The sequence below is a fragment of the Acomys russatus genome, chromosome 3 (assembly GCF_903995435.1).
Source record: "Acomys russatus chromosome 3, mAcoRus1.1, whole genome shotgun sequence".
In the NCBI taxonomy this organism is placed as follows: domain Eukaryota; kingdom Metazoa; phylum Chordata; class Mammalia; order Rodentia; family Muridae; genus Acomys; species Acomys russatus.
In genome coordinates, this window is record NC_067139.1 from 29,070,920 (window position 1) to 29,143,008 (window position 72,089).

Here is a 72,089-nt window from a genome sequence, read left to right on the forward strand (position 1 = left end):
ATATGCATATATACATATGTGTGTATATATACACATATACCTGTACATGCACTAGGTAGGTTTTATCTATGTGTATTTATGTGTTGTATATATATATGTGTGTGTGTGTGTTTGTGCACATGTACATGTATGTAGGTCCTTATACAAAATACATTCACACAGTATTTATGTATTTCCATATTATGTAAATAGGCACACATACATATTTATAAACATTACCTTTCCCATATTCCGCTAGAATTTCTTGTCTGGTGGATCCTAGACCAAGACAACACTCTTTAAGTCAAAGGCCACGTGGGAGAACTACAATGTCTCATTTGCCAGATTCATAAGGCCAGTAAGTTTCTGGCCTAAGGCCTAGTCCATGTGATAGTGGGATTTTTAATATAAACGTTTGCTTTTAAATGACAAATAAAGATGGCGTTCATTCATGGGTGTGATAAAATGTATTGATAGACTGCTATGCTCATACCGTGAAATAATTGTGCCAACCTAGTTGATTTATCCATTATCTCACATACTAGTTCTTTGTAGTGAGCACACTTAAAGTCTATTCTCTTGGCAATGTTAAGTTATTATAAACTATGGCTACTAATGAGTAATAATAATGAAGAGGCTTGAAAACATAATCCCTCCTACTGGAAATGTCAGTCAAACTAAGAGCAACCAATTTGTTTTTATTTGCTTGTTTGTTAATACAAAACTTCTCCTAGTTTTTCCTCTAGTGCTTTACCGTCTATAGAAAAGGGAGAACAAACACATGAACAGCCGAAATGAAATTCCTCAGGAGTCCCGGGGAGCACCACAGAGATGGGGGCTTTCCGTTTGGTTTCTGTTCCCACCCCTTTAAGTATTGTTTGTGCTCTGACTGGGTAGACTCTGCAAGAGGACCACTGTCATGAGAGGGATGAGGGTCTTCATTTGTGATGCTGCAGCAGCCTGACCCTTCCTCCACTTAGAAACTAGATACAGGTGAGCCAGGTATTCACGTGCCAAATGAGTATCAAAATCCTCCTGAAGCTCGCATGGCCCCCCTCCCCTCCATTCCTCACAGGTAAGTCACCTCCTGTGGAGCTGAGAACAGCTACAGTGTCAGAGGCCCTAGACCAGTGTCGGTGAGTTCTAACCCAGAGGGAGAGGACAGTTAGAGAGCACATTTACAGGTTTCCTAGCAAATGTATTTCCACTTATCAAAAAGAGAAGGCCCATGCTCAAGTTTTCAAGAGTAAATGAATCGGAAACCCTTAGCCCTTGTGAAATCACTCTGCTTCAACTTCCTTGACTAATACTGAGAAGATGGAGGGAGAGAGACAGAGAATGACTTGCCAAGTCACAGTTAGTCACCCGCCACAACTTAGTCAGTGTCTACCAGTGAACAATGGAGACCTCTGGTCTCCATACATGTACTCACTCACACTTGCACACGTGACCATATACCTATAGATAGACCAGCACACACACACACACACAGAGAGAGAGAGAGAGACAGAGACAGAGACAGAGACAGAGACAGAGACAAAGACAGAGAAACACAGAGACAGAGATACACAGAGACACAGAGAGACAGAGACAAAAACAGAGAGGCAGAGACAGGGACAGATTGAGACAGAGATGGACAGAGCGTGATCTCCTCTGAGCCCCTTCAGAAATCACGTTGGTGTACTTCAGATGAACTCTATGCCCTACTGTCCTTAGATCATTCTAGAAAAGGATTGGAAAATACCTCCTGCTCTGAAAACTTAGAACGTGATAAAAGAAAATGGGGAAATAAAAACGAGAGTCGACAAATATCTCAGTGTTTGCAATCACTACTGTTTCCCATTTATTCAGTTAGCTGCTTCTTTTTATTTATTTGTTTTATGGTACTCAGTCTTGAACCCAGGACCACACTCATGCTAGTCAAGTGCTCTGCCAAGGGGTTACTCCTCCAGCCTAGCTACATTGCTTTGAAACATGTGAAGTAACCAGATGCAGCCTCCACGGATCCTATCCTATCAAATGTGGCTTTCCTCTTGGACTTTCATTCTAGATGACAAGGCCCCGAACCATCATGCACTCCTCTCTTTAATGCCATCCTATGACACAGGCAGGTTCCCCTCCCTCGGGGGACCTCACCTTCTTTCTTGCCACAGCCATCTATACCTGAAATACCATGGAACACACTCAGCAGATGTTATTGGAAAAAATGAAGGCAGGTTCCTATGAGGAATGAGAAGGAATGTGTGTAGTTTAGATATGTAGATGCTACATTGGGCAGGATGGCTCAATGGGGCATGGCAACCTGGAGTATTGTCCTCAGTTACCTCACAGGAGGACAGAATTGACTCCACCAAGGTGTGTTCTGACTCCATACATGTGGGCATACACAAATGTGATTTTTAAACTTACAAAAAGAAATGCATATATAGTATACAGGATAGTTTTCTATAAGGTAGAAATGAAAAAAAGACCAATTTAAAATTTGGACAAATTGTAAATGATAACTTTTTGTATTTACAAACCTGCAAGCTATGTAAAGATGTGAAGCATCCATGAAGCAGTTACTATGAATGATGTCTACCAAGTAGGAACCATTGGCTTACTAACAGTTTCTGGTTTATAAAGAACTTACAGCCCAAGGCACGAAGTTCAGAAACTATCTTTACGGGTGATAAGGAGCCACTGAGAAGATAATCCTGAAGAAATAAATTTAAAAACAAAACAGAGGGTGAAGAGTTGGCTTGGATTGGTGTGCTGCTTGCATTGTGAAAAAGGAAGGCATGGGAGTGTGTGCTTGCAATCACAGACCTGAGGAGGAAGACACTAGTGGATTGATGGATCTCATTGGCCAGGCAGCCAAACCAAACTGACGTGTTCTAAGTCCCAGTGAGACACAAAGTCTCATAAAACTAGTTAGATAGTCCCTCTGGTCTCCATACATGTACTCAGTCATGCCTGCATACATGTGACCCATAGATACCCATAGATAGACCAACATACACACACACACATACAGACACACACATACACCAAAGAGAGACAGACAGAGATATAGAGAGGCAGAAAACAGACAGAGAGACAGAAACAGAGACAGACAGATGACAGAATAAAAGGAAGCTTTATGCATACAGAACACAAGAGGCCACTGTGCACCCTATGGCCTGAAAGCCTGTATCCCTCTAACATGTACCTTTGGCTTTTAACTCACAAGGTGACAGCATAGAGGTGGCGACCTTCCAGAGCCAGTCAGATCACAAGGTGGAACCTTCAAGTACAGGACAGGAGTCCTGACAAGAAGCAGAAGCAAGCTATTTTGCTCTTCCACGAAGTGAAGTCCAGTGAGAAGGTTCAGAGTGTGAAATGGAGAAAGCGTCCTTACCAGACACTGTCTTTTGGTGCTTTATCCTGGGCCTCAGCCTTCAGAACAGAGGGCACCAAAGTTCTGCCTAGCAGCTGCTCAGCCTATTGCATTTTGTTACAGGAGTCCAAATGGACTGAGAACGCAAACTGTCCACGGGCTCTGTGCACTTTACCTTGGCCGTATTTGACTGACTGAAATCAACCTTAGTCTTTGTGCTAGTTTTAAAGGTAAACCCGGTTTTAGCAGAAATAGCACCATTAGGAATTAACCCCACGAGCGCTGGAGAGATGGCTCAGCAGTTCAGAGTGCTTGCTGCTCTCACACAGGACCTGGGTTCAGTTCCCAGTAGTCGTATGGCAGTTCACATCCATCAGTAACTCATTTCAGGGGATCCAGTACTTTCTTCTAGCCCATCCCCCCCCCCCGGTAACAAACACAAATATAAAACACTCATACACAGAAAATGAGAAATAAATATTTTTTTAAATGTAAATATTTATATGGCTAATAGTTTGCCTGGTTGGTCTTATTTCACACATAACTAGATAACTGATTAATGAGATAAAAATCTTATCAATTGAGTACAAAGAGGATTAATAATGTTTTAAAACGTAATTATAAGACGCTCCCATTTTTTAAGCATCAAGGCCCTTTCACAGTGTGAGGAGATCCGTGAGAAGACGCCACTTATGAATGACCTACTTAATAGCCACACATTCATTAAATGGGTGGCAAATACCTAATTGTTGGAACGTTTTCTAGTAATGTTGCTCACTATATGAATGTATAACAACAATACACACAGTAATGATAGAAATGGTTTCAAAATCTAAACGCTAGGACACAGCACTATATCAGGGGCTTGATCTGTGTCTCACCAGGTTCCCAGGAGAACATTAGGTGCCCTGTCTTGTCACGTTTTAATATGGAAAATGAAGCTTGGGGGATGAGACCTCAAATTGAAAAACCCAAGAGTTCCACATGTCACACAAAAGGATCACCGACAGACAGACCGCTGTAGACAGGAAGTTACCTACAGACACATTTTTTTCAACTTACTTAATCTGTGTGTGTACACAGAGCAGCTCTGGGTTCCTCAGTCAAGAGAGTGAAGGCTTTGGGGTCCTGAGGTCCGGGGCTCATATGTCAACTTTGCCACTCACTAGGGCTTGCATTAACTTCTTTATCTCTGTGTCCTCATCCCTAAATACAAGGTCATAAGATGGCTCACTGAGAGAACATGTGTGGGGACTGAGTCCATATGTCTACAGCCTAGAGATCACAATGTGCGCCCATCATCTTTACTACACACACACACACACAAAAACCAAAAACCCACCCAACTTGGAGTTAAGCAGCCTCTGCATTTATGTGATGTGACTTAGGCAAGTGACCCAGGTTTTTTGCTTCATTTCCTTCCCAGGAAAAAAAATTAATAAGAGAAAATGTTGTATGTGAAAGTGCTCCTTGGACTAAAAAGAGCCACGTGGTACAGCTGACACATGAATTATCGTCAGCCTTTCTAAGCCAAAGAAGTTTCCTGCATGCCATTCTCTCTTGTGACAGCTTAACGTGGAGTTTCAGTCCCAGATGAACTCCCTGTAATAATAGAACAAATGTCCAGTCACCCAGGACTCCATCAAACAGAACACTACTATCCGTCCTCCTGCACCACACCCACCACGAGAAGATAATTGATGTTCACCGTGACCCTGAAACACCCCGAGACTTTGAAGTACCTTCAGGAAAATATTAAATTATGTTCAGCCTAGTTTATGAAGAGGTGTATTTAATTATACTGAAATTCTTTGAGACTGCATGACCTAGGAAAAGAACAAAGAGGAAGTTATGAGCTATCTAGAAATCTGCCTCACTGTCTTCCCCCAATCACCTTTGTCACAGTTAAGTAAAAAATATAGCCAACCCTGGAGCAGGAGACATAGGGTTCCAACTCAGTAACTACACAGGTCAAGAAGTTTGCCCTGCAGAAACCTTAAAGACCACTCTTGTGGAGAAATAATAAAATCATAACACTGAAAGGAAGAAAGTGCTACATAATGCAACATACTTGTGGAAGAAAGCCAGATGCAGAAAGGTAAATATGGTATGCTTTATCTTGTATACAGAGTCTATAGAGAAAAAGGACACTAAAGTGCAGCGAACAAGTGCTCATCCACAAATGGGATGTCTACGTCACACTTCCTCCCCTGCAAGGACCAGAAAACAACTTGGAAGATGGAAGGAAAAGACTGGAAGAGCCAGAGGTCAGAGAGAACCTGGGAAAAGTAGTGTTCTCTGAACACAAAAGGACAAGTATGTTCATGAAGTCTCTGCCACTGTGGTTGCTTGCACAAGACCTGGCCAAGATCAAGCTGGTCTGCACTGGCTTGACTTGCCAGCCCGTACCCCTAGCTGAGGAACTAATGACAGTGGACAGCTGGAGGGTTAGACAGTTTCCTTTAGAAGCATGGTGTCTGGTGGGTGGATCTTGTACAAGTGAATGGTCCCACACCTGTGTGCATACAGGCAGCAATAACTGGGCTTAATGGGTTATTAAAAGGGGGTGCTATGAGATTGCTCATCTGGAAAAGTGCTTGCCAAGTCCAAGGCCCTGAGCTGGGACTCCAGAGCTCACATGGTGGGAGGAGAGAACTGGTGAGTTCTGAGCTCCACAGACTTGATGTGGTGCAGGCACAAACACCACAGGCAATAAACAAATGAATATTGTGGAAGTAAACATGATGAAAATACATTGTATGCATGTACAAATTTTTCAAAGAATAAAAACTATGGTGTTTAAAACGGAGGAGTCCTTGTGAACGATGCAAAAATCAGGGGGCAGGAGAGGGAGGGCTAGAGAGGGAACAGGAGCTGACAGTGGTCAAAGCACATACTACACATACATGGAGATGCCATGAGAGTCATTACTTAGTACAACTGATATATGTCCAAAAGTAGGGACAATATGTAAAGATGACCACGTGCTTCGAATAGGAATTATTTCTTATGCCAATAATGCTTTTCAAATTCTGAACAAGAAATAACCCAAATATATTACTGAATACCTTCTTACTGATGTTTGGAAGAATTAAAAACAAGCTAATTTTATGCTCCTTAGAGTGGGAAAGTAACATTGGGTTTACTAGTCAAGTTTCATTCCTATTTTAGAGAATTATGTACATACAGATAAGGAACACAGTATATGAAATGTTACACTATATTAGGGCTGGAAAGCTTGGCTGTTTGTCTGGGTCTAAGTTATTTCAGAGATGTTACATTATCTTTATTAGTTTTTTAAGACCCCTCCCTCGCCCACACAAACACACACTGAGAGGCATAGGCGTTCAAAGGACAACATCAGCTGTCTGGCCTCATCTTCACCCTGCCTGAGACAGGCGCTCGTCTTGTTCACTACTCTGTATTTCTGGCCTGTGGACCACGCAACTTCGGCATAGTCTCCTGCTTCGACCTCCTGTCTTACTGCAGGAGCACGGGGATCACAGATGCGGGCTACACCATTTGTGTTCTATGGAGCATTGTGCTTACTGAACCACCACCCCTCCCCCCCAGCCTTCTGTAGTATATTTTCCAGTGAAATGATAGAAATCCTGATCAGAACATGCCAGTGTTAGAAGGACCGGGAGTTGCCATCAATGCAAAGTTTGCTGCAACTCCAGACCCTGGTACCAGGCTCCTCCCGACAGAGTGACAGCACTTCCATTATTAACAGATCATTGGCTTTTTCAGTTTTGAGGCCATCCTGATGGATAGAATATTCTTCCTCAAGTGAAGTCTTACCCTAATTATAGTTATCTTACCTCCTTCCTTCTTAAATGGGTCCTCTGGGACCAATTTTATAACCAACTTCATGTCCCATTAGGGGATTTCGTGAGTATCTCTCATTTTATCAGATGGCAATCCACTTCCACCCACGTTTTTCACTGTTAGTCCCCAAACCACAATGACTGCTCTTCATAGTGACCCCGCACTATCTGCTGAAGTGGCTTATGGGTGACCTGGCTCCACGGAGAGTAAATCAGGCATGGTCCTAAAGATCCTGATGGGCATTTCATGTGGACTTTTTTGGAACCCAGCTATAAAATACAGTTTCTATGAGATTTATGATCTTAGTTTCAAAGGTCAGGCTTAGAATCTTTCTGAAAAGGATCCATTCATAAATTACTCATTTGTATGTGTGTGTGCGGGGGGGGGGGCATGCTTTTTATAAGCATCGGGGTATAATTTATCACTCCGCTCTCCCCGAAGTCTTTTAAGCCAAGTCTTTGGTGTGTGCATTAAAGCGCCCCAGCTCTTCCTCCTTGGCTTAAAGCAAGCCGCAATAGCAAGCCAGGACTCATTCTGCCAACATCAGCATCTCCTCTGCTTCCTGGGAGAAGCAGAAAGAGGAGAAATAGCCCTGACTTCCCAGAGTCGGGGGGCTCTGCCTCCCACAAGCGAGCCCATCAGGCATGTAGAGACAATTCTAGACTCCCAAGCCCAGCTTGGGAATAAGAAAAGTTCTGAAACCCCAACTTCCTTAACAACCTCCCTCTCTTCTTTGCTGTGTAAACATCAAAGTCCCACACATAAAATGTTTCACTGGTTGGGCATTCTTAACCAGAGCAGCAGTCCTACTTCTTCGTATTATTTTCACCACTGCCTACTTGGGCTATTGCCAACTTTTAAAGTGCTGTACACACTGGCAGCCCTTACTTTCTATGATAGCACCCTAACTCACCTTGGAAATTTCCTTCTCAAATGTCTCTCTCTCTCTCTCTCTCTCTCTCTCTCTCTCTCTCTCTCTCTCTCTCTCTCTCTCTCTCTCTCTCTCTCTCTAAGCCTGAAGCATCGCCATGAAAGCCATAGGCAATGCGAAGAGGTCAGGAGGAGGCCGAATCAGAGTGACTGTGTAGGAGGGTTCAGCCCCTGGTGGTTTTGTAACCTTGATTATCAGTCTCAATTCCTTTTATGTTTACAGATACCAGGAAGGTACAAAGGGACCCTCATGCCCCGCAAGCAAAGAGAGTGGGTATCAAAAGTGTGGCGGCATCAAAACGACCGAGTTTCTGAGACACGGTAGTTCTGATGCGTCAGTATCACAGTGTCACAGAGACAGCTGTTGGGCTGTCCATGAGGGAACACGTGATGTTCTAATCCACTTAGAAAAGGGGAAAACCGCATTTTACAACTATTTCTGTCCTAACATGTTGAGGGTTTGAAAAAAAATTCCCCTTGTAATAATATCAGCATTTGTTGCATTTAAACATCCTAAGTAACTGAGGTACAGTGGAGCAGCCCCAGCACTTCGAAGACGGAGGCAGGATGAGCAGGAGTTACAGATCAGCCTAGGCTACATGAAACCTTGTCTCAGTAAAACAAGTCTGAGTGTTCTAAAAATGACATAATCATTTAGGCCTAGGATGTAACTGAGTGGCGGAGCATTTGTCTACCTTACATGTGACCCTAGATTTAGTCACCATCATTGGAAAAGAAAAAGAGTAAATACACTCTCTGAAGGCAGCTAATTCCAAATATATTCAGAATTAAACATTGAACACTTTTCTGGAGCAATTTACAAGGCCAAAAAGTGACTGGTCATCGAGGAAGCCTCAAGAATAAAGGCTTGAATGAGATTTGCTCTCTGACCTATTGGTCAGGGGTCCACTGCCATAAGGCTCTGGTGAACAGTAAATTTCTTCCTTTACATAGTAGACAAGTTCACCTTGTGTCCAAAGAAAGATTGCGAAGAAACAAGCAAATAAACAAAACTAGAGACATATTTTACCCTATATGTTTAAAATGCTCCTCTCTCAAATACCCTTGCTTTGGGGACATGGCACTTCTAACATCCTATTCTACAAAGGCTTCCTGTCTGGAACTTCTTTGATGAAGAGGTTGGAATATTGCAAGTTCAAAGCCAGCTTGCTTTGGGATATCCCAGTCCCTTGGATAACAATTTGCTGTCTCTCTGTGCGACTTCCTATCCTATGACTATCAGATAAATGCCTTGGGATATGAGAACCCTGGCTGCCACTAACTCAGAAGCGGACTATGCCATCAGCCAGCATCTGAGGCCTGTTGCAGGGGCTCCTTGCTTTGCTAGAACTTGCCTGCCCGAGGTTTCTGCCAAGTTTTTGGAAGATGTCTTGACACAGCGTTCCTTGTTATTTTCCTATTAAAAATTCAGGAAATTTTTATCTCGTTGGGACATAGAATAGGGGGTAACCTACATCTCTGTTCCTCTGGCACAGTCACCCACCTTTGGCTCCAGAATTAACATTCTCTTATTCCTTTGAGGTGAGAGCTGTGTTTTTAACATTAGCAACAATATGACCTACATCAGCAGAACTAAGACAGCTCTTGTTGTGGGTTAAATACACCTCACTAAGGCACACACTTGAGCTCAGTTTGCTTTAGATTATGGACTGGGACAATTCTCTACCATATAATTAGCATACTGAATTAAAGATTAAAAATTCTAAGTACGAACAAGTAAGATTGACTTTTGTCAACTTATCATTCCCCACTGGGCCCATCTCTCACCCACCACTTTGTTTGTTTGTTTGTTTGTGTGTGTGTGTGTGAAGTCTTGCTCTATTGTCCACGGTTGTCTAGATCCTATGCCTCAGTTTCTAGATGGCTAGAATAACAGGTATGTACCACCATGTCCATCTCACTGTCTTCTCCTTTAAATTGCTGCTTAGGCTTTTGCGCTTGAATGTATCTATGATCTTTCTCTGGCCTTCTCTCCCCTCTCAATTCTATTTCTTAGGGAAGCTGTTTAGAATGTGGTGTTGGGGATGGAGACACAGGTTAGTGACAGAATACTTTCCTGGTATGTGTGAGGCCTGAGGTTCAGTTCTCAATATGGCACTAGATGGATAGATGGATAGATAGATAGATAGATAGATAGATAGATAGATAGATAGGTAAGTTAGAATGTAGTATTGATTCAGCTTAAACAGTGCTGGTCCCTTCTCTCTGGTACAAATATAAAATAATTAAAAAGAGAAGCAGCTTGCTTCATTTCTTTCTTTTCTAAAACTCTTACTTGAGATGTTTTATTTGCCCATAGTTTGTTTTCTTTTCCCCAAATTTCTCATAAAAGGGACAATGCTCTCATTAGGCTTAATGCTCAAATGTTTTACATTTAATTATTTGGTCTTATTCTTTCTAGCTAAGCGGCTAGCATGCCTTCCCTAAAGGACCAAACATGTCTTCGTTGCAAAAACTTACTTAACACTTCTCTAAAAGCCAAATAGAGAATACACAGTATTCAGTAAGACTCCTTGCAGTGTCTAAATACAAATAGGTAATAAAGTCCCAGTGACTAATGGGAGACAGAGACCATTCTTAACAATCAGGAGCTGCCACCATCCCTCTACTCCATTCAAGGAACAGACCCCCCCACACACACCAAGAGAAGCTCAGCCCTTGGGAGCTGAATGAGGCCCCTCCCAAGACTGCTGACATGCTCTTCTGCACAAACTTCTCATCAACAACGCTTTCCTGTCACTGGAAGCACCAGAAGCTGACACGTGTCTGTTCCTCTCACCCCCTACCAGAGGCACTGGGCAGGGAAAAGCTTGGTAACCACTCCTGGGTCTCAAAGGTTAACTTCTCACCTGCACTACAAATTAACCATGCTTCTTATTGATTTGAGAGCAGCACCTGAAGGTCCTTCAAGTCTAAACACATCACTCCATCATTAGCGCTGCCGCTGAAGAAGGGCTCCGCTGGCATCTGGCTGTCAGCGCGGGAAGAGGCTGATGGGAATTGCCTGGTTCTGTCTGAGTACCAAATCCTCCCAACCCTCCCACTCTCACCTCCTGTGCCCATCTTCTGACGCTTCGTTGTTCTCAGCTCACACTGAACTTGGCAATGGGCTTTCCATCAACAAATAAACCTGTCTAGGAAGTGGATCAGAAGATCTAAATAGCTATGGACATCTCTGGCACTGAAGGGTGCACACTGTATTTCTCACAGCAATTGTGTTTGTACTTTTTGAGACATAAGAAAACTTAAGTCAAAATCCTACATTTTCAAGGCAAATTGATCTCTAAAAGAATCCCAATTATTTTTAAAGATCCTAATTAAAGCTTAACATCTGTCCAATACATGCTCCAACGAGTATATGGGCAATGCAAATTGGACTTGGTATATTTTTCTTTTGGAAGGGGCACAAGGGTAGGAAGGAGACCTGAAGGAATGGGAAGCAAGTGTAATTGGGTTCATTGCATGAAAGTCCCAAACAACTGATAGAAATATTGTGTGTGGGGGGGGAATTTTTGTCCAATAAGGAAACATCAAATTAGGGATCCAGAGCGCTGGTGTTGAGCCTCATCCAACAAACAAGGGGCCTGGGTGCTGCAGTGCTTGTCAGTTAGCCTCAGTACGCCTCAGATTTCTCATCTGCAAAATTAGCACATTCTATGGTATCATAGATTGACACAGTTCTCAGACCCTAAAGAGGTTACTTTGTGTAGTTTATGCTATATCATATCATATTATATTAACTGATTGCAGTTAATGTAGAAATCTATAATTCATCAAAGAGCCAAGGATGAGTGTTGGTGAAATGCTCAGCCACAAATGGAACATCTTTATTACTAACCTGCCCACAAGGCTCAGGGACCATTGTGGAAAAGCCAGAGATCAGAGAGGACAGGAGCGAAGCGATGTCCTTGGGACATACAAGATAGCTGCCACAGTGAACTCATAGCTGCTGAACTTGCCAGCTCAAGATCCACACACGATCAAGCCATTCAACAGTTCACCATGCAGAGGTATCCGGAGCACATGCCCTTAGCGGAGGAGCTAGTGGCAGGTGATGCCTTCTGGGAGAAGAGAGTGATTCGGTTTTCTTTTTCTTTTTAATTTATTTTTATTACCGTAGTGTGTGTGTGTGTGTGTGTGTGTGTGTGTGTGTGTGTGTGTGTGTGTGCACACGCGCATGCGTGCGCACACGCACGCCTGCATGTGCCCTTGGAGGCAAGAGATCCCCTGGAACTGGAGTTACAGATAGACTTGTGTTCCTGTGATGGGTGCTGGGAACTAAATGTAGGTCCTCTGAAAGAGCAGCAAGTACTCTTAATCACTAAGCCATATATCCAGGCACCAAGATTCAGTTGTCTTTAACAGATGTGGCCCCTGGTAGATCACCTGAGCCTCAGCGGATGGCACAACAACCATAAATATATTGGCAGCATAAAATGGATACCATAGATTATAAAAAAATTAATTAATCAATTAAATCCAGAAAAGGATAGGAAGTTGAAAAGAGGTCAGGCAGAAGGAAATGGATCTGGGAAGAGTAAGACCTTCCCAGTAGTGTGGCCCTTTAATACAGTTTGTGCTGTGGTGACCCCAACCATAAATATTTTTTATTCTCACTGCTCTACTTCACAATTGCAAGTTTGCTACTGTTGCAAATTGTAATGTAAGTATTTGATATGAAGGATATCTGACATACACCCCCGGTGAAAAGATCGGCTGACTCCTCCAAGGCGTTGAGAACCACTGAGTTAGAAGCTTGTTCAGAAGATCGCTCCAATAAAAATACATAGTGTACATATACAAAATTCTCAAAGAAGGAACGTAATGCAATATTAAAATTGAAACAGTAGGCTATTTTAAATGTTTGGGTTCTGAAATTCTGATGTTTAGGGTCAGCTGTCTGTCCGAGTCCATAAAATAAGTTGTGTGTAATGCTGCAAGATTTTCCAGCTAGCTGACAGAAACAAGACAGAAAGCCAATCCAGGCATGGTGGCTCACATTTTCAGCACTCTGGAGGTTTAAGGCAAGAGAATATAGAAAGCTCAAGACCAGCTTAGACTATAATATAAGACCTCATAGAGAGGGGGGGGAGGGGTAAGTATGTGTGTGTCAGAGTTACAGATAGGAAGACAGAGACAGGGAGAGATTTTAAAAAGAAAGAAATGAAAGAAAGCAAGGGCAGAAAACTCTCAGTGTTAGGAACACAAAACATTTTATATTAAAAAAATAATAGAAAAAATATTCACTTGTGTATTTTAGCATATTCTAAAATAAGCACCATGATTTCAAAAAAATGTGCTATTTTTGTTTTCTGTTCTTCTGTGTTTGGTGTGTCACTAGACAAATCCTACTATGTGCCCTGGAAGTTCATCTGTGTTCATTGGTTTTGTTCAGGAAGGACTCAGAAGCTCTGCAGCAGAGAGAAACAACTATGACTCATTCCTCAACCGTGTTTGAAAAACCAACAAAAACAGCTCAAAAAGAGGCAAGCCAAACTTGCCATAAACTGTTACAAAATGCAGGCTAATCTCGGCATCTGTGACCACACCATCAATGCTTTTCAAATTAAGTAACTATTTCCCTGTCCCCTTAGCACTCAAAGAAGCAGGGATGGGGTGTGGGGGTGAAGGATGGGGTGTGGGGGTGAGGGATGGGGGATGGGGTGAGGGATGGGGTGTGGGGGTGAGGGATGGGGTGTGGAGGGTGAGGGATGGGAGATGGGGCAGTGAGGGATGGGGGATGGGGGCTAGAGGGCAAGCAGAGATAAGCAGGATGCTTTTGAAAGAGGAACAAACAAGCTTAGCCTGAATTCACAACCAGGTTCCAAATGGGTTTCAGGGACATGTACAGCTGCAGTTGGACAAGCAGGGATGTTGTCCTCCCATTTGTTTGTTCATGGTTTTACCCTGGACTCACCAGAGCAAAGGGTGAACACTGTGGCTCAGAGGCACACTGTGACTCCCAGGGAGACACAGCCACACCACAAGGCATGAGCTTACAGAGTAGATACCCAAGGGCGATAAGCAAATGGCCACTTGTTTTTATAAGCAGAACCCCTCACCAACTTCTGTAGACTTCCCCAAAGTGAAATGTCAGCCTCGGATGAGTTTGAGGAAGAATCACTTTGGCTCTTAGAAAGAGTAACCGTCAAACCTCAGTACCCATAATAGGTTATTTTTTGCACCAAAGAGATTTTAACTTTGAGCATTAAAAAAGGTGCCTTCCTTAGTGGGGAACTCTAGAATATAAAATCTGTAATATACTAGGGATAAAATAACATCTTAAAATAAGCAGAATGGCATGTAGGCTGAATGGAAGAGCTATTCCAAGAGGCGAAAGGAACTATTCTTAAGCTTTGGAGCAACTCTCTTTCTTGCTCCCCTTTTCAATGACATTTTATGAAACTCATGTAGTAGGTTGTTCATGCTTTTCAAAAGCAGAAAGAAAGAAGGTGGGGGGGAGATTCAAATAATGCAATTATCACACAAATGCTTCTTAGACTTGCTTCTTCTTTCTGTTCCTTCCTGTCAGTGAGACTAGCAATTTTGGAGACTTTCTGAGGCACCAAGCTCAAGCCCTGGGTGACTGGCAAGGATCTGGTTGGGGATGTGTCCCTGGGAATACAAGCGCATGCTGGCTGATTTGCTTCTGTGGGCCTTCTGTTTCCTCTGGGGGCACCTTGAGCTCTGGGTCCCCCATCTCACCCCCTACTAGCCCTGGCAGACAGTATGATCGTAGGAGGAAGGCTAGGAGAGTCACACTTACCAGATCACGTGGCCTGGGCCCAAGCAAGAATCCCGAGATAAGGCAGAGTCCTGACCGTTTACAGAGCAGCCAAAACTAGGCTCGCTCTTCTCACTGTAGCCGTTGCCATGGCCAACCCAAACAATACGCCCCCTCCCCAATCCTGGCCACCCTGTAGCTTCTCAGCCACCCCCCACAGACCTCCCAAAGCTGGCAGGAGTCAACGCTGTACACTCAGGGACTGAGGAGCTGAGCCTAAGAAGGGATGGGAGGTAAGGTGCAGAACAGCCCCCAGCATGCAGTGTCTAGAGCGTTTGTGGCTACAGGTCTTTGCTTCTAGGAGTATGGGAGCCTTCTGTTCATTTATAAGTGAGAAAGGAAAAGAAATCAGTCGGGCCTTCACTCGGGGGAAATGAGCATCACCTTTAAACTTTCCTTCTCCTACACTCTGGCAAGTGAATGCAGAGGGGGGAAAGCAACAGACTGAATATAGTAACATTCAACAGAGGCAGGAACTGGAGGGAACGTCAGCATGACAGTCATGAGTAATAAGCCCAGAAACAGCTTCAGTGCTGCGACTTTCCTGTTTAAAAACCCAAACCAAAAACATTACTGTTTGAAGACACTATTTCAAAAAAAAAAAAAAAAAACAACCCATACATAAATAAAAACCATGCAAAGTAAGAGAATAACAAAAGATTAATCTAAAAATAAACTACCAATTAATTTTCTTATGGCGCATTTTTGGAGCCACTAACAGACAAGCCAGGCTGAGTGGGACTCTGGGATGGAACTCCTAAATATTAGGCTAACATGAGCCAATGTCCCCTCGACAAGCCACTACCCTCTTTTTAAAGACTGCTGGTTTGGACACAGTGACCCATGTTTAAGTTCTCTTACAACTCTAAAATTCTCATTGTAGTCTATAAATGGTAGCATAACTATATTTGAAGCAAAGCCATATAAACAAAAGAAAGCATTTGGAGACCCATGTCTCATGCGAACAATGGCTATCCTGGGCTGCAGGGTCAAAGGTGCTGCCTCTATTTGTTCAATTGGAATGTGACCTGTAATAAACAAGCCCATCTACATGGTGGTTGGAACGGTGGCATGGCATTGTTAATGTACCAAGGGCACTAACATGCACAAGTAAAATAAAAATGGTTATAACAACGGCCCTTGGGTTAGAGATCTGCTGCCATCAAAATATCAAATCCATAAAGGCAGTGAGTGGTGGGGCAACCAAATGAGTATTCCCAGATCACTGGGCTAAAAATATAAACACTGGAGCTAATTTTCATTTGCTATAACTGTGGAGTACATGCATGTGCATGCACATAGAATGTGAAGGCCAGAGGACAAATTCACTGTTATTCATCAGGGGCTGTCCACTGTGTGTGTGTGTGTGTGTGTGTGTGTGTGTGAGAGAGAGAGAGAGAGAGAGAGAGAGAGAGAGAGAGAGAGAGAGAGAGAGAGAGAGAGAGAGAGAGAGAAAGAGAGAGAGAGAGAGAGAGAGAGAGAGAAAGACAGAGGGATGGAGAGAGACACAGAGAGAGACACAGAGACAGACACAGAGACAGACACAGAGACAGACACAGAGACAGAGACAAACGGACAGACAGACAGGGTCACTCACTAGCTTGGTACTCATCAGGCAGGCTAGGCTGGCCATCAAAGCTCCCAGGCCCCCACCAATCTCTGTTTCCCTAGCACTAAGATTACAGTGCACACATGTCACACGTTTGCTTGTTTTACATGTGTTCTAGAGATCAAACTTGCATCCTTGTTCTCATAAGTCAAGCACTTTGCCAAATGAGCCACCCCGGCCATCTACTTTCCCTTTGTGTCTAGGGCCTGCCTGAGCACAATTTCCACATCTGCGTAGGTCAGAGAGAAAACAGGTGAAGCACTGTTAAAAAGCAATCTCTGAGGGATCTCTGCATCTCGCTCCCCTCCCCGACACAAGCTGGCTGTCACTCTATGAAATCAGTCAAGTGCTACAAATCAGCCCTGTAAGTCGCCGTGTGCAGCTTCCTCTAAGAATCTGTACAGATCAAAACCTCAAGTGTGTTTACCTGCCTGGAACTGCCATAATTTGAGGTGTTGCATTTTTGAAAGAACACAAACCAGATGCTTCAGGCTGATGAAAGAACGTGTCCTTAAGACACATCTCTTTGCAGCACTTAAAACTCTTACCGGCAAATTCTTCCCACACTGCACGCTTATTTCTGAACTTGCTACTGTTTCTTTGAAGTCACAGTGCAGTGGATTCTCCACCTGGGGCAAAATGATCAAAACCTGACAGTGAGCCTTCAGAAGACACCCCAGGCAAGTAGGCTACTCCAACTGAAGGCTGACACCCCAAAACCCAGTGCTCATGCCTCAGAACAAAGGCGTTTACTTTTCTCAACAACCTTGACCTTTGTATGAAGTCTCCAAGTTGCAAGCATGGGCTGTCCTTTCCAAACTTTTGCACAATTGGACACCTGAGCACATTTCAGCACTGCTTGCTCAGCAAGTTGGTGCGATGAGTGACAGGGAGGGAGGCATAGTGTAAACAGAGCCAGATCGGATCTCAACTCAAGTGACCATCAATCTGTATGCCACCCAACTGCCCCAGTCTGTTTCTGTCATTTGTGAGTAGAGCTCTGGCCCAATGATCCCAAATCCCTTGCCAACTAGAGCATTCTGGGTGGTCACGTGAGGGGAATACAGAGAGCAAGCCAAAATACGGAGTGAGCTCATGCATGGTGGGACTTGAGAGTAAAAAGGCAGAGAGCCCGCAAGTAGGTACTGAAACCGTAGCCATCTGTTTCAGATCTACCTACAGTGAGTCATAACTCCCCTGGTTCGCTCAGCCAGACATGACCTCTGGGGAGAGACCGTCACACAAGTTTGGTTTCCCAGTCAGGCAGCTCAACAGAAAGAGACTTAGAGTGGATCATGGGACAGGGCAAAACCAAGTGGCCCAGTTCTTTCAGTTCTTTCACTGGACGAACAAGGTGCAGAAGTCTGAGGTCTCAACCCCTCCATGCAAGCGTTGGCAGAATGTCTGACCAGAAGGACTGCTTGCTTGGTTCCTGATGTCCCCATCCCAGTGAGCAGAGCCCTCTAGCCACCCTGAGTCCTAACCAGGAACTCTTTCCCCTCATTAATCTCAAGTCAAAAAGGTCTTCTAGATCCTTCCTAGGGAACGACTCTCCAATCTGCCCACTCTGTCATCCCCACTGCCACCACTAGATCCACATATCAAGGGACATCCCCTGATCCACACGGAGGATGTGCTCCACTGCTACTAAGCAAATGTTTCTTTTCCACCTGCATTTCTATAACTGCTTTTCTCTCCTCTTCCCATCCACCTGGCCAAATGCGCAGCCCTACAGAATGACTTCTGAGACACACACCTGGTCTTTCACATCCATGCTTCAAGTCCATCCACGGGCCTGCACTGCATGCTGGGTATAATGCAGTTCCCTTGGCTTGGCACACAGAACCCTCATCATCTGTCTCATATCCGTTGTTCTCCCTTGCATGTTGCCTATCAGCCCATGCACAGACCACTCTGTTCCCATCAGCCCATTCTGAGACCACTCTGCAATTTTTCTTCAGTTTTCTTTTTTTCTGTGTAGGTAACTTTATACACACTTGTCTGAGCTACATCCTATCCCCCAACACTCTTTTTGAAGGGGGAATGCTCTGAAACTCTTCTCCAGCTCTGTCCCTAGTCTCCCAGTCTGAGCTGCCTCCTTTTCTTTGGCTCTAAAGCATCATGGAGAGCAGCAGTCAGTATGTCGCCTGTTCCTGGTGCTAGAAATGACTGTCTCTTACTGAGTCCTCTGCCCTGCGTACTATGAGTGGAGTTTGACATACAACATTCAAAGGCTTGTGTTGAATGAATGAAGAATGGAAAGCTCTCAGGGGAAGAGATGACCCCGAAACAGCGACACGCTTTGCTCAAGATTACACAGACGGATGTGTGATAGACCTGAGATTCTGATGGATGTCTTTGCGCAGATCCATTTCCAGAGGACATGGTGACCGAAGTCTGTATCCTGGCCTCATAATCCTAGCATCCCAGAAGCACAGGTGGGAGGGTCTGTACCTATGGGAGACCAGTCTGGTCTCCATAGAGAGTTCCAGGACAGCCAAAGCTATGTAAGGAGACAATCTCAAGCCTTTTTAAAAAATAAATTAAAAGTAAATGAGTCGGTCCCCAAGTATCTCCTCCTACTTTATCAGTCCTGTGGAAAGAGCTCTCATGGTGCCATTAGTGACTCTCAAATCTTTCGTCTTTAAGACTGGGATATTCATTTTATCATTACCCAGGTGTTCCTCTGACAACTCAGATTCAAAACAAGAAGAAATTAAGTGGTCACATTTACACACACACACACACACACACACACACACACACACACACACACACACACACACACGTTCTTCTTCCTAGGTCCCAAACTCTAGCCACTTAAGCAAGAAATATGTAAGTTACCATCCTTTTTTTTTTTTTTTTTCAAGACATGGTTTCTCTGTATAGCCTCTGGCTGTCCTAGACTAGCTTTGTAGACCAGGCTGGCCTCAAACTCAGAGAGACCCATCTGTTATCAGCTTCTGCCTCCCCAAGTGCTAGTATTAAAGGTGTGCACCACCACTCTGGCTTACCATCCAATTTAAAAAATATATTTATTATTTATATACTAAGATAAATACACATAATTGAATACTGTACTTGCTAAAATTCCTATGCAGTGGGTGGAGGTATAAGCAATGTCTACCCCTCTTCATAAGGTCCCAACAAAACCCCAAGCTCCCGTTCCACCAAAGTTTATTCCAGGGGACCAGTGAGTATATTGGGCTTCCTTACAGAGCATAGCTAGGGGGCTACTTACAGGAGTATGGATGCCCCCTCCAAAAGCCCACCCCAGAAAGTTTTCACCCAGTAGGGAAAGATGGCTTTCCCACAGCCACATTCATGAAGCTCTCTTGTCTAGTTGACCTTGGCCTATATCCTCTAGCCCCTCCCCCAGGCCTTGTGCAACTAAAGGAGCGTTGTATACAACAGGTGGTACAGAGCGTTTAGCTACTCGGGTGAGAGTCCATTGACCATCCCTGCCCTTCTGTGAGGTGTTCAAACAGCCGAGAAGTCGAGGTGAGATGATCTTCTGCAAGTGTGCACAGCTGAACTCTCTAAGATAACAGCTGGTTGGCTTGGGGGAAAAAAATCATACACAACTATGTATTTTATACATTGTTGGGTTCCTGTTGACAAAAACTCTGCAGGGTAGAGGGTGGAGACTGAAAATAAAACCCTGCACTAAATCTAGAAGGAAACAGAATAGGGTTTGGGGGAAAAGAGGTAGAAATTCTATATATTTACCGTCTGTGCTCAGCATCATCACCCTCGCTTCCTTTTAAATTGCAGATCACTCACTGTTGCTTCTGTCCTTCTGCTCAACTGCCAGTCGGACCAGGACCCCAAAGTCTCCTGGGTGGTTGCAGTAGGCCACTAGATGGTCTCCCTGACACCAGCATCATTCCAATCAAGCCGATCCCTGAGTTTAGAGTACGTACAACTGTGTCTAGTGTCAAAGATGCCCATAAAGTAAACACAAGTACCCTGGCAAAGTGGGAAGGGACAGGTGCCTAGGTGTCTGTGGGGAAGATGAGCACAAAGGGCCAGGGGAGGGTCAGTGCCTAGAGAGAGGGGGTTCAAGGACAGTGAAGTCATTGACAGGCCTTTTACATAGAAGAAATTGTGTCTATATCTAAGTTTGTGGTAAGATTGGAGCCAATACTATAAGAGTAAAATAAAGTGTCGTTTTAAAACTAGCAAAATATTTCAATCTACTTGAAGGAAGTAAATGAGTGAAAAAAATAAAAGAAAACTTGATAAGTAGAAAACGTAAGTTAGGCTAAGAAAGACTAATTAAGATAATATATAAAATTGGATATAAAGTCACTAATAAAATATTTAATTACTATTAAATTAAAACTATATGTAATTTGTGAAAGTGAAAATGATGATCCACTTAAAATGAGTTTCAAAATAAAAGATAAAAAAAATATAATCCAGAATAAGAAACAAAAGCCAATATAGTACTGTGATTATCGCAAGATTAAAATAAAAGTGAAACAAGCACATGGAAGGCAAAAAGTATGATATATGACCATGGAGAACTGTTTATACTGCAAAAAGAATAATTTATAAAGATATTATGGTCTTGAACACATATATAACAAAGGGACCAAAAAACCTGGAAAGTAACAATAAAAGTCAGGTAAGTGAAAAACATAGTTAGCATTCAGATTACATGAGAATGCTTTAAAAAAAAAAAAAAAAATGTTCCTTTGTGTTTGGTACCTAAAATACTTATTCTTAAATGAAAAACTCCTGAGGGAAACAAAAGCAATTTTATAAAATGCTGGGTTAAAGCCAGAAGGGCCATTGCAAGCCTTTGGGTGAAGTCTGAACGGCAAGCAGCCGAGGGATGATGCAGCTTCCTTACAGTGGGTATTTATACAGTTATCAGAAGTAAAGGGCCATTTTGTGATAATTAAATGGTGTATTCATGGGAAAATGCATCAATATTTAGTGTATCAAGCTGTGTAGCTCAGATTAAGCCCTGTACAAATAAGGACAAGGAAGGAAATGATCTAGATACGGGCAGGAACGGATGAAGCAGGAAGCAAGTCTTAATGTACAGCCTAATACAATGAACACCTAGCAAGATCAAGTGTGAAAAGAAGGAAATGAAATTACTAATATTAGAAACGAGGGGTGTGGCCAGGATTGTGGCTCAATGGTAGAGCACTTCTCTAGCCTGTGCAAGGCCCTGGGTTCGATTCTGAGACTGTGATTGCGATGATGATGATGATGATGATGATGATGATGATGATGACGACGACGACGATGACAACGACGATGACAAAAACATGGAGAGACAATATCACAACAGATCCTATTCACACTAACAGATAATATTGTAAACAACTTAGACTTTCTTAGCATGGGTTTGCAAGATGGCTCAGCAGAGAAAGGTGCTTGCTGGAAATCCTGAGGACCTGAGTTCTAATCCCAGGAAGCATTATTGGGAGAAACTGACAAATATAGAGGTTATATTTTTAGACAAGGAAGGTGAGTGAGGCAGGGAGGAAGGGAGAGGAGGAAGGGAGAAAAGTTGAAATAAAGTAGATACAAAAAGTGCATGCTAGACATTCTAATTGTGTAAAATTCAAGAACAAATAAAACTCATTTAGGATGAAAGAAATTGAATCAGTAGTTGACTATGGAAAGGTGAGATCTGCCAGGCAAGTAGCACAGACCTCTCCTTGGGGTCCTGAAGGGCTCTCCATCTTGATAAAGAGGTCCAGACACAGCCTTGTGCATTTATCAAACCAAACTGAGCTATGTGCTTAAGATCCACATGTTCACCATGTGTATTCTCCCTGAAGAGAAATGACAACTCATCAAGTGAAAACCATGCGTTCCTCCAGTGGGATCACCCACTGACAATCCCTAATCGGCACCAATGAATGTGCTGGGGCAACAGAGGCCCTACAGAGGAGAAGAAGGCAACTGAGCAAGGCCCCAGGCAGAGAAAGAACTGTGGCCTGGAACAGTGAGAGGAGAAACAGCGATGAGAGTCAGAAGAGGAAGGTACCAGCAAACAGGAAGCTGAGAAGGAGAAAACAAGAAACCAAAAATTATGACCCAAGGCACCCACCTGCATGTTGCTATGCCTCAGAAACCAGCAATGGTGGTTTTATCTGGAGAATGCCTTTTTGCTCAACATCTGTAGATCAACCTGGCAGCCAGCACAAGGGCATTCAGGAATAGAGTGATTGAGTATTTTAAACAGCTGAGAACTGAGCCCAGAGCCTTGGGGATTCTGGGCAAAAAATACCACCATCACTGAATTCTATGCCCAACACTTAAAGCTTTGCAAACATTTTCAGTATTGAGGACGGAACTCAGGATCTCCTGTGTACTAGGCAAGTCAGTACATTACTCAGGGTTAACAGCCCTCACCCCATTTTTTAGTTATTAATCAACACCTTTATACAGTTCTCTCCTAGGGTGAATGCCCTGACTATGGCATCTGATGGGAAGCCATATATAATTTCACACACACACACACACACACACACACACACACTCGTGTGTACGCATACACACACAGATAATGAGGTTCACAATCTAATGATACCCAATCATAAGCCCCTGAGAGGAGGTATCCTAGTCCACACTGCCCAGTCTGCCCTCAGGACCTAGCATTTCTCCTTGCAGTTGAGTCATGCAGACAAGGGGGGATGACTCATACTGAGTTGATGAAGCAATTAACGCTAGCTCTCCCTCTCTTAGTCATTGCCTCCTGTGAGAGAAGCAAATCCAATCAGGTAAAGTCATAATCAACACATATACATGCACACACACACACACACACACACACACATATTTTACAAACATACACTTATACACTTGCACACACACATACTCTCACAAACACACAGAGAGGTAAGGACAGAGACCATGAGGGCAAGTTTCAACAAACAATGCGTGGGGTTCTTGTGCACACTCTGCACGTGGACAGACCAGAGTAAGTTTCTGTAAGGCCATGCTCATCGGCTTTGCTTCCTCTATTTTAATTTACAAACGCTGGGTTTACAGGAATGGCTTTGAGAGGCATTCCTATAAAAGAAGCTTACTCATTGAGCTTTTAAAAAGGAGAACAAAGCCAGCAATCACTGTTAGCCTTTGATCACCTAAGTGTGTGAACAAGCCGGTTTACCATCATCAGTGGTCTCAGGTAGATCTGCTCCAACTACTAGTAATGCCCTGTCTTTATTGGCCAAAGTCTGAAGGCAAACTATTCAGAGGGAGGAAGGATGGACTACAAATTGCAGACTGGTGATTTCAGTGTGTGGGGCGTGTGTACAGATAGAAAATTCAGCTGGGTGTTTCCTCATCCTACTTAAAGTTCTCCACTGCCTTCACGTAATCCTTCCCATGTGGGCTCTGGTTAGCAGTGACAGGCTTCTACAGAAGTCGGCTATAAGTGCGGTCCCCATGGAGCAGTGGGCAGAATGCTTGCCATGCAAGCACGATGGCTCAGCACAGATGGCTAGAGACCACATAAAAGCCAGGCACTGCGGTACACCTATACTTCCAGCGCTGGGGAAGCAGAGACAGAAAGCTCTTGGGGACTCACTGACAAGTAATTCTAGCTCTAGGTTCAGTGAAAAAAATTCTGCCTCAGAGAAGTATCTGACACCAACCTCCAGCCTCTTTATGCACATGACTGAACACACATAGGGGAGGTGGGGTGGGTCAGAGATGAGGAGACAGGGAGAGAGGAAGAGATACTGAGGTTGATTCTCAAGCTCCAGCCCAGATTTATGAGGCCAGAATGCTGAACACGGGCTCAAGTACCCGGGGTTTAACAGTGCACTCCTAATGACTTATCATTACACCCATTGATAGATGAGTCCCCCAGCCCTCATCTAGAAGCATCTATCTGCAGGATAATGATTAACATAGAGGCTCACAATTGACCAAAGTGCAGACAATAAGAGACTGCAGACTGCTCAGCTCTTATATGTGTGTGTGAGTATGTATACATGTATAATACATATATGCATTTATATGACACCATTCACCCAAGGTTCAGGGGTCCAAAGAAGGGACATAATGATGTAATAAATGGCCAGAAGGAGTGGATGAATACGAGGAAATGTCTTCTGAATAAGAGCAGCTGTGCATATGAACTCACAGTGGTTGCAACAGCAAACCCTAAACCCACCACAAGCTCCAGCCAGATCAAATATCAGAATGGAGAGGGAGTCGGGCACACCCCTAGTGGTGAAACTATATGCAATTTCCATCTGCTGAGAAAGAATGGGTCAGTTTTCTCCAGGAGGATAGCCCCTGGTCAGTTGACCATATTACAGTGGAAGACCTCATATCCATACTGTATGAAACTCTTAAAGAACTAATGAAACACACACACACACATGGAGAGAGAGAGAGAGAGAGAGAGAGAGAGAGAGAGAGAGAGAGAGAGAGAGAGGGAGAGAGAGCCCCACAGTAACAAATCATACAAGGCTCCCAGGTAGTTATCTACATGCCTGACTGGAAACCAGAATGCTCACCTTTACCTAGTTTTTTAATCCTTATATCTCAGGTACATGGGAGTGGGTCCAGAAACTTGCCACTGTCCCATAGTCAGGACTGCAGCTGGCATTAAAACAAGAGCCTTCCTATGCACACTAGCTCATAACCCAAGAGGGACTTGCTCAGGAGCACTGCGTGGTTGGCCAGCCACACTCTGATGATTATCCTAACCTCAGAGATGGAGTAGCTGCAACAGGGAAGGGCAGCAGCTTCAGTCAATTACAAAACCATGCAACAGACCAGAGGCCAACCTACCATTTCCTCATACCCAGGCCTGTATTCTGCCCATGTCTTCAGGTGTGGGTCGACACCTCAGAATGTGTATGTAAATTTGCAGAGGAGAAGTGATAATACATTACATGAATACCATGTCACAGCCTTAGCACAGGCTCTAACATTTATAGATTCACACAGGAGATGCCACTGTCATTTCTGACTTTGACTCAGGTCCATGAGGCAGTCCTCACCTCACTAGTGTGAGAAGGACACTGACTTAAGTGTCACTGGAGGGAGGTGTGGAACAGACAGCTACCATCAACATCCATGTCCCAGTTCCCTCAGAGGAGGGTGCAGTACATTCCATCTAGCATGCGAAATCAATCCTGCATATTTCCTTACTGCGGAGACTTCTAAAAACTATCCGAGGGTGCAGGTAAAACTTGGGGGTCGAGTATTCACCAATCATGTTACTAATGCCCTGGATTCAATCTTTAGCACCACACATGAAGACACATATACACATGTACATATACATATGTGCATGCATGCATATATACACAGAGAATATATGCATATAGGTATGTCTATATATACGTTTTGAGAAATACATAAATAAAAGAGAAAATAAAATATTTCAACTGCCATTTACTGTTTTAGCAAAGAAACAATAATATTTAATAATGTGCATATTACAGAACTTTTTAAAGTCCAAGATACGTTAAATGCTGGGTGCATATTTCTCTTTAAAGTTCTATGGCAGTATGCTCTCTCAACAGGAAGGTTCTATGATATCAAAAAGAAAGAGAGCTCATATGTATGCTGTAAGTTGTTTTCACAGGTTTTAATTTTTGTATGTATTGGTGTTTGCCTACATGTATTTGTAACATGTACATTCTTGACATCCTACTTGGAGGCCAAAAGGAGGCACTGAGTCCCCCTAGGACTACAATCACAGACCGCTGTAAGCTGCCATGTGGGTTCTGGGGGCCAAATTCAAATCCTCTACAAGTGCTCTTAGCCACTGAGCTACCTCTCTAGCCTCGCTTTTCTGTGTTTTAAAGGAATATTATTAATTTATGAGATGTACCCTGAGTGCATTCTAATCTAGATTAACTTCAAAAAATGATGAGCTGTGGAATTTTCCAGTATTCATGTCTTCTGTGCCAGGAAAAAAAAAAAAAATCACAGAGGCAGATTTCAATAAATTCAACCTGTCTCCATGCTCTGGGCATGCCTGGAATCTAAAAAAGGTCTCTCTCTCTCTGTCTCTCTCTCTCTCTCTCTCTCTCTCTCTCTCTCTCTCTCTCTCTCTTTCTCTCTCTCTCTCCAAATGGAGACCTCTTTGTTCATCACGTAGAAGAGAGCAGGTTGTATAATTCTCCCATTTGAACTCATCTTTCTCATAGGTACATCTGCAACAGCCAAAGTAAGTGAAAGTAACTCAGTGGGCCACACCCCTCCCTGGGCACCTGGCCCATGCATGCTACATGCTTTTCATAAATTAGCATAGCTTTTATAACAATCTTAAAAGGAAATGCCATTATTTTACTCCCATATTTAGGGACATAAAATAACATATTCAAATTCACATAGCTAGTAAAATTTGGAGCAGTTTAAGTCCAAAAGCTATTCATTTGTGTTCTAAAAAAAGAAAAAGAATCGGCATGGCCACCATCCACAGCAATAGTTCTCAAGGGTTTTGTTTTGAATAAGAGTTGTTGCAGACTTGGGGCAATAGATATTCTACCTTTCTTATTGGGTGATTAAGAGGGTAAACAGTGGTCACAGATACCATTAATTTAGCAACTTTAAATGGTTTTGGTTCATGAATCACAGTATCACTCAGCTGTGTGCCTGAGAGAAAGCTCTTTATTTCATTCAAAATGCATCTCTGGCAGATGCCTATAATCCCAGCACTCCATAGGCAAAGGCAGGAAGGTCAGAAGTTCAGGAACTGCCTCAACTACATAGTGAGTTCAAAGTCAACCTGGGATACCTGAGAACCTGTCCTCACAACCCAATCTCCTGAAAAGAGTGAGGGATATAGCTTGGCCATAGATCAATCATATGGCACACACAAAGTCCTGGGTTCAACAAAGCTCCTCTTTCTATATGTGCGATGTTTCCCCCACCCCCACCCCACTCACCCACACTGGATGCTTAGCATGCATGCAAACATGTGGGATTGCTCGTGCAAGTTCTGTTGTCTGGAATCTACAGCCCAGAGCCCCTGGAATGTAACTACGGTCTGTATTTCTTAGCAGCAAATGCCCTGGCTCCGATCCAGTCCAGCAATGTTTCCTGCTATCTCTTCACCACATACCCTTTGCCCTGCCTCTGCTTGGGTTTCCCAAGTACTGGACACCCTACATAGCCAGAGGCCTGGGCCACTTCTGTTGCAGTTTCTCTTCCTGAAATACTCCAACGGCCTTGGGAATCACTATGTATCTCCAACTTGGTAGAGACACTTCTTGACTCATTCCCCACACCAGGGCTGCACTAACCCAGCCTTCTTTACATTGTTGCTACTTTGGAAGAGATGAGGTGGTGTGGAAATAGGGTCTTTCTATCCTCCTGCCTCAGCTCCCTCCCTGAGGGCTGAGATTACAGGTATACCTCACCACGCCAGTTCTATCACTGCACTTTGTATATACCTACATGATAGCACGAAACGCATGGCATGCAGCTCTCTGCCAGCTCCTCAAGTCTAAATCTCCTGAGATAATGAGCCCTTGTTCCTGGACCAGGCAGAGGTAGGTGATATTCATAAGACCAATAAGTGAGGGCTGGAGTCAAAACACTTGCTCTGCAACTGTAGAAATCTGAGCCTGAATCCCCTGAACACATCAAAGCTGGACACATGACAGGAGTGTCACTAAGTCTAGAACCCCTAGAGAGACACGAGAATCCTCAAAAGTCAGCAATGAACAAGAGACTCTGTCTCAAACAAGGTGAAAGTGAAGACTGACACCTGAGGTTATCCTCGAACCTCCTCAGGCATGCCATGACACGTGACCCCCCCCCCATGGATACACAATACAAACACACACACACACACACACACACACACACACACACACACACACACACACATAATGATAGCATGGATGTCAAGCTGGATGTTGATCTGGCCTTGGAAAGTCAGTTTACAAACTGTTCCTGCCATTGAACAAAGCCTTATATTAGTCTGGTATCATGGCTAGCCATCTGTGAACCATAAGGCTCCCAAAACCCCTCTGCCAGCAGCAGGGGCAGAAACACAAGGAACCAGAGCACAGGTCTTGCTTTCCAGCTAGCCAGCTCTGAAACCTTGGCAGTCACATTCCTTCTGGGATGGTCTCTTTGCTTACTAAATGGAACCAGTGGCTAGGGGACTTTCCCCTGTAATTCAGTGACTTACAAGGGTAAGCATTTTCTTGACAAGGATCAGCTAGAATATATCTGGGGCTTTGTTGGGCCACAGCCTATTCTGCAATGACTCAATTAAATACAGCCAAAGGTGGTATGAAAATAGCTACACATATGAGACATGGTTGTGTTCTAATAAAACTTCATTTCTATATTAACAGGCCACAGGCTGGACTGGGCCAATGGAATCTGGTTGGCTATTCCTGCTCTAGATGGAATCCTCCATGTTGGTCTGAAGTTCACATAGCTTGATGCAGGGGAACTACCATGATATTACATACCTCAAAGCCTCCAAGTGGCCACTCAGGAGTAGGATGAGAATTATATGCCTACAACCAGAAACTAGGAAATGATATTGCTTACTCAGAGGCTTATGGAAATGAATGTACAGACTAACAGATAAAAGATAATTACCACACCCCTGCCCTAGCAAGTTCCTGAGTAAATACATGCAGGTTTGTTTTGTTTTGAGACAGAATCTTAGGTAGCCCAGATTGCCCTTGAGTGTGCAATGTGGCGAAGGATGCTCTTTAACTTGTGGTCCTCCTCCCTGCACTTTCTAAGTGTTTGGATAGGTATATACTGCCACAGCAGACACCACAGGCTTATGCATGGTAAGGAAGCATTCTAAATATTGAGCTACAATGCCAGACCTATTGTGATTTATTTAAAAGAAGACTGTTCCAGCCTGGTCTCCACAGCACAGAAGCAGGCAGTGTCAAGGCTAGCAGCAGGGAGGGTGGGTCTTCACAAGGCCATATGTGGGGTGGCAGCCAATGGCCAAAGTTTTTTAGGTTTGGCAGGAAAAGCCATTCCTCTCTTGACCTAAACAGAGCAGCAGGCTCCCTCAGTACACCCTCCTCACTCATGCCAGTTCCCTGATCCATGGGTGACCATTTGACCCATACAGACACTGTTAAGGGAGCACGGGCACTGTGACAGTCATTGAGACCTGTAGCCAACATGCAGCTGTCTCTCAAAGCAAATCAATAGAGTTGTTCCTGGCCATCAGGTTCATCCTCCGCCCCCGCCTCCCGCCCCGTCACTCAGCACAGAGACAGCAGGGAAACAGCGTAGCCCAAGAAACTTCAGGTGATGTTTCCGTGCAAATTTAAGACCCTGTCATCACGGTGTCCATGCAAGTGCCTCTGTCACTTAGCTCTGGGGCAACATGAAAGCCACCTCTGGACTCCCAAGCAGGGAATGAGGGTGACAGTCGTGCATGGCTCCAGCCAACCCTCTGATGGCCCAGCTCACACAGCACACACCACTTGGAGCTCTGCTCACTTTTTAAAAAAAGATTTATTTATTATTTATACAGTATTCTGCCCATATGTGTGTGCCTGCCCACCACAAGAAGGCACCGGATCTCATTACAGGTGGTTGTGAGCCACCATGTGGTTGCTGCGAATTGAACTCGGGACCTTCAGAAGAACAGATAGTGCTCTTAACCTCTGAGCCATCTCTCCAGCCCTCTGCTCACTTTTGACTCATTTCCACATTGCTTTACTATAGGCAGAGAGCGGTATGCTGGGGAACAAGGTTTAGGTTTGCCTCTGTGTGCATGCAGGGGAGGGCAGCTGGCACCAACTACAATCCAAACCCCAGAATAAAAAAAAAAAAAAAAAAAAAACAAGAGCCAAATACCCAGAGCAACAAGTAATGCCCAGTAGTTACCACAACAAAGCACAGTAACCCTGGAAGGACTTAAGAAAACTAAATCAGGGAGAAGGGTCACAGTAATCCAGAAAACCCTAGATCTTTGGCCCTATTGAGTTCCAACACAAAGGCCCAGTATTAAAAACCAGAAAACTTTTACACACACATACAGAGCAATGAATGCTGCCTATTAATAATAGGTTTGGTGTAAAATAAGAGTACTCCAGAAAGTCAGGGCCTGCTTCCTTAAATTCTGCCAGGATACACAAGAGCAAATACCCCCCAGACCAAGGAAGAAAAACAAAACCTACTGTAGAGGAACAGGACGGCAAGCACCTCCCTTCCCATTAAGTCCATGTTCACACAAGACCCAGCGGAGCTGCGGTTCCCGAGGAGAAAGGCAGCATTCACATGCATGTTGCTTGTCGCCCAGGACGCCGAGTTCGGTTGCACAATTGAGCCAGGAATTCAATATTCTAGGCTCTCTGGTAAATTGTGAAAATTATGTAAACCAACAGCTACAGCAGAGACCATCTGAACTGCTTCCCTGCTGTCTGTTTGGTCTTCAGCCTGGTTCATCCTTGACTGTAATGTGCTCATAAATGCATAGAAAGACCATCATGTACTTTTGCTAGTGTGTGTGTGTGTGTGTGTGTGTGTGTGTGTGTGAGAGAGAGAGAGAGAGAGAGAGAGAGAGAGAGAGACAGAGACAGAGACAGAGACAGAGAGACAGAGACAGAGAGAGAGAGAGAGAGAGAGAGAGACAGAGAGAGAGAGAGAGAGAGAGAGAGAGAGAGAGAGAGAGAGAGAGAGAGAGAAGAGATTTCCACATGGAAGTCTCAATGCTACCATTAGGTAGCAAGATAAAATCGTATTTTTTTCCCTAGGTTTTTTACCAAGCAAACTTGTGAGGGGGGTTGCTACTTCAGCCACTTGCCTTCTTCAATTTTCCCATAGCAGCACACTGCTTTGTATACAAGGACTCAATGAATATATGATTAACAATGACTGATCTCCACGATTTTAATCCCAATTAAAATAAATCTGACCATTCAGGTGGATTTTTTGGCATAAATACAACCCTTCCTGACAGGAAAAATTGTAATGCTCTATAGTCCTGAATCCCTTGCACAGAAAACTGTTAAGTGCTTCTACATTAAAATTTTCCCAGGGCAAAAATAAACATGCATATGTTCTAGATGCCTCAAGCGCAGGAAGGGCAAGAACAACTTTCCTTCATTTGTATAAATTGATAGATCTTTTGAATTCATGCTAAACAGCTAAATGTAGCAGCAGACTGTCAAAAACTGTCAAGTGAAATAATTATTGATTGGTGCATTAAAATTAAAAATGAATGTAGGTTAATAAATGAAGATGGCTTTGAAGAGAAAAAGCATACAATCTAAACCAAGAAAAATCAGACAGGGGGTCTGCCAATCAGGCCTGTTGGGCTGAGAATAGAAATTTGAAAGGAAACCAATAATGATAATGAACTAAAAATTAATCCCACAAGGGTTTCTGTGACAGCCCATGACAGCTGAGGCTGGCTTTCCTAGTGGCTCACATCCCCCACATACTTACTTGTCCTTTTAGGTTCTGATTATAAATGTCGACTAAGGGCCAGGAATGGGTCTGAAACAGTGGGTGCCAGCTTGGTGCACTGCATAGCAATGGGGAGCTGGAGTTGGGGAGCTGGAGTTGGGGAGCTGGAGTTGGGGAGCTGGTTCAGTCAGTAAAGTGACTGCGACATAAGCATAAGGACAGAAGCCAGATCTTCAGAATCTATGCTTAAAAAAAAAAAAAAAAAAAAGAGCCAGGGTTGATGGCACATGTGTAACAACACTTGGGAAACAACAGGCTAGAGAACTGCAGAACTGCAGGATACTGTGGTGCACACCTGCAATCCCAGCACTCAAGGAGGCAGAGGCAAGCAGAGTTCGAGGTCAGCCCAAGGCTACAAAAGCGAGTCCAGGACAGCTAAGGCTACGCAGAGTAACCCAGTCTCAAAAAACCAAACCAAACCAAACAAAAAGGGCTAGAGAATTCCTGAAGGTCATTGGCTGCTCAGCCTCGCTGAATCTATAAGTTCAGTTTCAATCAGAGACCCTGTCTCAGAAAAATAAAAAAGTAGCCTCTACACACAGCCACATATGCTCAGGAGAATACAGGCAAATGTGTACACACCCACACTAACAAGTAAAGATGACACACACGTGAAGAAGATGGAGGAAGAGAAGTTGTGAAGAAGACTAAGATGAAGATGAAGAAGATGGTGATGAAGAAAAAAAAAGAGAAGGAGGAAGGAAGAGGAGGGAGGGAAGATGACAATGACAACAGAGTGATGGTCCATCTCACGGGAGGCCCAGAGCTGTCCGCTTGCCTCACTCTGCCTGACCAGATTAGGGTCCAGCCTCCTGGATTTAACATCAACATCTCTAAGTCAACAATGATCAAGCGTACGTATCCATTGACCTAGAGACCCACATGTATAAATGCAAGCCTGACATCTCCACTTTCCAGTGCTCACATGGACATCACCACTACTGCCCCAACTATTCAGCAACGTCTTTTCCCTTGTCACCCGCCTAGCAGACATCCCATGTTTTCCCGTTCTTATGTTTTACCTGCTACTTCTATGCCATCCAATCCCACACAGAAGGACAGTCAGCCCGTCTCTCCAACTCTCTTCCCATTCCATCCCAGCTGAGTTACTACAAGAGCCTCCCAAATGACCTCCTGGCTTGATGCTTTGTGAACCTTCAACCTCTTTCATATGACGCCACAGCCGTCTTTGAAAAACACACAAGATGAGCTTCAAAACTCTCACCATTCCTCCAACAAGTCAAATGATGGCTTTGCCTAAAACTTTGCCTACATCCCAGAAGCGGAGAATGTGATCGTATATTGAAGAGAGAGAGAGAAAAAAAAAAAAAAAAAGAGTCTCTGCAAAGTTGATTAGTGATTGCAATGTAAACACAGCCTGATTTATCAATGCGGGCCCTGTATTAGTTACTTATTTGTCACTATGACAAAGGCAACTCAAAGAAGGGTGTATTACTGCTCAAGGTTTGAGAGAACATGGTCCATTACGGTGAGGGAGAGGGGGAGGGGCTTAAGGCAGCTAGTGGAGAGAGACAGACAGACAGACAGACAGACAGACAGACAGACAGACAGAAATGCTGCTCGGTGGGTGGATCTTTCCTTCTTCAGTTACACCTCTCCATAAGCACTCACAAATATGCCCAGGGGTGTCTCCATGGGGATTCCAAGTGCAACATCAACCTGAGTAGTTCATAATAGGCCACACCACTGTAATTTTTGATTGAATAAAAAGGTGACTGATGGCTTGCTTCCTGGAATTAGGCCTGCATTAGAATCCCTTTGAGTAGTTTTTCTCAGGCATCCTTGTCTCTTGGCTCTAAGTGGTTCTTACAGGCTGTTTGAGAGACAGACAGTCCTTTGAGGCTCTCATTGCAGTGACAACCTTCTCCCTAGAAAATCATCTAGACATGGTGAAATATAGTTGCCAGAGATCTTAGACCTTCTGGAGGACTTTCATTACTATGATCAAGCATACTGGAGCATGCCTGTTGTCCTAGCACGTGGGAGTGAATGGCAGAAGATCACAAATTCAAGGCAGCCTAGGGTAGATGGCGACAGCCTGCCTCAAACAAACAATAAACAAACAAACATTACTCTGATAAGAAATGAAGAGTATCTAACCACTTCCTAAGAGTGCCAGGCAAAGGCACACATTGCTGCTTCTCCAGAACACAGCACATGCTCTACCTCCCAGTCAGCACAGACCAGCTTACTCACCACCAACAGGGCAGGGTGGGATGTGCCTACAATCCTAGAACTTAGGAGGCTGAGGCAGAAGGACTAGGAGATCAAGGGCAGCCTCAGCAACCTAGCAATTTTAAGACATGTCTGGGCAACTTCGCCTCTTCACCCCCTCTCCTCTCTCTCTCTCTCTCTCTCTCTCTCTCTCTCTCTCTTCTCTCTCTCCCTCTCTCTCCCTCCCCCCCCTCCCACCCTCCCCCCCCCCCCCCCTCTCTCTCTCTCTCTCGTGTGTGGTGTCTGTGTGTGAAGTAGGTGTAAGAATTTAGTTTTATTATTTTTTGTTTTTAATTTGAAATGTGCTTGTATGCACATAATTTGTGTTAAGTTACAAAGATAAAAAATTATTTAAGCAGATGGAAGGAGACATTAGAAGGGCTTGCTGATAACAGTCTGATACAAACAATAAAGTCCCCCCCCCCCTTTTTGTTCATTAACATAGATCCGCAGGGGCCCAAAAAGCCACCTCTGTCGGCTGGTGATGCAACTGTAAGGAGCTGAGTTTGATCCCTACAACCCATGTAAAGGGTGTGGCGGTGCAGTGGCCTGTGTAATCCCAGGGAGCTGGAGGCAAAGAGGGCGACTCTCCAGAGCAAGGTGGTTAGCCAGACTGTCTGAAACAATGAGCTCTGAGTTTAGCCAAAGACCCTGGCTCATTTATATACAAAGTGGAGAGAACTCAAGGAAGACACCTCACATGAACCAACCTCAGGCCTCCTTGACAGACACAGACACACAGACACACACACACAGACACACACACACACACACAGACAGACACACACACAGACACACACAGACACACACACACAGACACACACACACACACAGACACACACACACAGACACACACACACACACACAGACACACACAAACACACAGACACACAGACAGACACACACACACACACAGACACACACAAACACACACACACACACACACACAGACACACACAAACACACAGACACACAGACAGACACACACACACACAGGCGCGCACGCGCGCGCACACACACACACACAGACACACACACAGACACACACACACACACACACACACACACAGACAGACACACACACACAGACACACACACACACACACCCTACTTTGTTTGTTGGTATGCAATACTTCAAATACTCCAGGCTACATTCTTGTCAACGTTTATGCAGACATCTTAGAAATCAGGGAGAATTCTACTAAGCACAGCAAAGCATTTCAACTTCAGACTCTGAGCTTTGGGATCCTGCAAGCTATGTTTTTAGTGGGAGCAGGCACTCTTCCTAGAGGCAGTGACATTCAGCGTTTTCATCTTGCCTCTTGCTTTACAAATCCAGGTACTCAATCTCCAGACATTTACACGCTATTAAAAAAATGATCGTTATCATCTTTTTTCCAAACAGCCTTCCTGGTAGAGTTGAAACAAGTTCAATTTCATATAGTCAGCCTGCATATAACTTAATCCTATAAATCAAAAGCAAGAAGCGAGCCACAATTATTTAATCCTAAAAAAAGAATGAAGAGACCAAATGCAAACACCATCCTTCATAGATAAAATAGAGTTGTCTTATTTATGACCCCTGCAGCTGAACCTTTTACTCGGAAGCTGAGCAAATCACACTGTGTAGGCTAAATTTCCTTGAGCTCTTCTGGACAAATTCCCTGCATTCAACAGAATAGTTCCAATATTTAGTCACAAAAGAATCTCTCTGAAGCATTAAGATAATTACACAATTTTAACTTCTAAGTATATATATATATATATGTATTTTTTTTTTAATTAATAACAGTGTACTGCCTTCCTTAGAAGGAAACTTGAATTACGAAGAATCTCTCTGGCTTTTCAAAACCCCTAAACCCAAAAGCCATTTTAAAAGAGCCCATGAGCCAAGCAGCTTCACTAAATATTTATCACAGGATAACGTTTCTACCATCTGAAAGCTGCTGGCGATGGTCCAAGCAGCAGTTCCTGACAATTTTTTTTTTTAACTCTCAGCACAGAGCATGTTGGTTCTAGCACAGCTCATGAAAGAGTCTCCGAGGACAGTTCAAAGGAACCTCAAGCGTGATGACTTCATGTTCAAAAGTCTTCTCATGGTAATAACATTTCAGGCTCTGACTCACAAGGCTCAGCCTGAGGTTTTGGCTCCAGCAGCTCTTCCAGCCAGGTGAGTGAAGGGCTCCACTGTCTTAAACGCAATGGGGCAGTTTGTCTAAATATGGACAGACATCATGAGAGGCTGAAATGGGGGGGGGGGAGGTGACTACACCCAATTCCTCAGTATACATGGAAAGAAAAAAAAAACATGAAAGGTGTTAAGAGTTATTTAACTGACTCACTGGACTCCCTTCCACCCTGCCCCGTGTGTGTGTGTGTGTGTGTGTGTGTGTGTGTGTGTGTGTCTATTAGTGTGTGAGTGACAATGTGTTGGTGTGTGTGAGCATGTGAGTATGTGAGTGTGTGTTAGTGTGTATATGTTCTGTACTCCGCACCTTTTTTTCTTCTTCTAAAGATAGGATCTCTAACTCACCCTGATGCTCTTAGTCAGCTAGACTGGTTAGCCCCAACCCCCCAGGAATCCTCCTGTTTCTGCTTCCTCAGAAGTGGAATTACAGGCCCAGCTTTTTTTTTTTTTTTTTTTTTTTTTTTTTTTAAACAAGAGATTCAGGCGTCAAACTCAGGCCCTGTAGATGTCCTTAGCACAACCACTAAGACCAGGGCTTGACTTCCAGGACTGCAAACCAGGAAGGAGCTGCACCTTTCATGGCAGTGCCCGGTCATCAAGCCCATCCCCTAGAGACAAAACACTCAACCAGAGCAGGAAAACAGAGGGTCCTCTGAACATGCCCTTCCGCTTTACAACCCCTGACAGGACATGCAGCCAGACCCCGGCCATATGCAGACTCAGAGGCAGGCATTCAGACATAGGCCTTTCGTGAGCCTCAGGGATTCCAGGGGCAGCAATCAGTCACAGAGCGCTGAGGACCCCCACCAAGGCCCCTCCTAGTTGTTAACCGCCATGTCCTCAGAGAAACACAAAAAGTCCAGAAGTCCACACTAACATGACACCTTATTTTTTTTGTTCCGTTTTGTTTTTCGAGACAGGGTTTCTCTGTGTAGCTTTGGCTGTCCTAGACTCACTTTGTAGACCAGGCTGGCCTTGAATTTACATCGATGCGCCTTCCTCTCCCTCCCAAATGCTGGGATTAAAGGCGTGCGCCACCACACCCAGAACGACAACTTATTTTATTGTCATACCTGCTGCCTCAGTTATGGTCCACTTGAGGACAGGTGGGTCAGATAGACAGCCAAGAACGAGTCTATGTGGTTTTACAGTGAGGTCACTGGGAAAAAAAAAAAAACGGCAATGAGAAAAACGTGTTCTTCCCCCGCCCCCACCCCGTTCTCTATTGGGCCCAGGTGCCCCCCCAGCCCTCCCAGGTCTGAGGATGAGGTTTCTGTTGAGTCAGGCCTCTAGAGCTGCTATTTATTACTATCTTAACTACAGGGCATCTGCATCCCAGGAGTGTGATTGTTAATTTGTTACTGTGAGTTTCTTAAGGAGTCGAAAGAGCCCGAGAAAAGCTTGAACTACGCACAGCAATCAAGGCTAGAAAAATGTCTCAGCGACATGAGAAGTGACTCACCGCTGAAGAGATGGAGGCTCAGAAAACCGCTTTCCCACTCAAGTCGGGGCAAATATGTACAGATGAAACCAATCCCCCCAAAAGCAGCCTAGTCCCGTTCACATCAGAAGCCAAATTTCGACCATCAGCTTGGTTGAAATATTTTCAGAAAAAAAGTTTTCAATTTTTCCTCCCTTTCTTGAGTTGCTGAGCTCACTAATGACTTGCACTTGGGCGCGCGCACTCAGCTGGCCCCCAAAGCCTCATTCTCTCCTAGGATGGCATGTATGCCCAGGTAGGTACAGGAAGGCATTTCTTCTCCACAGCTTGCCTCTATCTATCCCAACTTGTCATGGAGCCAGTTTAACAGAAAAGGGGATAGAAGGGCATTTAAGCAAAACTTAAGCATTTCTAAGAGAAAACAAACAAACCAACAAAAAAACCTCAGCGACTACAGATAAGTTCGGTTTCCTCCTAGGCAAGAACGCGAGAACACAAATACACGGTGGCAATGGCTGGCAAAAAAAACCCAAGCTGGTAGTTCGCTGCGCGCCCGCCCTGTTCCATGTTCCCCTCTGCTCGAGTTAGGTTTCTGTCGCGGTGGTGATGAAACACTGACCAAAGCAACGGGGGAAGGGAGGGGTGGTTTGGCTTACACTTCCATGTCACAGTCCAGCCAGGGCAGGAGCTCAAGGAAGGAACGCGGAGGCAGAACTCGTAGGGGAACGCCGCTCACTGGCTTGCTAAATCTCTTAGGCTGCCTAGATCCACCTGCCTCAGGCTGGCACTGCCCACAGTGGGCCGGGCCAGCCTACACCAGTTAGCAATTGAGGAATTGCTCCACAAGCACACATGCAGGCTGATGATCTACTCTACAGAGGCAGTTTCTCAACCGGAGTTTCCCCTTCCCCGGTGGCTAGTTCGTGCAGTTGCTAAAAAACGATAACCAACACACTCTCCTTCAGGTACCCATAGTTCCCTTTTGTTCACAGTAAGGAATTCCGTCTTAACCTTGAGCCTGAGGAAGGTGCATCATGTACTCTAAACGTTAAAAAGTTAGGGGGTAAATCACAGTTAAATCCATGGATACTGAAAGCTCTTAATGGCGCTGAGGCAGAATCTAATATCTTGTACGTGTGTGTTAACATGTGTGTGGGTGCACATGTAACATGTGTGCACATGGGTATGGAGGTCAATAGGTGCCCTCCTTAATCATCCCCCACTTATTTTCTGAGTCAGGGTCTCTTCCTGAGCCCAGCACTCACTGATTAAGCTAAGCTGGTTAGTCAAAGGCCCCCAGAGACCTTCCAGTCCCTGCTTCTCCAGTGCTAAGATTGCAGGCACACCCCTCCATGCCTGTTAGGCGGGTGCTGAAAATTCAAAGCTGGGTCCTTAGGTTTACATGGCAGGCACTGTCCCCACTGAGTTATCTCCCCTTGTCCCTCACTCATCGTTTTAAAATGGAGACTCTTCCAGGCAGTTATGAGTGGACAGGATAACTTCTTAACAGAGTCCCACTTTGGATGGGTTTTTCTTTTCTTTTTTTTTTTTTTTTTTTTTTTTTTTTTTTTTTTTTTTTTTTGCATAAAAAATATAATTTTATCTCTTCTCAGCTTTTTTGGTTAGATGAAGTGTTTTTTTTTAATTAATTTATTCTTGTTACAAACTCAATGTTTATCCCATCCCTTGTATCCTCCCATTCCTCCCCCCCCCATTTTCCCATTATTCCCCTCCCCTATGACTGTTCCTGAGGGGGATTACCTCCCCCTGTATATGCTCATAGGGTATCAAGTCTCTTCTTGGCAACCTGCTGTCCTTCCTCTGAGTGCCACCAGGTCTCCCCCTCCAGGGGACATGGTCAAATGTGAGGCACCAGAGTACGTGAGAAAGTCATATCCCACTCTCCATTCAACTGTGGAGAATATTCTGACCATTGGCTAGATCTGGGAAGGGGTTTAAAGTTTACCTCCTGTATTGTCCTTGGCTGGTGCCTTAGTTTGAGCGGGACCCCTGGGCCCAAATCTGCCTATCATATTGTTCTACTTGTAGATTTCTAGGACCCTCTGGATCCTTTTATTTTGCTATTCTCCCATGTGTCTCTCATTTAGAGTCCCAATAGGATGCCCTCCCCTCTGTCCCAGTTTCCTGGTAAGTGAAGGCTTTCGTGGGACATGCCCCTTGGGCTAGTATGCAGATAAAAGTGAGTATATACCATTTGATTCTTTCTGCTTCTGGGTTAACTCACTCATTATGATCATTTCTAGCTCAATCCATTTATCCACAAATTTCGGGGAATTCCTTGTTTTTAATAGCTGAGTAGTAGTCCATAGTGTATATGTACCACAGTTTCTTTATCCATTCTTCTACTGGGGGACACTTAGGCTGTTTCCATGTTCTGGCTATTATGAATAAGGCTGCTATGAACATGGTTGAGCAAATTTTCTTGTTGTGTGCTGGAGCATCTTCTGGGTATATTCCAAGGAGTGGAATAGCTGGGTCTTGAGGAAGCCCTATTCCCATTTTTCTGAGATAGCACCAGATAGATTTCCAAAGTGGCTGTACTAGTTTGCATTCCCACCAGCAATGAAGGAGTGTTCCTCTCTCCCCACATCCTCGCCAGCATGTGGTGTCGCTTGAGTTTTTGGATGGGTTTTTCTAGTGAGTTCAAGCCATATGGAGTGCAGTTAGACCCTCCCCCCTAGGTCCACACTGATAAATATTATGATTATCTTGTCTTTCCAGAAAATAAGGACAGAATTAAAAAACATAGTGACCTATTATTAAAACTCCTCCTCAGTTACAAAGTCCCTCCTCTGAGGTTCTGTTATGTACAAAGACGCTATAAACAAGTAAGCACTAAGTCCGCCATCCCAGCGCTCAGAAAGTGAAGTAAATTATTCTCAGTAAGTTCAAAATCCTTCATAATTGTTTAAATCTTCCATTTAACATGATAAAAGAGCAATTAGCTTGCAGTTCAATTATAGTTATATATAATTATATTCTAAGGGTAACAAATGAAATACACAAATCATTCCAAGTCTCCTTAACGTAAAAAAAAGTGTGGGGAAGGGAGGGGAAGTAAAGGAGAGAGGAGAGCATGGGGGGTGGAGACTATGCAGGTGCTCACACAGGCAGAAGGTGGATCTTTCTAGAGCTGGACTTACAGGCAGGTGTGAGCAGCTTGATGTGGCTGCCCAGAACTGAACCAGAGCCCTCTGCAAAAGCAGCAAGCTCTCTTAACCCCTGAGCCATCTCTCCAGTTCCCCAGGAAGAAAAAAAAAAAAAGTATTAAATAGTTATCGAAGGCATTCAGCCTGACCAGTGAATTACTGAATAAACTGAAGGAGCCTGTACGATTATTTTACATAATCCCATATTAGAATATAAAATATGGTACACGAAGAGACTTCAGCGTGCTTTTAAAAGCACATTTTCTCGTATTCAACATTTATTTTTCTGTGCTAGTATATATGTATTGCATCTTAGCATATGTTTTTCAGACAATGACTACTATAAATATTGATGAGAACAAGAATTCAGGGCACGAAAGTGTTAAGCAAGCTTTCTGTCCAATGAAAGGGAAAAATGTATTGCTACGATTGTTCCATCCATTTACCACATAAGAATAGCTGAAATCACACCTGCACCACTTGAGACCACCCTCCACCTACCCATCCATCCATCCCATTCATTCATTCATTCATTCACTCATTCATAAAACTCATTTTACATATCATCTACTACTGTATAAGGAAGTTGCAAAGAACCAGTGTGGCTATCACTTGGCCTTGACCCTCACTTTTACTAAGAAGGCTCTTGGTACTTGCTTTTTTGGACATACTACCCTGGTAACCAAGAGAAAGCAGAGACCTTGAGTCACAAGGTGTGTCTGCCTGGGACACAAGCTATGTGACTGACCAGATGAAACATAATAATAATAAACTGTTGTTCTAATGATAGTGCTGGGTATAATAATAATAATAATAATAATAATAATAATAATAATAATAATAATAATAATAAAATCAGTTGCTATGGCAATGGTTCTGGGTGTGATGGTGCATGTCTAATTCCAGCACTCAGCCTTAGCTACACAGGAAATTTAAAGCCACCCCAGGCAACATGAGATCCTGTCTCTAAAAACAATAACAATGTTGATAACAATAAGAAATATTTTAAATTTTTACTGTAAAATTTTTATTTTAAATTGACATATAATAAATGTACCTGTTAGTGGGGATATATGTAATATATATATGTGAGATTATATATATATATATAAATTGATAAAGAGTCCCAAGCCTCCAGGCTTACTTCCAAAGCTGGTGAGAACCAACACTCATGGAAATTTCTTGGACCTATCAATCCCAACATCTCACAGTCCAGAGAAACCCTGAGACAGAGCCGCTACAGAAAGACGACTCCCTCTCAACACCTGAGGGTGGATTCTTAACAGCCATACTTTATACAAAGTACCTGGTCACAAGTGTTTCTTTCTTCTTCTTCTTTTTCTTTCTTTCTTTCTTTCTTTCTTTCTTTCTTTCTTTCTTTCTTTCTTTTTTAATGTGCAGTGCTATGAGGATGTCAGAGCCGAGGATTGAGACTTACAGACAGTTGTGAGCTTCCATGTGGGTGCTGGGAATTGAACTGGGGTCTTTTGGAAGAACAGCCAGTGCTCTTAGCTACCAAGCCATCTCTCCAGCCCCCACAAGAGTTTCTTATCAGCTGCAGCAGGGTTAAAAATGGTTCCCTTTATCCTGGCATGGCAGCGCATGCCTTTAATCCCAGTACTCAGGGAGGCAGAGGCAGACAGATCTCTATGAGTGAGGCCAGCCTGGTCTACAAAAGCAAGTCCAGGACAGCCAGGGATACACAACAAAACTCTTGTCTTGAAAACAAACAAACAAAACAAAACAATTATGCCCGTGTCTGCTCCCTCCTTCTTACCCTCATTCTTCAAATGTATACATTCAGATGTCTGGCAGAGTAGTCAAAGGGACCTTCCTGTGGAGTTAACAGTGAATGACTAATGCATGGCTGGACTGAGAAAGAAAAAAGAACGTGGGTCAAGGATATTGCATTTAGTACATAAACTTTCTTTGAAGTGTTTGTGCATCTCAAGTCAGCTTTGTGATTTCATGCAGCTGGAACCTCAGAGCCAAATGCTTAATACCATGTGAAGCCAGTATTCTTTTGCTCAAATCAGAGGCATTGCAGCTTAGCACCTAGGTCCTTTCCTCAACCGTAAAACCTCAATGAGGCAATAACTGAAATGGCTCCAGCAGGGAGTGGTGGTTTAGCCATGTTTTGCAATCCGAGTACCACTTCTGGAGGTTCCCAGCCTGAAGGGACCTGGCAGCACTTGGTCTGCATAGATCTCAAAACGCACTCCTATGAGGTAGCACTTTATGTACTGTTAAATTAAAGCCGCCCCCTTCAACTATCTGGAGCACTAGGCATATTCATCTTCTCCTATATTCTGGCCTTTGTGGCTAACCAATAGGGAAGCAGGGGATGGGGGTGGGCTATACAACACACACATATCACATAAGACATGTGCCGGCACATAGTACCTTCTTCATGAATGTGGGTTACTTCCCCCTCCCCCCTTCTCCTCAAATGAATTGAAAAGAAACAAACAAAACAAAAGAAAACAAAACACCAGGTGACCTGGAAAGTAGCAAGAGATCAAAAAGAAATTTTTCAAAAGAATTAACTGGAATTTCCTTTTCACAATAAAAAATATTAAATGTCTAAATAATAAATGAAATCTGGTACTGTTTAATTGCAATTTGTAAAGATTTCTTTTGTTTTAAAGATTTATTTGTATAAGTAAAATACAAGTCCCAGTGTCCAAGGAGGTCAGAGATGGACATTGGAGGAGCTGGAGTTACAGGCAGTTTTGAGCTGCCTAATGTGGGGCCTGGGACCCAAACCCCAGTCTTCTGCAAGGACAGCAAGTGCTGAGCCATCTCTAGCTCCCTCATTGCAGCTTAAGTGGTAATGACATAAGTAAAAATTCCTTTGTAGGCATGCGTGATCACACAACTTTATGAAGTTAAAGGGGAGCCAATAAATTTAGTATATATGAAATGTAAAACAATATAAGTAAAAATCTTTGTATTCTATAAAACATAGTAAGGACTGGGGATATGGTTCAGTCAGGTAAGCACTTGTCTGGCATATGTGAAGCCCTGGGCTCAACAACCTGTACCCTTCCCCTCAGAAAAACCACAGACAGATTATTATGAGGAAAACTCCCTGCTCTCCTTTGGCCCTGTGCATGGCAGGACTTAGCCGCACAGTGCCAGTGCCCTATGTGAGGGCTGCACTCATGCCTACAGCTTCGTTCTAGCAAGGAAGTTTTCCTTCAAGCACCAGTTTCACTGTGAGCTTCAGTTATTCTCTTCCGACAGGCAGTGCACGGCCACACATAAGTTCCCAGGGTTAAGAGAATCTTCAGAAAGCTCAGAGAAGCGAAAGATGATTCATTCAGGGTCAACTCCCAACTCAGGGGAAAAGCCATAAATACAGCCTTCCCTCTTCTTGGGGTTTCTAGTGTTGGACCAAGCTCAAGGGAGATGTTCTGAGCTTCCCTAGTTGGTTTCAATGTCCCCTTGAGTATTTCAAAGCAGCTTGGTTGAAAAAAAAAAAAAATATATATATATATATATATATATTTCAACAAGTTTCATTAACATGTACAATTTCACAACATGTGCCAAAGAGCTGTAACATATGCACCTAAAATTCCCTTGAAGGCACTGGATAATTGCTTCAAAATTGCCCTTTTAGGCAAGGGGGCTCAGTAGCCCAAGTTGAACCTGATTTCCCCCTATTAAATGCAACAGAATCACAAGGCATGATTAAAAAAAAGAAATGCTCTCTGTCCATTTCAGAGCTGTCTCTCCTGCCCCAGACCCCATTCTGGAAGAGGACCCACATGGACAGTGCAAGAGAAGGCAGGGAGATGAGTGGACACATGCTGGAGGTGGAAGTAGGAGAACCAGCACCATAACCACTGAACTGCCTTTTAAAATAAGGGCATTGGGGGCTGGAGGGACAGCTCAGCAGTTACCAACACTGGCTACTCTTCTAGAGGACCGGGGTTTGATTCTCAGCACTCATGGGAGCTAAAAGCCATCTGTAACTCGAGTCCCAGGGAATCTGGTGCCCTCTTCTGGCCGCCCTCAGACACTGCATGTATGTGATGCCCAAACACACATGCATCCATAAACATAAAATAAATACTTAAAACAAACAAGCAAACAAAAATAACCCAAATGCACTGGAGTCCCCTCTGCACAAACGTACACACACAATCATGTGTAGACAAGGCAGGTAACAAGCCCTATTTAAAAAGAAATACATATATAAATAAGGAGGTCATTCATCCTGGTTTGAGGACTTAAAAAAAAAAAAAAAAAAAAAAAAAACAACCAACTAGAGCAGCCAGCAGCTCAAAGGCTCTGACAGCCTCCAGCTGTGGAAACCTAATCCTGGGGAGTTGTTTATGCTTCGCTCTCTGCCTTCTGTCCCCACCCTCAAAAGCTACTTTTGATCAAACAAACGGTCATTTCTTTTCCTGGCATCTCTGTATTCTGACAAACTTCATTTACCATTCGACTGCGGCTCAATCATGGTGGCTGTTTTCGCTCTCTCTTCTGCTCATATCTACCCCCACCCCACCCACCCTGGCATTCTCTGTGGTCAGAGAATGTTTCAGTATTAGTGTTCAATACAGCAAATGTCAAGTAAACACTTGACACATTTCCTGAGCTATTCAAAGCATCCCCAGCAATTATTTGCTCTAAAGCACTAAACTGTACATTTTCTTCACTGGTGCCAATCCCTATAGTAATAGCTGTCAGGAAGCCGACTTTGGAGTACTTACAGGCAGCTTGGAAATCAACAGCACCCTCGTACTGCCTCTGCCAAGAGTTTCCTACTTTCCATATTTTTATGGCATGCTTTTGAGACAATGGACAGGCGGCAACAAAGTGTCATCTGTAGTTGGGTTTTTTTTTTTTTTTTTTTCATATTTAAAGCTTAATAGGCACATTGTCTCAACACAGTTTTTTTTTTCCTCTCTCTCTAGGCAAGAAGATAGGAAAAAGACACACTGAAATCTCATTTTACCACAACTTATTGTTACAGACCCAAAACCATGGCCACTAAACACAAGCATGCGAGAAAGCTCAAAATCACACAGTTGGGGTAACGCATAGTGGTCCACGCCTTTAATCCTGGCACTAAGGAGGCAGAGGCAGGCAGAGATCTCTGAGTTCAAAGCCAACCTGGTCTATATAGCAAATCCAGGCAGACTAGCTATGACTACACTGTGAAACCCTGCCTTTTAAAAAAATGATATAGTTGGTTCATAAAAGTGTCCTCCACCAGCAGCTAATAAAAGACACACACTGTATTTACGCATAGAAACACAGACAGAAACCAGAAAATCAAGAGCCAATCCAAGCATACACTTGTAAATGCGTACATAAAATGTCTTGTACACATACATATTTATATGCAGACCTTAGAAGCACTTGAATGTTCTGCTAGAGTATCCTTCCTCATCCGTTTACACCCATGACATCTTCTGGGACCAGTGATGGCTCGGCAAGTGAAGGCTCTTCTCACAAGCCTGAGTGCTTAAGTTTGCTTCCTCGAACTCATATGGCATAAGGACAAAACTGAGTCCTGAAAGTGTCCCACGACTTCCAAACTTGCATTGTAGCATCCCAAGTATGTCTGTTCTCTCTCTCCATCCCCTGCCTCTCTGTCTCTTACACACAGCACCCACAGACACACAGACACATACACAATCTTAAAAACAAAAAAAATCTATTAAATAATTTTACAATTATATGTAAGTAATATAAGAGCAACATAGTTCTAAATTCTAAATACCAGGCCATTAAGACACAGTTACTTTAAAAAAAAAAAAAACAAACAAACAAACAAAAACCCTCTTATCAAAAATAGCTTAGAGAATTATTCAAGTATGTTCTCCAGCAAATGGAAAAATTCTGTTATTCTGGCCATGGTCAGAATCTATTTCAGTTTACACACATACACACACACACACACACACACACACACACACACACACACACACACACACACAGCTACTTGCTGAAAGACTGAATTGAAACATTAAGAGCCAACAAGGCCATGTTATCTTAACCGTGCTCCATTCAAGGGTTTTAGCCTGTGCTACACAGCGCTCTTACACTGCTTATGAAAAATACATCGCTATTTTAAGTCACACTATTAAAAAGCACATCTATAGAGCTAATGTTGGTGAATTATAACCTGACAAGCCTGTGAGAGTGCTGTCAGCCCAGTCAACTTAAATAACACATCTCACTTGGCCTCTTAGCTACAGCCCCCTCAGCTGCACACCTTACATGGAAGAAGACACAGCCCTTCAGACAAGCATATGAATCTGTCTCCTGGTCCCCACGTGGTGGTCACTGCAATCAGCCTGAATACGGCACTGGGGCATTCTCCTTGGCTTTCTAAAGCAGAGCTAACACTGTTCTTGTGACAGGAGAGAGGGAAGATGAGGAGGTCTGGCAGGACTCAGAGAAGATGGAGAAAATGGCCTAGCAAGGGTGTGTGTGTGTGTGTGTGTGTGTGTGTGTGTAAAATATTACTTTGTTATATGTATTCCAAAATTGCAGTTTTCTATAATGGCTCCTTTCCCCACCTTACCCGAGCCCTAGTGCTGGAGATTCAGCCCAGAGCCCTGTGCATGCTAAACCAATAGTCTACTAGTAAGCTATAGCCCCAGCCCTTTGCAGTCCTTTAGGAAAAAAGGCATCAAGATCAGGGTGTGCCACACCAGAGCATCAAGTTTGTGGTAATTTAAAAATCTGGGTCGAGAGTCAAAAGGAGTGCTTACTGAGCGACTTGTACGTAGGCCTTTCTGTGTGCTCAATGTTTAGTAAAAAGAATTTTGCAACTGCTCCTGGGTTGGTGATGTGAAGTGATGAGGTATTGTTCACCAGCAGCCTGGGGGCTGAGGTTGAGATGGTGTGAGCTGAACCTTCATCTTGTTACTTACCAGGCCCGTGACCTTGGGCAATGCACTAACCCAGTGACCTTATCTGTGAAGTGATAATGACAAGTGTGTAGGTTTACCATGAGGATTAAGTGATTAGTGGGGTGACTAACTCCTCCTAAATCCCCTGGCATGCTGGCTAGCCAGAATTATTAAGGGGGAAAAAAAGGTTCTTTGAATTGGGGCCTGCTTTGACCATATGCACATCTATACTCCTCCCCTGTGTTTTTAAGCACAAATCTATAAAGCAAATATTTATTAACAATATTTTCTTGAGTGAAAATATCAGCAACCAAATTCTGCTATTTCGAGTGTAATTCTATAGTAGAATTCTATATAAGCATAAGCCATGTGACCAGAAGAGACAAAGCTAACAGTTCCATAATGTGTGTGAAGAAATAAATGTGTTGAAGAAAGCAAGCCAGTATCCAGATGCATGGTCAGGGGCTTTCCTTAACATTCATACCAGTGGTCTTGTCTAAGAGAACAGAATTCTGTTATGGGACACAATATAAGCCTAGCTTAGATTATGATGAGAATTAGTAAACCAGACATGGTGGGGCATATCTGTAATCCCAACACATGGGAAGTTGAGGCAGGACTGTTAACATGAGTGTAAGGCCAGCCAGGAATACCCAGGGAGCCTGTGTCTCAAAATCAAAACAAAACAACTATTTTTGTATCTATTCAGATTTTACAAAAATATATTGAGGTCTAATATCATCCACATTAACAAAGAATAATAAATTGAAATTTTCATTTATCTCTTTGTGGTGGTTAAAACAATTGCCCCCTATAGCCTTACGTATTTGAATGATTGGTTCCCTGTCAGTGGAACTGTTTGGGAAGGTTATGGAACCTTTAGGAGGCAGAGCCTTGCTGAAGGAAGTATGTTACAGGGGGAAGGTTCTGGGGGTTCATAGGCTCACCTCACTTACTGCTTGCTCTCTCTGCTTCTTGTGTGTAGATGGAAATGTGATCAGCTAGCATCCTGCACCATGCCATGCCTTCCCTGGACTCTATCCCTTCAGAACTATAAGCTAAATTAAACTTTTCTTCCCTGAGTTGCTTTGGTCATAGATTTTTGTTTGTTTGTGTTTTGTTTTGTTTTGATCACAACTACAGAAAAATACCTAATACACTCTCGTTAAAACACAGAAAAGGAAATTAAAGATTAATTTGTTTGAAACTACAAGCCACACTGACTCAAAGCTAGTGTTCTCTCCCAACATAGCACTCAGTCAGCAGAGTTTATACAATAAAATAGAACATCAACAAAGTTGATTTAAAAAAAAGATGCTTAAAAACTCTTCTGAATTGAAAGATCATGAATGGAAAAACTACCTAAGTAATCACAGTAGCATGGGTACTTCAAACTCAAGAATTCAATGCTCTGTGAGCAATGAAACAGATCCAAGTTATTCCTTGGTGATTAATTACAATTACTGCAGTCAGGTTCAAGCCATGGCTCTTAATTCTAATGCTTATTCTATGAATTCATAATACTAACTTATAATACCAATAATATGAGAAAATAGGTATCTAGTTTTTTCAGATGCAGAGGTACAAGCATAAGGCTTTTTTTTTTCTTTACTAATCCCTAATCCCCAGGTTTGAGACATAGCCAAGTGGCAGACTGCTTGCTTAGCATCACTGAGACCCAGCACCATCAAATAAATAAACACATAAATCTTAATCTCTCTTCATTTTGCTTGTTGAGCATTAATTATTAGCTTAATGCAACAACTGTTCTGAGGAAAAGAAATCAACCTTAAAACAAGACTTCTTTAGGGACACAAAGAATTAACTCCAACAACAACAACAAAATTTCCAGAAGGCAATAATCTTTATACTATATATTCATTTAAAGCTTATGACCAACTAAATAGTTAAAGTAATGCTGTAGCTATGGAACTGGTCAGAGCTGGGTGTATTTTGTGCAGCTGGGTGTATTTCGTGCAGTGCTGACTACAAGAAAACCCAAAGGAAAGTCCAAGCTGAAGGATTAAGTTCTCTGAACCAGCTACTTACATGTCTACACTGAGGTCACATTGGGTTTAAGTCTGACATATATCCCATCCCCAGGGACCAGATGTGTCAATCACTACAGCTCCAAAAAGCCAAGGAGCAAAGGTGACTTGTGAGTAGAAACTCCAAAGACATAAAGATTTCAAAGTCCCCAAAACTTTCAGTTAAAGAGAGAAGCATTGGCAAAACCACTGCTCCTCCCTAGAACGGGCTGGAGAGATGGCTCATCAAGTGACATGCGGGCCTTGCAAGCATGAGGACTGGAGTTTGGTCCCCAGAATCCCCCATTTAAAAAAAAAAGGTAGGCATGGTGGTGCATGCTTGTAACCTCAACTGGAAACAAGTGGATCACAGGGCTCATGGGCCAGCCAGTCTACTCCTCTTGGCTAGTTCTGGGCCAGGGTGAGACCATGTCAAAAACCAGAAAGAAAAAGAATCAAACAGAAAACGCTGTATGTGTCTGGTTCATACCTATAACCCCAGCCCCTGGGAGGCAGAAGCAGGAGGCTTGCCAGCAGTTTGAGGCTAGCCTGACCGGCATGCTGAGAGTCTAACTCAAAATACTTGCATTTGCTTTCCTTCACACATGCACACACACATACATGCACGCACGCATGCACACATGCACACACGCACGCACACATGCACGCACGCACACACGCATGTGTGCACTCAGTTAGCTGACAGTCAAATGAAAGGAATTACACGCAGACACTCCCGAACCACAGAGAGCCAATCTGATGTTACTTAAATATCATGAACTATTTCACTCACCATGCACAGATGTAACTACGGCCCCTTCTGCCAACTGCCTAGTTCAGAAACTTCCCTCTACTTTTAATTATTTGGTTCAGAGGCCCCGTTTGTGATTAACTTCTGTGTTGGATGGCTAAGCAGGTCAAGTTCCTGACCCACAGCGAAGAACACACAGAGAAGCTTAATCATTCTTTAAATAGCGAGTGTAATATCGTAAACCACGTGTAGGGACAAGTGATTTCCTCAAAGGCCTGCTCACGGCGGTTGCAGTCTGAGCTGTGAAGTGTATCGGGAGAGCAGAGAACTCTAAGAGACCTTGAGGAGGCGACAGCAAAATGAACTTCTTAATGACAAGTTCCATGGAAACGGTGGGATGAGAAACAGGAAGAAATGAATGGTGTTGTAAGGATGGATCTCAGCTTGGGTGGTTTTGGCTTGGACGGGGAACAGAGTACTGAACAGAATGCCAACAGATGAAGCTTACGAAATTGACTCAGATGCGACCGAGAGGGTGACCAGGAAAAGCAAAACCTTGTACTCAGAGCAAGATGAAATCCTGGAGCGGAAGTGTAGAGAAGCAATGACCTAGTGCTAAGAGAGAAACAGATGGCCAAGGCAGAAAGAATGGGCAAACTGAAACGCTTGGATCACCATGGGAATTAATTTTTAAATCTTTTTATATTTATTATGCGGGTTGGAATGGGATGGAGTCATGTGTGACCATATATGTGTGAAAGTCAGAGGACAACTTTGTTCTCTCTTTCTACTTTTACATTGATCTCAGAAACCTACATCAGGATGCCAGACCTCAGTAGAAGCACCTTTAGGCACGGAGCCATCTCACCAGCTCTAGATATGATTTTTTTGTTGTTGTGTTGTCTCATGGTATGATATAGAGTATCACCCGATAGCCCAGGATGCCTTGGGATTTGCCGTGTAGGTGAGCTTGCCTCCTGCCTCAGCTTCCCAAGTGCTGCTTGAACCACTATACCTCACACATTTTTAAAAAATAGTTTCTGTAGACTGAGGTGTGGTTCACATCTATAGGTGATGGCTGGAGCCTCAAGAGTTCTAGGCTAGCCTGGATTATGTGAGACCAAGTCTCAAAACAGCATCAAAGTAATGGAGGAATAATAATAAAATATTTTCAAAATGAGAAACCACAAACTGAAGAATAAATTAACACAAAGAAAAGAATGGAAGTTAAATGTGAGACACATAGCCAAGAGCCTAGAAATTAGAATATAGATAAAGCCTAGCTGGCATTATTGCTACAGCAGCCTGGGCAACAACCCTAAGTGTTTTAGGCTGTCTTTTATCTAAAGTCCTCAGTCTCATGGGAAGCACAGGCCGCAGAGTCTGAGAGCTTTCAGAGTTAGAGCTAATAACAGCAGTCACACTTGCATGGAGGCCCAGGCCAATGCTGGAGGATCTGGGCTCTCCAAGCCCAACTTGGAACAATACACTGTCTGCTCCTGGGATGTAGAGGTCTGCTCAGAACTAACTCATGGTTCTAAAGTGCAATCCTGTCCACCACGAGCGCTGGCTACAAGCCCTCTGTGGGCTCTGTCAACATGGAAAAGTCACATTTGTGGGCAATTATGGAAATTTCCACAATTGGAAACAATTCCAGATGCCATTGTGAGAATAAAAAATAAAAATAAAAGAGAAGAAGGTAATCTGCTGCAGAAAAGCCAAAATAAAGTCAACTTCTATGATTATACATACATATGAATATATAGTCATATTCATCCCTTATTATGCAAATAGGTGAAGTACAAATAAAAATGTGCATTGGCAAGAGATTAGAATTTTGTTTTAAAAAAAGATTTCTACACTTAAAAAAAAAAAAGCACATCTACAACTGAATTATAACTGCAAATGATTTCATATTACCAACTTGTATCACTACCGTGGGCTCCGGCTGGGGCTTAGAAATATTTGTATTTCACTTCAGAAATGTTTCTATCTGCTGTAGCAGAAGCCAGTGTGATGTGATTTGACCTGTGCCTTTGTCCATAAAACAATCCTCTCAGATATGTAAACAGGGATTTGATATTCTTTAAATCAAAGAACTCCAAAAATATGGTTGTTGGAACAAGGGCCTCTTTCTGTGGGATTGTCTAGTTGAATGAAGGCCATTCAAGGTCTCTCAACTGCTGTCTCCATTCTCAACACACAACAGATTTATATTTCAGAAGGTTTTGACTGAGAACAAAATGTTACTGAAATATCTCTGCCATTCCTTTTGTCCTACAGAACATTCCAAGGGCTGAACTCCCAACAAGGGGCATGGGCTTGTCAGCTTCTCTGTGCATTGCTCCAGTCTAGCCTGTCTCTGCTGCAGATGTCCAGTTTTGACCCTTTCCTGCCAAGACAGAAACAGACACCTTTTGGATATGTTGCAAATTGTCATAAAGAGAAAGGAAACCTATTGCTTTTATTCTGCTACACCTTTAAGCATCCATAGCTTTAAAAATAAGTAAACCCTGTTGTTTAATTTAGTGATAGGACACTTTTAAAATACATATATGCTTATGTAAACAACAGAAATCCAGAGAGACAGAGAGAGAGTGTGTGTTCTTTCAATGGTCCACACACTGATGTATTTTGAAAGTGCAAGTTATGGGGAAAGACAGGCCAGAACCAGCATGAACAAGTCTGTGCAAGATGAATTTAGCCTCAATTCCAGGTTATGCTGATGGGCAAATGCCAGCATAGAAAGAATGTATGCATGCATTGTGTCTAGCAAAGGAATGAGTTGTGTTGGAACAAATGGTGCCCAAGAGTTTAAAAAAAAAAAAAAAAAAGCGTAAAGCCCTAGAGGAGACAGAGGGCCGTAGGCAATGTGATGTTCAACTGGGTCTGGCCATCGGTGACTAAGCCTACCTCAAAATGAGTGGGAGGCCACCTCCAGACAATGGGATGGATAACATACTGGCTGACAGGGACGCTGTCCAAGAGGAGGTTTCTGAAGCTGGGTGTCATCCATTAGGGTGGCCCAGAATACAAATGGTGACCCATTATGCCTCCTGGGTCATCAACAACACCAAATCCTGAGGATACCCAACAAAGCTCTGGGGGTAGGAGGTAGGCCACAAGTGATGTTCACCAGCATTTAAATGCTCTGGAGCCTGGCAGAGAGAAACATTCTTAGCTATTCCATCACCAAGTAGAGGGTCCTGCTGAGACAAATCACCTTGACTTCTGTAGGGGACAAAAAAGGGTAAAGAGATGGGGGTGGGGAGTGAATCTGATTCTAAGGGTTCTGCACCTAAAAGCATAGTAGCCTGCCATCAGATGACTTCTACAAAGACAGGGAGATCATGTTCCTGTTATGACACATGCTCTAGGGTTATTAAGATGGACAGCCACTAACCACAAAATGCTGTCAATACAGAATCATCACAGAAGCAATTCATGTTCTGAAGCTCCACCTGCCTTTCACAGGCTCTCTCCTGCCCAGTAAGCACCAGGCAGACCCATGGGCAGCTGGACACACTTCTGCTAACTTCTCCTGTAATGACTAAGAGAAAAACAGTAGGAAACTACGGACAGGAAATTGACTTGACTCCATCTTCCCACCCACCCACCCACCCACCGAGGAAGGGAGCTCTCAGATTTCAGGGTTCCAGATGCAAGATCAATTTGAATTCCTGGTGTTTCTAACCTTGCTGACAGGACTGCATTAAAAAGAGACAGCTCAACCATAAAAGTATAGTGGCTGTAAAATGAGACCGTTTCTCCCTTGCTCTCAGTCTATCAGGTGGAGACTTGGGCACTCCCAACACATCTAACATCTACATGAACAAAAGAATGTTCCAAGATTGGAGAGAACATCAGTGGTTTAAAGTGCTTGCTGCTCCTGCAGAAAACCGAAGTTCAGTTCTCAGCACCCATGTTGAGGGGCTCACAGCCCACCTGTAACTCTAGCTCTGGAAAATGCAACATGTTCTTCTGGCTTCCATTGGCACCTGCATGCCCATGTACATGCACATCCAAACACACACACACACACACACACACACACACACACACACACACACATACCACACACCACCACACACAGAGAGAGAGAGAGAGAGAGAGAGAGAGGAGGAGAGAGAGAGAGATATCCTTTTGTTTTATAAATTCAAAGGCCCATGTGCATAAGGCCAAGGGGAATCTTGACTATACTGGAGGATGGAGGAGCAGGAGAGACTGTGGGTCAGAAAACCCAGCCTATAAATCTAACGATCAAGTTACTTATTGCACTAATTATTTTTTCTTACTGTAATCTAATATCTGATGAGAAACAACTCAAGGGGGGAAGAAGGGCTTATTTTGGCTCACAAAAGGGAGGGGGGAGTGATGGGATGGCACCTCGAAGAGCTCTGGGCTGTGGCAGCAAAAACAGGAGATTGCATGCTCATATCTAGGTGAGCCAGGAACCAGAGAGGACATGAGGCACTATGATGGCTTTCTCTTTTGTTCCTTTGTAGTCAGACAAGGAGCCATCCTGTAGAATGGTGTTACCCATATTCCATGTGGGTATTTCCTCCTTGTGTAATATTCTCTGGAAACCCCCAGAATTATCTCCTAGGGGATTCTCGATTCAGATCAGTGACAGTGAAGGTGGACCATCAGACCACTGGAGCTCCAATCAGTGTCAGAACTGCTGGCTTCTGTTGTTGTTGTTGATGATGATGATGATCTTTTGGATAATGTTTATACTTTCCACTCAAGGACACATCTTGACTATCCACTGAAGCAATTTATCCATGGTACTTGAATTCATGTGACATATTGTAATCAAGGTAAGCAGATGCATGACAAATCAGCCACCATAAATAGTGTGCATAGCTGTGGTTTTTAAGGCTGGAGTCACTAAAGCAGAATGTCTGAGCTGAGTACCATCCAGAGATAAGGGGACCTCTGACTTGTCCTCCAAGAGAAGCAGAGAACATAGGGCTTCCATGCCACTGACATCTTTGAAGACCCTGGACACTTAAAATGGGAAATTTGAACAAAAACAACAACAGCAGTAATGAAATAACTTCCCAAGACTTTATGGTAAAGAGTTACCATTCAGTGCATCAGTCAGAAGAAACTTCAAGATCAGTTGGGTCACACGAGACCCTCCGCTCAGAGCACAGTAAATGGCTGTTTGTCCCTCCTTTCCAAAGACTGACAGCCGTCCGCTCTCTCAGGCTCACCTAGGATATGAACTATGACCCCTAGGGTTTGGCCTGGAGGCCATGTTTTGAGCTTACATTCAGAAACATGTTTTCTGTCATGTCAATGTTGCTCCTACCTCCCATTTGCCTACATTGATATGTAGGGCAACTGAAATAGATCTACAGTGTGCCAGGTCTTTCTTCTTTTATATGTTTATTCAGATTGCTAAAATAGCACTGTCCACCTGGGTGGTACCGAGATGGAAAAAGAACACAACTAGTCTCTTCTGAAGAGAAGAGGATGGGGCAAAGAGCTGCAGAAGTTTAGGGAGAGCACAGCAGCCAAAATAAAACACCACAGTTGGGCCTAGATGCCATTTCCACGTTTCCTTCAGACTCCACAAAGAGCAAAGCTTTAGGAAAGGAGGTATTTTAAAGTTAATCCATTTGACAATCTCATGCATGTATACAATGCATTTGGGTTATTTTCACCCTCATAGTATCTCCCCTTCCTCTCTTACTCCCACTGACCCCCTTTCTTCTTCTCAGCATGTCTTTCATGTCTTTTGTTTTATTTACTGGAGCATGGGCAAGTTACCAGTGTCTATGCCACTGCCGAATTTGTCTGTCTTCCCCCAGAAATCAATAAGTGCCTCCTCTCAGAGGAGTGGAGCCTTGTAAACCCCTTCCCAACTCATGAAGGCCCCAAAAATTTTGGGTTTGATTTTGATTCTGAGACAAGGTCTTCATATGGTAGCTAGGTCTGGCCTTAAACTTAGACTCTTTCTGTACCACCTTTCAGAGTGCTGAACCTGTGAGCACACACCACTACACCTGATGTGACGTCTAAGTTAAGACCATCTCTAAGTTAAGAAGTCTAAGACCGTCTCTGCTTCTGTCAACACAGTAATTTTATATGCTTATCTTATGATCTGTGATGAACATAAGGACAAAACCGAGCTGAATTTCAACCTTCTGTTTTGAGACCAGGTCTTACTCTTTATCCTAGGCTGGCCTAGAACTCCAGCAATCCTCCTGCCTCAGCCTCCTCCATGCTAGGATTACAGGCATGAACCCCTGCCCGGCTTCTAAAAAGATTTGCATCAAGCACTAAAGCTACAGCGACAGCAGGAAGCATTCCTTTCCAGGTCCTGACATGAAGGGCATCTTCCACCAAGCACTGTGTGTATGCTTCTCTGTGGCCTGGGTTCAGCAACCCAGGAGGCTTCAGACTGTATCTGAGGCCTGAGAAATGGGAAGAGAATTCAGAGCAGCATTCCATCCAGACTTTCTCCTGCCTCAGATGGAATCTCCCAGAGCAGATAGGGCAGGTGGGCTTATGTACTAGGTCCTTGGTTCCTGATATCAAGGTCTCATTTCTTTCTGACATACAGTCAAGTGTAGGGCTACTCACTCCAACCCACAGAAATGGACACAGTATACTTGCCAAGGGTGTCTTTATCTACCCCAACCGTGCATCTCCTAGACAAAGTCATATGCAAGACAGAGGAGGTGGCAGGACCCAGATGGCACCTTCAGGCCATTCCTCTACCCACTCAGCCTCATTCCTGATGAGTCTTGTTATAGTTACAGAGGACTGCCTCCTTGTCCCCAGCTCTGTAACATGTCTCACAACTGCACATCATGTTTCATCCAAACCTGAGCGACCTGACGCAGTACCGTAGCCGTTCTCTTCCCCTTCCCAGATAAACCCTGGTGTTCATCTGAGATAGCAAATGGGGTCTTTGGAGCATGTAAGAAAGACTGACGACCGCGGGAATGGATGCTGAGATGCCTAAACCTAGCCTGCGTCCACTCACTCCTCCAACACAAAGCCAAAACTCAACAAGAACTCTTTTTCAATACAAAGTCAGTGTTAGACATCCTGTGAAAAGTTCATCTTCCTGGGTTGACTATGTAGTACTGATAAGATTCAAAACTGAGCAGACTTGGCGTTCTATTGCCGAGAGCATTTATTCCAGAAGATTCCCCCATTGAGCCCTTTTTTAATCAATCTTTTTCTCTTCAGCGCAGCCTCCAGGCACATTCTTATTATTTTTGTCATCCACTGTCATGATACTCAAGGCTACTTTCACAGATACCATCATCTCCACTGTGGCCCCATCACAGCTAAAGTGGATCCACATCACAACCCTGTTACCTTGGTCCATGTAAAGAGAAGGATTCACATCCAGTCCGCAACATAAAGACTCAAGTCATAGGGGAAGTGCCTGTGTATCCTGCAGGTTTACATAAGCCAAATGTTGAGCATGGAGAGACAGGGGAGGTTCTCCTATCTCTGAGCTGGGAGAAAGGTTTTTTAAATGCTGTAAAGGTATTGGATGTGGTGGCTCGCACTTGTAATTTCAGTGTCTGTGAAGTTGAGGCAGGAGGATTGCTGTATATTCAAAACCAGCCTGGTCTACAAAGTGAGTTCAAGGCTAGGCAGAGCCACAGGGCTATACAAACAAGTATGGCACAAGGAGAAGAAGAAAGGGCCGTGAGAGCTCAAGCAGTCTTCGGTTAGCCCAGCCCAAGGGCTCCTTCAGGAAGGGACAGGAAGCTCAAAATTTAAGAACAAGGGGGAAATTAGTGAGGCAGGAGAAAAGAGGTGCTGGTCCTAAAGAAGAGGAGCACGATAAGTTTAAAATCTTGAACACAAGTTAATACTCGGAGAATCACTAATTGACTGAGACAGGGCTATCTGAGTGGCCCAGCTGGAGGCATAAGGGGGATGCCAAGGCAGAGATCCAGATCACAGATGCTGAACTTCATTCTGAGAGGACCTAGACCAGGAGGTGGGGAGGGCCTTAGCACAAACAAAGATGTAAATGTTCAGAAGAGGAAAATGCACTGGACTAGAAGAAGAATGTGTGCAGTCAGTCAGACATGTTGGCACACACATGCCTGAAGTCCTACCACTGGGGACATTGGGAGAGGAGGATCACAGAAAGCTAAAGGTCAACAACCAGGAACACACAGAACGGTCCTGTTTCAGGAAACCCCCAACCACTTCACTGGGGAGAAAAGCATAGTTTGTAGCATGTTGCATTGTTCTCATATATACTTCGGATCCTCTGTATTTACAGTTACATTCAAGATTGAGCCAAGCTCCAGGATTTGTCTCAAACAACAGAAAGAAACGTGTCTAATGTCTGTGTAGACAGCTTATTCAGTAGACATGGTACATGCCAAGCCATGGCAGCCTGGCTGAGCCATAGCCAAAATTCAGATCCTGAGACTTACTTTCCCCTTGAACTTGATACCCAGGAGACTGCTGCCAACCTTTCCTGCCAGAGAGCCATCTACAAGGGAGAACTATACCAGGTATGGAGGGGGAGAGTTCATGTCTTCATGTTCCAGTATGGATGAAAATCAACCTAAGATGTCTGTCCTTCAGCCTGGTGAGGAGCTGGACCTAAGCATGCAAGTCAAGTCTCCAATCAACCAGCATCTTGGACAACTGTTATACTTTGATATTCCTGCTTCATCCCTTGAGACCCGAGTAAAGGAGGAGGCTGGACATACTTCCACCCACATTCCCAAGACAGGAAACACACAGGTTAACCAGAGAGAGTGGGGAGACCCAGTGCAGAGAAGAAATGTGACAGCCAGAATGGTGGCCTAGAGTAAGAGTCGAGAGGGAGGGGCAGGTGGGAGGAGAAACAAAACAGGGAGCTATGGGCATACACAGCACTGGGCCTTTAATAACAGACCATTCCCAAGAGAAACTGTAAGGAGAGGAAGGGAGGGGGAGGGGGGAGGAGGGAGAAGGAGGAGGGAGAGAGAGAGAAGAGAGAGAGAGAGAGAGAGAGAGAGAGAGAGAGAGAGAGAGAGAGAGAGAGAGAGGCTGGCCTATACAGTCCAGGTGCCCCTCCTATCTTGTCTTCCTTTCGAGCAGATCCACAATAGAAACCAATGAAATGAACAACCCATCATATCTAAAACTTTGAAATTCCATGCAGCAAAAAAGTATTGTCAGGGGCTGCAGGGATGGCTCAGTGGTTAGGACTGTGCACTGCTCTATCAAAGTACACAATTTTGGTCCCCAGCACCCAAGTCAGGTGACAGAACCCCTTGTAACTCCAGCTCCAGGCGCTGCTAAGCTCTCTTCAGGGAATTACCTGTACTCACACTCAATCTACATGTATAAGCATAACTAAATTTTTAAATAAATATGAAAAAGCACTGCCCCTGAAATGTAAACTAGGGTTTTGCAATAGATACAGTAGGTATGACTTTTCACAAAAGAATCATATCTAGAACACAGGAAGGGCTTGTCTTCACAGATTAGCACGCATAGAGCCTCTCTGCTAATTGTGAGAAGGACAATTAGTAAGTAAACACAGGTATGAGCTATCTGGAGTGGGATCAAAGCAATGCAAATCTGCAGACCCAGGGGCCAGGTAAGCTCCCTGAAGGAATAAGACAGATGCACCCTGCACCCCGAATCAGGTTGAAGCAAGACACATTTCCCCACCATTAGCAGCAACATAAATCAGAGAAGCCTTTTTGGAAGGACACATCTGCTTCTCACTCATGATTAGTCTCCTGATCTCCTGTGTAAGAACTACTTCTGAGGGCAGCACTACTAGCTTCATTCTAAGAAACAACAGAAACAGGCCAAGCACCCCCATGAAGAGCCAAACAGGAGGAAAAGAGGGACTAGGAGAAGGAGGACAAGGAGGAGGAGAGGAGGGAGAAGGCGGAGAAGATACATCTCAATTTGTCAAAGTCTAGAAGACAGGAATGATGGGCTGGTGCCATGGCTCAGCAGGTAAAGGTGCTTTCTGGCAAGCCTTACGATCTCAGCTTGATCCCTAGAATCCACAGGGTAAAAGGAGAGAGCCTTCTCCTCTGAGTTGTCCTCAGACCTAACACAGACACACACACACACACACACACACACACACACACACACACACACACTCCCCCACACCACACCACACATATACATACACACCTACACTCACACACCCCCCCCACACATCTACACTCACACACCACACCCTAAATAAACAAACAAGGTAAATATGGCTTAAGGACTTGAATGGGAGATCTACCAAAGAGCCAGGATGGCACCCCATCCAGCCAAAGGCTGTTTCCACCCCTCAGTGGGTGGCAGTTACTCTTCTGCAGAGGACCCTCCTCCTGATGCTATCACCTCCATACAAGGGAAGTGAATCTGGAACCCACTCTTGCCTTTGTTCTACCCTTGCCTCTCAAATGCTGTACCCTTACCTTCCTTTATGCACTTGTTTTTATAGTTGTGAGACCCCGCCCTATGAGGTGATGTGGCCAGGGCATGTGTACTGAGAGTGGTTGATTTTTATGTCAACTTGAAACAAGCTGAAGTCATTTAGGAGGAGGGATCTTCAATTGAGAAAATGTTGCCAGCAGATTGGCCTGTGGGCAAGCCTGTGGTACATTTCCTTGGCCTGTGATTGAGAGGGAGGACCACACTCACTGCGAGGGGTAGCACTCCTGAGCTAGTGGTCTTGGGTGCTAAAAAGGAATATTAAAAACAGTGAGTAAGCCATGGGGAACAGGCCAGTAAGCGTCAATCCTTCATGGTCTCTATTTCAGTTCCTGCCTCCAGGTTCCTGCCCTTGACTTCCTACCCTCACTCCTCTTAGTAATAGAGTGTGTGACCTGAGAGCTCTGAGTGAAGCAAACCCTTTCCTCCTCAAGCATTTGATCATAGCAACAGAAACCCCAAGTAAGACAGCAGGCCTAGCATGCCAACAATCCCATGAGACAGGCATTTTCTTCCCCGTTCAACAGATGAGGAAGCTGAGGGTCACAGATTTAAGAGATGAAGGCAGGGCCACCACAACCTCGGAGCTCCAGTCAGAATCCAAACACCCAGCTTCACTCACAGGGAGGTAGGTATTCAGAAATCTCCCAAATGTCACCGCTTCCATTTGCACTCACCTGCCTAAAGAAACTATTAGTAATTGTGATACATCTTGAAGCATCTGCGCGAGCTGCTCACAAATGGACTAAATGGGCGAGGGTGTATTGCACACGCTGATTGGAAGAGTCAAGGCAGAAGAGCAAAAGAATTACCTGGAGACTCCATCTGCATCTGGAGGTTTAAAAAAAAAAAGTCTACTCACATGTGGACAGTGGGTATGACCGGATCTGAGCTCCGGTGTGCCTCTTGCAAGAAATATTGCCACAATTAGCTGGAAGATTCCCCTTCGAGTTAGAACACAGCCCACCTCTACAGAGGGGTCTTGTTTGGGGGCATAGTAGCAAGAACAGTTTAAAAAAAAAAAAAAGCACAGGAAGCTATTGCAATATGAAACTAATATAGATGTGGTGATAAATGATTGTCGGTACCACTTATGACTTACTCTCTAAATAATGACATAATAATAGCTAAAATATAAACTCTAATTAAATACCAAACCTAACAAAGTCAAACAGCAGCAAATGATGTTTGACAGAAGCAAAGGTCTTAGGGGAGGTGAAGGGAGGAATTACAATAAAATCACAGAACTTGGCTGGGGAGGGAGATGGCTCCGGCAGTAAAGTGCCTGCCTGATGCATAAGCTTGAGGACCTGAGTTTGGATCTTCATCACCCACACTGAGAAACAACCAACCCAACGAAACTGCACATTGTGGTGTGACGCTAGAGCCGAGTGGGGGAGGGGAGTATTAACACAGGAGGATCCTCAAAGTTTCTTGGCCAGCCAGTCTAGCTAATAGGTGAGAGACTGTCTCCCAAATTAAGATGGAAAGCAATACAAAAAAGACACTCAATGTTGATCTCTGGTCTCCACACATTCAAAATCATGGAACTCTGCAAAGTCAACAAGAGAAATTTCTTTTAATTTCTTATAGATGGGTAAACTGAGGCCCAGCAAGGTTTTAAAGGTAAGCCTTCCCTCTGATCTAGCAATAACGCACGACAGAGACTTGGTCTCCAGGCTGGCAGTCAAACAGCTTTCTCCCAAGTGCCACTCATTCCTCAGTGTGTTGGAAAGCTACTCCACTCCAAGTCATATTTTTTTTTAACAGCATTAAACATTCTATAAATATTAAATTCCTTTTTAATAATTTTCTAACGCACAGGGGCATATTTGCAGAAAGGAGGCCTGGTTTTGATTCCTTTTGGAAAACAGAGCACTGCTCGGGAGTTTAACCTAGTATTGAGTGAAATATTAACAGGCCATATAATGGTTTCAGTGTTTCTTCAGGAAAGCCAAACAGAATTCGCAAAGCATATCCCCCAGGCCTTTGGAGGTGGTGTTTCTGGAGCTCACCGTCAACTGCACAGTCTACTCCACAAGCCCATCACTGTTAAGTAACTCATCAGCAAATAAAGAGAAATTACCGAAGGGGATTTGCCAAGCAATTAGTCCTCTGAAGCAGATGACATACGACTGTTCTGGGGAGGAGCTTCCCAGCCAGTCATATGTCAGACTCAGAGCCTAGTAATCTGTAAATAAAAATGCACGGTGCATGATTACAGCTGTGACAGAGGCTAGAGCTGCCAGCCAAGCTCATCGACAGTCAATCTCAAGGCCTTTCTTACTCTCTGACTGTTTATAAAGGAAGAGGCACTGCCACTGGAGGTAAAAGAAATTCATGGTAAATTTCACCCAACACCCAAAAGACGATCAGGCTGCCTACACAACACTTGGACACTAACTAGCTAAGGTTGACCAGCTGATCCAGGAAAGGAGAGTGCAGAGGCCTGGAAAGACAGTGATGGATCATGAGCCCTGCACTCTCCGGTGTGGCCACCTGACTACAGCTGAAAGCCTCTGGGTGCACGTTTTGTTCTTAGAGGGTGCCCCAGGTGACACCCCACCACCTATCACACCAGAGAGATAAATTGCCCATATCTGCCAAGTGGTGCAGACTGAGCAATGACCCAGTGTAGCTCTCTGAGGAGTCAAAAGTTCAGCAGCTCCCTGGGACTCAGTGTTGAACAACATCTGGAGCCAACTTAAGCCAATCCCCCAAAGCAGATAAGCAGAGTGCCACTGTCATCACTTTCTTCAATTAATAATTATCGAAAGTGCGTAGGAATCTCAGGGCTACGTGGGAAAGGAAAGGAAGAAACGTTACAAAGGCGGCCTGAATCAGGAGCTCACCGCATCTCTGATCAGAGGGGCCAAGCACGGAAATGGGGTGCTTGTAGCCTCAGAACCGTGTCCTGATCTCGGTTTCTGAGCATACGCTGTGTCTGAATTATGGCCTGCTTTTCGTTGCTGGCAGTCTTTGCCTCCGTGTCTCATGGTAAGCATCTTAATACAGACAGGGCTCAGGCCTTGAGCATAATTCAGGGCCGCAGTGATGAGGCTAAGCTGGGGTCATTTAACTCCTGGCAAAAGTGGTCAAGTTACCTATCCTCTGTTGTGCCATGGTTCCTACATCCACGGCCCAGATACAACTGCAGCGTCTACCGATAAGAATGCAACGAAGGAAAAAAAAAAAAGAATGCAACGAAGGTGAAATGACTTCGTGTTCAAAAAGGCAACGGTAAACTATTTATCACTGTTTTCTCTTTAGGGTCTCATCTTGCATACTGGATGCTCACTGAAGGTTTCCAGGCAGGCTGAGGAGACAGCCTCAGGAGTAAAGCACTGAGCTTGACTCCCCAGAACCTGTGTGAAAAGGCCAGGCGTGGTGGCACACCCTTGCCACCCCAACACTGGGGAGTGGCAACAGAAGGACCCCTGGGGCTCACTGACCAGCCAGCTTCACTGATGAGTGAGAGGTCTTGTCTCAATCAATGAACAAGATGGATGGCACCGGAGGAAGGACGTCTGGGGTCGACTTCTAGCCTCCACACACCACAAACATGCAGGTGCACCTGAACACACACATAGACATGCACAGAACTTCTTGTTTTTACTATTGTTGTTTTTGTATTTAATATTTTCATTCTTAGCCACTTGAGGGCAACACAAAGGGCTCGTGTAAACAACTCAAACAAAGAACAACAACAACAAAATAAAAACGTTGACCAATCGTCAGGGTTGCCCTAATTTTATGTAAATAGACTGCTCACTCACACAAAGATAACTCCTACCTGTCCCCTGCTCTTAGACTATCTCCTGCTCTCCCAGCCCCCTGCCCCCCCCCCCCCACCCCCCGCTAGGAACCAAGGCTTAACGATAATATTTATTTATTTCAACATGATCTAAAGTAGTCCAAGCTTGCAAAAACTTACTGTGTAGCTGAGGCTGGCCTTGAACTCCTGACCTGCCTGCTTCCAGCTCCTAAGTGCTAGGATTACAGGAATACACAATCATGCTCAGCTGAAGTCTATATTTCTTTATCTTCTATAGGGTATTCGATGAGAAGCCAATTCATCAAAGAGCTGGCTGTGTCTGTCATCATAGGATTTTCATACATAAAGATTCATGCCTGTCTATCTCTTTATGGTTTTTTTTTCCCCTTCAAATTTAAAAGACCCTACAGAAAAACCTCTGGGAAATCCTCAGAAGTTATGAAGCACACCCATACTAATATGATTTACAAAAGTACAGTAACTGAATTGCCACAAATGAACAATGGCTAAGTTGTTAAGTGGCTGACACAATGAGATTCACGCCTGTCACATGAGAAGAATCAATCAACAGTAGAAAAGATCAAAGCAACGCTGGAATTGTTGCTAATAGGTACAGGGGCACCATCGAACGTCTTCAAAAAACTACTCAGAGGGAAGTAAAAGCAGCCTTTGTGAAAAGAGACACCACATGGGCTGTGTCAAAAGCAGCATTCGTTTTCATACACACGCATATTAGAGCTAGCTAAAATTAGCTCCAGTTCCTATTTTATAAAGGAATTAACTGTTTCAACAAGATTTCATGGTGTTGCGTTGAACACAGAATTCCTAGGCTTCCAAAAGCTCTAACAGAAGAACCCCCCCCCCGCGGGATTCACACCCAATCAACCCAATCCCTCCTGCCACCCCAGCTTGTGAGGAACCCCCAAACAAAGGCTGTGCCATGCCTCCAATTAAGCTTCCCTCCTCATTGCCTCTTACCTTCTCCCTTCGCATTCAACACCAACTCCAGCGTCCTTAGATTCAGTCATACCCTTTGTATGACCACCCTTTTGCCACGCCCCCTTTGTATGACCACCCTTTTGCCACGCCCCCTTTGTATGACCACCCTTTTGCCACGCGCGAGACCCCAAGGGGCAAGTTCACAAACCTTGTTTATGTCAGCGACGCTTGCAAACTGCTCTTTGGATTGACTTCTCAGCTATTCCCATATTCCCTCCTCACCAGCCTCCCTGACTTCTGAAACTCACAAGCACTCCCACCTGCAGCCACAGTTGCCCAGCCCACATGCTGGATACAAGCAAGGATTTGCTTGTTGTCCCAGCCACTTGCAAGACTTTCCTCTGTCCCTCTCCATCTCTTCCCACAGAAGTGCAATCCAGCCTTCAGAGACCAAATCACATGATCCTCCTCCTCTTCCTCCTCCTCATAGTCTTTCCTGAACTCCCATCACCTTCCCGAATTCCTTCCGGGTCAGAATGTACCCCCCCCAGTAAGTACAACGCAACCTTTTCAGTTTTTGTTAGCTGTTTCAGCGCATTCCTTCTCTCTCTCTCTCTTGCTGGTCACGAAGAATAGATAATCTCCGGTAGCTCTTACTCACTGTCATGTCCACAGCACCATGAAGTAGTTAAAAAAAAAAAAAAAAAGACACCCAACGAATATGTGAATGAATCACTTCTTTACATAGATAGTAGCTGTGAATAAGTTAGGTCATAACTTGCTTAGCTGTATCATATTTATAAAATAGCAAGAGCCAGAAATAATGATCCAGACTCTCACTTAAAAGAATAGCTTGAATAAATCCAAGTACAGCATGATACTCTCTCCCTGCCCACATACAGCCATCAACTGTGAGGACCATAATGAGGCCATTATTATGCAAAAGCGCTGAGATAATGCATATACCTTTCTTTTCAATGCAGTCACAGAAAATACCAACGGCCTAATGTTCGAGGTGACACTGCACTGTTTTGTCAGGAAGACCCTGAGTACCCACATGACACTTAGACTGGTTGATGACGCTAGAAACCCCTCCATCTCAATAAGCAGGCCGTGCTGCCCAAGGTGAGACTCCTGGCTGCCTGTCTTGTCCGGAAGAAAAGTCTTGAGATACTTTGCCATAGAGAATGGGTCTCTTCAAATACCACAGGTTTTAAAAAGAAAAGAACACCTCACCCCATGTGCACCTGAACCATACACATCTCCTAAGACTTTGATGTGAGGCTCTTTGGCCTGGCAAAAGACAGGTATTAATGGGGCTCCCCGGAAGAGGTAAAGCAACAGTAAGAGACCCCACCCTGCCCGTTAGCAGACACCGGCAGATCTTAAGGTGCTTCCTCTTGCAGTCACTAAGCGCCATTCTACTTCCCATTTACAGCCATTGTTCCCAGCCTTCCTGACGCTGTAGCCCATGTTGTGATGACCCCCAGACCATAAATCCCATTGCTACTTCATAATGGCAATTTTACTACTGTTGTGAATCATAACGTAAACGCCAATGCCTTCTGATGGCCTTAGGCGACCCCTGTGAAAAGATCATTCAACCCCTAAAGATGGGAGGTGTGACCCACAGGTTTAGAGATACTGATTTAGAGAGAGTCTTTCAAATCCACAGTCAATAAAATATAAGGAATTCATTTGCATAACTCAAAAGAATACAGTGCTTGCGGTGAGGTAACTCCCTCCAGCCTCCGCTTTGCCCCACAGAGGTCTCTTAGAGTTTTCCTTCCTTCCTTCCTTCCTTCCTTCCTTCCTTCCTTCCTTCCTTCCTTCCTTTCTGTCCTGGGAATCGAACCCAGGGCTTCACACAGTCTAGGTAAGTGCTCTCCCACTGAGCTATATTCCCAAATGTCTAACTCTTTCTAAGGCTTAAACATAACTGTTCAGGCCTTTTTAAAAAAATTATTCAAACTGCAAATGACTCCATTTATGCATGCTATTCATCAGTTTATCTTACTACAACACACAAAAAATATGCATCTTATCACAGTGAGAGTTAACATAAGTTCAGAATTTAAAATTCAGAAAAATAAATAGAACACTTATTGGCTTTGCAGAGTCACAAATGCCTACAGCGTTGGTCCAAAGACCAAGGTCTAGGTATATTTACTTGTTCCTAGTCATGTATGGTCCAGGAGCAGCCATGGAAAATGAGACCATTACAATCAACCTGTCTAGAGATAAGCTATGCATTAACACTGATAGCTTACATGAACAGGCCATAAGCCATATGCCAGGCACATTCAAGCCGCACACATGCATTTTTTTTTTTTTTTTAGTCCATCCTCACAGTAACCCTCTCTTGTCCCCATCGTACTGGAGGAGACTGAGGCACAAACAGCATACAGGCATGTCCACAATCACAGCAACATCTTGAGATTTGAGGTCCAGGCATTCTGGTGCCCATGGGAGAGCTTTGGGCTGTTATCTGCGAGGGCGTGGAGTTTGTGCTTGACTTAAAAAAACACTGGCTTATGAATCTTATTTTTGTTTGGCTTTTTGAGACAGGGTCTCAGGCCGCATCCCAAGCTATTGTGGAACTCACACTACATAGCTCAAGTTAGCCTCAAACTGTGCAATCCTTCTTCCTCATCTCTTCCTATCAAGGGCTGGGATGTGATTACAGGTGTGAACAGTCATGCTCTGCTCCACTGGGTCTTTTTTTTTTTTTAATGAACACTTTTGGTATAGCCAGTATCTACCTCTTATTGAGTGGATTTTGAAATCCTCAATTTTGGGTATGTGACTTGGTAAGAGTGCCTTCTGCTTCTTACCAAGAAAGGAAAGTTCCAGAAACACGTCCTTCATTCCAGGAGACCAGTAGAGGAACATTCTGATTCAGGAGGTCTAGGGTGGAGTCCCAAATTCTGTTTCGAAGTCTCTGAGTCTGTTGCCCAGCTAGCCTTTGGGACTTCCGGTGTTGCCTGGCTCCATCGCTCCAAGAAGAATGTTTACAACGCGCCTTGGTTGTATACACCAGCACTCCTAAGTCCTTCTAGCCCCCACGTCCTAGCTCAATCCCATTCTCTCCAGATTTCACAGAAGGGCAGTGGCCTGCTGTCTGCTCTTTAACGGAGTACTCTGAGTCAGCAGTCCCTGCTTACATGCTGTTTCAAGACTCTCTCTCCCAGCCAGAAAAAAAATTTACTGTATGTGAGGAAATCAGGAAGTTGTAAAATCCAAACAGACACAAAGAAACTCAAGAGTCAACAACTCCTGGTTGCCACTGACCCCAACAAACAGTTCTCTGTTTCTCTGCAAACGTATCCTACTGCAGTAAAAACCTCATACGTGAGAACCGAGACTCAAGGGAGCTGACAGCTTAGTGTTCTTAACTGACTTATGGAAAAGTGACAAGTAAAATGATCAGGCACAAGCCCCAGGCAGCAACCGTCGATCATCACAAATTCAATGCAGATTTCATGAACCAAATAGACCACAGCTATAGATGCTTTCATCCAAGTTTAATACACACACACACACACACACACACACACACACACACACACCACACATAACACCACACGCACACACACACACACACACACACACACATACACTGGGCAATTTCCCATACACTATAGTTGTGAAGAAAATTATATTTCACAGTTAACAGAGCTCATACTGGTGAGCAACCATCTCAAGTCAGACTTTATCCTCAGATGGAAAACAGAAAACATCGTAAAACTCTCACCTGACACGTGACACACTTCCCTGCAGAGGGAGTAGAAGAGGAGGCTGTTGGACAGGAATGACAGACAGTTCTGCAGCTTGGAGGGGCTTCCCTGGGTGACTTGTTGTAGGATGCAGGATGTTTCTATAGTGGTCCAGGAAGTGCAGAAGAAATCCGAGATGAAAGACAAAACAAAAACAAAACAAACAAACAACAACAACAACAAAAAAAAAACACAGAAAAATGAAAAAGAATAAACTGATTTAAAAAGAGGTCTACCTTAAGATGTAGGCACTGAAATACAAGTCTTAAGAACATCAAATTTTGGATTTTGTTATAGAAGAGTTAGACAGATTGCAATCAGCTCAGGACAGGTCTGGTTTTATTCCACGGGGCTCAGGGGAGCAAACACATAAAATCTAGGCCATCCCTTCAGTCAAATGAAAACCTTGATCTCCATGTTTGAGACAGACACTGTCATTTTCCTCAAGCATCTAATAAGTAAACACAAGCTGGTTACCACAGATAGCATCAGGTAGAATTGGGCACGGCCTGAATAGCAATTGGGCCAAAAGCCTAATTTTAATCTAGCATATATTATCTATCCGCATGTAACTTGAAAGAAAATCATGACAGAACATAGCTGTTAGGATCCTAGTCCAAGGGTGAGTGGGAAAATCCAACGTAGGAAAAAAAAAAAAAAAAAAGGTTGCACTTTGAGAAAAGGTTTCCTGTAGCCCAGGCTGATCTCAAACTTGCTATGTAGCCAAGGATGACCTTGAACTTTAGATCTTCCTGCCTCCAACGCCCAAGTGCTGGGGACACTGGCACGTGCCATCATGCCCAATTTATGCGATGCAGGGGCATCAAACTTAACAGATTTGTGCACGGCACACAAGCACTCTTACCAACTGAGGTACATGCCCAGATCTAATTTTGAAATAACTTAATTATTGAGCAGACATCCCCTTCGCTTTCATTTTTGCCACAGTAGTCAATCAAAGTTACCCGCTATATGATGAATGTATGAACAGATAAAGGAAAGAAGAAATGAAGGAAACTTCATGGCTCTAGGTGCTGGTGAGATAATTTGGGGAATTAAAGACGTATGTACAGAAACGGAGGTAGAGGGCTTGATCTGCTAGCGTACTTTTTAGCCTTAGCCATTGAAATGATTCACTGAAGTGCTGCCGATAACTCCATTATCCATAGTACACCAAAAGAATCAGCCATGCTGGCAGGATAAAAAGCAAAAACAAACAAACGAAACAAACAAACGAAACAAAACATAAAACCTCCCTTGACAAAGTGAACGCTGAACTGGTTTTTCAGTCAGATAGCTGGAGCTGAGCTGCACGTGTGTTTAGGCTGATTTTAAATTTAGTTTGGGTTTCCTAAGCTCACGCCAGGTAACAGTAGGAAGGAGAAGGCCCAGAATTATATTGGGTGTCAGAAAGAAACTATTCTGGAACTATGAACATGATCTCCAACGTGAGTAATCTGTAAACAGGTAAGGAAGCCAATTTTGCTTGGGTACATGGCAACTCATCTCAGTAGTCAGAATTATTTTCAACCATACACACTCACTATTTTTAAGAGCGCAGCCCAGCTGGAAAGGAAAATAACTTCCATTTCTTTCCAGCACTTTGGAAAGTAATGAATAGTAGCCAAAGTATTCTTCCTTCTAACGAAGCCATTCACCACCAATTTATTTAAGTATCTATTACGTGCCTGGGTCTGCTCTGCGAAAGAAGTAGCTTTTAACAGACTTTGGTTTCCCTTTGTGTAATCTGTGCAGAGGGAAAAGCTAAGTGGAATATAATGTCCTTACAAAAAGAAAATAAGACACCGTCTTCCCACCAAGAAGGCTGTTGGGTTAGAAACAGTGGCCGAGTTCATCAGAAGTTCACAAAATTCTATTTTATCTTAACGCAGCATTTATTTTTAAGGGCAACGGAAGTCTTGATTTTTATCTGGTAACATTTCAAAGGAAGCTTCAAAATACTTAATAATCACTTTCCCAGAAGCTGCAAGTACCAGGGACTTGGGTCTGCTTGTATATGGATTTGTGTGTACACAGGGCCCTGTTTACACATCGCCCAACAGATAAGGCCTGATAGAGTCCAAATTACAGTCTCCTCCCATTCTCCTAAGTGCACAGAACAGTCGAATATGATGCAAATGCAGTAAAATATTAATTTACTCTAGCAGTAGCATACCTACTTCTCTCAAAAAGTGTTTGTCCTGCTACCCTAGGCAGAGTAGTAAAGAGTTATTTACTCTTTGTATCCCATCAAAGGGAAAACATTATGAGAATAAAGACAAGGCCACATGAACCCACTGTAAAAACACTCAAATGATAAGCAAGACAATAAACCAATAAACGATAGAATATCATATACAATGACACCCGTTAAAATTGAAATCTTTACTATTTCCAAAAGCACATAGCAGAGAAACGCAATACTATTAAAGGTGAAAGATTACCAAGCAAAACAGCCCAAATAACTAACACTGTGATGGTATACAACGGCCAAGAGATCGTACAGTAGTCCGGACCAGGGCCAAGGGCACGAAGAGAGAAAGTTTGCCATA

General features: G+C 43.8%; 1 long non-coding RNA gene across 1 annotated transcript; it reads right to left on the bottom strand.

Annotated features, from left to right (window-relative positions):
- Nucleotides 1–4,770: 4,770 nt before the first annotated feature.
- On the bottom strand, nucleotides 4,771–53,722 carry LOC127210967 (uncharacterized). Its single transcript, XR_007833344.1, has 3 exons — nucleotides 53,524–53,722; nucleotides 37,417–37,502; nucleotides 4,771–4,939 (listed from the first exon to the last, which is right to left on the bottom strand). It is a non-coding gene; the product is annotated as an uncharacterized LOC127210967 (long non-coding RNA).
- Nucleotides 53,723–72,089: the final 18,367 nt, after the last annotated feature.